This window comes from Rhinolophus ferrumequinum, chromosome 3 (genome assembly GCF_004115265.2).
Source record: "Rhinolophus ferrumequinum isolate MPI-CBG mRhiFer1 chromosome 3, mRhiFer1_v1.p, whole genome shotgun sequence".
NCBI classification, from domain to species: domain Eukaryota; kingdom Metazoa; phylum Chordata; class Mammalia; order Chiroptera; family Rhinolophidae; genus Rhinolophus; species Rhinolophus ferrumequinum.
In genome coordinates, this window is record NC_046286.1 from 83346656 (window position 1) to 83418744 (window position 72089).

A 72089-nucleotide genomic window follows, 5' to 3' on the forward strand; every position below is an offset into this window, starting at 1 on the left:
GTATATAAAAAAATACATGTTGGAATTGGCCAAGGAACTGCTTTTGGAAGATAACAGATATCTGATATTCCATTGAAAATTGTGTTTCTATGATGTTAAAATCTCTTCATTTCTCCAAACCTTCAGACAAGTCTGTCTCCATTCTCTGCTCCCCCTGCCTGCATCCCCTACACAAGAAGAAAGCTCTCTCAGAAAGATAAGTGAGGGCATACATTCTATCTACTCTACCTCAGCACCCAGAATAGGGTCTGGGTATACAGTAGGCATTTGATAAAAATGTGCTGAAGGAATAGATAAATACTGTATGAAAGATTTGGTTTAGTTCCTCAATGACCACAATAGTTTTAATCCCTTATACATCTGTGAAGGTACAGAGAGATTAGATTTATTTACACGCCACCTTCTCAATACCTCTAGTGGCTCTGTCTTGAAAATTATGCTTTTAAGCTAAGATGATATATGAGACGTGTCAGTGTCCACACAATTAAATTGTTGAGACTGTTGGGAGTAAAACAAGGAGCAATGAAAGTGAAATAGGCATTCAATTTCCAGCTAATATGGGATGATTAGAAAAAAGTTAAAAGAAGTAAAGGATGTGTGGAAATAATAGGTGTAGGAGAGTCTCTGCTAGAATATTAAGATGATGCAACACTAATGTTCGGACCGCTGAAGAACATGATTGAGGAGAATTACCTATCAGCGTAGGCTACTGTTAGAAGCAGATGTCCTCTAGAAATATTTTTAAAAGACATATACTTTTTAAAATTTAAATAATTTATATATGTATATAATCTTAATATACACTTTCAATATTTTAAAATATGTTAAAAGTTATACTTAGTGCTATTTCAGTAATTTATTTCTCATGAACTTTTTTTTGATCTTGCCAACTGTATTTTGCTATCTACAGTCCATTCTTGTAATATAAACCTTGAGGTAGGCGAGCGATCACTAAAGTTATTGTTTCCTCTCTGGAGAGGTTTTAAAAGAAAAAAGAAAAATATAATCAGAATAATTTTTTTAAAATGTTACATGTCCAAATGGAGTTCTGAAGAAAGAACTGAAAGAATCTGTGTTACATTTATGTTCCTCATGAAGACTGCTAATCCTGGTGAGAGCAGTGACAAAGTCAGACTGGTTTACTCTCATATGCATGACCAAGGACCAAATGAAGTGATTAGAAAGAAAAAGAGTGTACAGCTGTAGCCCATCGATAAATGAAAATGTTGCCACTCACTCAGAAAATATTGAGGACATACTATGTGCCAAGCCTTACTCAGAAATGAACCAAATAGACAAAATCCTGTCCTCGTGGGGCTTCAACTTTGGTGGGCTCCCTTCTTGTACCCAATTATTACTACCAGAACTACCAGGAAGGAATGGGAGAGAAAGTGAGAGGAAAATCCAGCTGATCTGAACCAGCCACTGCTGACCAATGGAGGAAGGGTTGAGGGCCGGGAAGAAAGGAGAAGGAAGTGCAATGTTCTAAGAAAATCTGCAGAGTGATCTTAAGTTGGCTGGCTACCTGGGAAGAGTAATCTTCCTTACTAAGCAAAAGAGCCCATTTGTGAGGCCAGGGGATAAGGTAATTTCCTGCTGTTGCCTCTCCCCTCTCATTCCCAACAAAACATAAAACAAAAATAAAAGGAGAGCAAGAGCGGTGCCTCTCTCCCAAGAGCCTTCACAGGGGCTGAGTTTCATGGTAATTGTAGTGGAAGGTACCTGAAAAGAAATATCAGAAGACTTGGGTTCTAGTGTGAATTGTATTGCTGACTAGCCATTTACTGGTGCCTGAAACAAGAAGTTTAGTGCACATAATGACCATGGCCTCTCTAAGTCTAAACTATCTTGGGTTGTGTAGCTCACTAGGAGCAGAAATAAAGGTGATCCCTGGTTTGTGGACAGATACTCCATTGAAACTCAATATTTACCTAATGGTTACTAACAGAATAAACAGATAAGGCATGAAAACTCATATATAATAGAATGCTTGATATTCCTATATGTAAGAATAAATACATAAAAATATAAGTTGAAATGCCCTCCTTAAAGCTTTATCATAAACACTGAACTTTATGGTATAAAAAGTCAAAATAATGTTTTAATCTAAAACCAATCCACCAATTGCCAATTTTTCTTCCGTGTAACAATCACATCTTCTTTGTTTACTGAAACTCTGTGTTAGATTGTATCTGAAATATTAACTTATCTATGAAATTCCTAATAGCCTCCGTCAGAATGAATTTTTTCTTTTGTCTTCTCTCAACACTTGCTTTATCCGTTTTGAATCACTTGGCATACTCTGACTAATAATAAGGGTGTAGAGGGGTGTGTGTGTGTGTGTGTGTGTGTGTGTGTGTGTGTGTACTTGTGCAATTACCACAGATTGTGAGTTCTTTGAGGGTAGGACTTCTATTTTACTCATCTTTCTGTCCAATGAACACAACACTTTGCTTGACGGAAATGGCTGGTAACTGTTTGTTGGATTGCATTTCTCTATCCTCTGACCCAGTATGCCAACTGCTCTGGTTTATGCAACGTTTCAGTTTCCTCAGTTCCTAGGAAACTCAGCAAATAGAGATGAAAACCCACAGATTGAACAAAGGTGAGATAAAACACACAGATTGTTTGAGTCTTGGAAAGAACATATTACAGATGGAATTGATATTGGCAAAACACCAAATAACAGAAAAATGTGTTAGGATTGATTAATTCTGCCCAGTAAATAAACAAAATTAATTTACCTTTCCAGTTAGTCATAGGCCTACAATTCCTGGTGCAGGCAGGGATGGAGACTTGCAGAATCCTCAGGTCATAGGGTAAAACCATTTGACCAGACAGGCCCAGAGAGAGTTTTCTTGAAGCTATTTGATACTATCTGAAACTGCCCAGCTTATAGAACAGACAAGATGGGCCGCATTTGGGAGATTTCCAGTTTCCCTGTCTTGAGAGAAAGGAAACATCCTCCTTTTGTTTCTGTTTTTATTTAGGCTTTTTTCTTGGGAGGGGGAAGGCAGGAGAAATGGTGGAAATTGATCTTATCATCAGGCACCATGGGTGGTCTTCTTCACTTAGTAAAGAAAGGAGGCCTCCAACCAGAGGCTTCAGGCAGCCAAGCCAGAATGTGCTATTGGTGCTACATCCACCATTTTGCTTTCTAGCACAAGGATTTATTTCTTAGTAAATGGCTCTTTGATATAAAGTCTAAGTCAGCTCAGGTTATTGCTCACCACTTTGGTTGGCTTTTTAACAAGATGCTGGGGAACGGATGCTTGGTGCAAAGTGAAGGGGAGAGAAGAACAAGATGAGTAAACAAATAATTTATCTTCAAAGTTGGTTATAGTCTGGAAAAGTATTGATATGTTCACACTAGAAAGGGAAGTGGTTTGTGTGGGCTGCATGTGGAATTTAGGCAATTTCTAACTTCTACATTTACATACCGCTGATCCTAAATTCTTTTCCCTTCAGTTATTTCCTCCATAAGTCACTAATGGGCTCCCCAGAAGCAAGTGTAACAAGCACACAAATGACAAAGTTATTGCCTTTAAGGAGTTTGTAAGCATCTTTTGGGGGAAAACAAAAAGCTGTCTCTGTGAAACAGAAATTGTATAAAATAGTGTTAAGTGTTATAAGTAGTAACATTAATTGTAATAGAATTTTACATGTAAAGAAAAACGTGGTATTGGCTTGAGTAATGGGACATATCACGGGGCACATAGGACTTGAAGAAAGTAAGGGCTTACAGAAGGGAGAGGCTCCCAAGAGAGAGCTGACCTATTAGCATCAGAATTATATTGTGTGAAGTTTTTTCTTCTCTAATATGATCATTGGTTCTTAAGAAGCCTTGTGTATTCATAAATGTTTGATAAAATATTAGTTGCAGTGGGGTGCTTGGTTAAAAAGGGGTTAGGAACTACAAAGTTTCAGAAGCCCATTTCTTTTTCCTGCAGGAAATTCAATTATAAGCGTTTTATAAATGTGTATTTTGCTATAACAAACTAAAATAAAGGAGTTAATCAAAATTTAGGAAACAATAATCTAATGTTACAGAGAATGATAGAAATCGTACTTTAAGACCAAAACAAAATCAATTAATTCCTAGATCACTATTATTTATAATCCTTTTTTTTTTTTTGTAAAATCCCAAATTGACATAACCTACTTTTTAAAAAAATGCACAAGATTAAAACAAACTGTAGCGTAGTCCTAATGCCTCAACTAGTTTCCAGCCACTCCCAAAAGAAGCTGCGTGTTCCTGGGCAGCTCTTTTCTCAAGTACACAGTGCAAATACCTGATCAAGCTCACATTCTAACCACTAGGCATGGAATGAAATTGATGTAATTAATCAATGGAATTATATCGAATTCTCATTATGAAAATTTGAGCTGTTGGGAAATGCCACGTTTGAATGGCAACTCTAACCTTACAGGTTTCCTAAGTGCTTTCAAATATATCAGCTCGTTGGATTCCCAGTCCCATGCCTGACTGTGGTAAGCAGACTTCCAAGATGACCACCAATGATCCCCACTTCCTCGTGTTCACATTTTATGTAATTCCCTCCTTGACTATGGGCTGGATCTATTGCCTCTAACCAACAAAACATGGCAAAAGTAATGGTATGTCACTGAGGGAGAACAAAGTTTTACAACCCCAAAATATGTTTTTTGGGATAATGATTTTTAGCTGGTTTAAAAACACAGATTCGAAAAGAAACTTTGATCCTCTTCCTTACCTGCCTAAAGGAATTCAGACAGAAAAACCTACTTAAAGGGAGGGAGCTATCACCTTAGCATAATATGAACTAAGTGTGACAGATGGGAGAATCTAGCAACTTCTGTTTGGTAGGCTTCCCACTTGTGCCATTGTTTCTGAGTGACCTGCAAGATTTTATCAAATATTAGTTCTTCTCATCTATCTGTGAATTGCCTAATTTCCCTCTGAAGTCCCAGACCTCCCCCTGCCACCGCCCCACCTCTCTCTGAATAGTCCAGAATGGAATATAAGTCTCAGTTCCCCTATTTGTCCTCAGGTCCCCTATTCTTAGGAAATCCCTGTATGTACACACATAATAAATTTGGTTATTTTCTCCTGTTAATCTGTCTCATGTCAATTTGATCATTAGACCAGCCAAAAGAGCTTAGAAAGGTAGAAGAAAAAAATTTTTTTTTCCTCCGCTACTGGTGGCAAATTATGGGCAAGCAAATAATGGTAGAGAAGGGCTAGTTAGGTTTGTTTCATCGATTCATTTGATGCCTGATAAAAGTCTAGATTTGTCTCCAGTGATTAACTTCTGTTCTTCTCTTAAGAGAGGGAAGAGGGGACACCTTTATAATTTATGTCCTGCTTTTAGGCAAATAGGGAGAGGTCAGAGAGTTTTATGGTATCTGCTTCTTTTCAATTGCCTTCAGCTCAAAATAATCTTTATGCTAAAGTCAAATATTTTGGGGTGACATATTCTGTTACCCTTCAACAACAACAGATCTAAGCTAATATATTCTGTAATATGATAGGGGTTAGTAAGAGTTCCAGTTTACGACCACATGAGTGTGACTCAGAGAAATTAGCTAACATTCAGTAGTACAGAGTGGCCAAGCAAGGATGATTGTGATTCTCAGCCAGGAGATGTCAGTTTTTCCTCGCAGGATGCTCTTCCACATGAGTGAGACACATATGGACTGTCTCACAATGTCAGTCTTTCCTGTCACTTCTCTGTCCTCTTGATTTATTAGTGCTCAGCCTGAGCCAATTTTCACTGAGAATATCTTTCTCTGTCTCACATTATAATCTGTAATTGTGAGGAGTATTAGAAGATTCTGGGATGCTGTATTTAGATCGAGCTCCCCTCACTTGGGTTGGTGGTAGCGAAGCATCATACATTCGTGCTGTCAAGAGAGAGTGGGAGGTGGGGGTGGCATCAGGCACCCCAGGCTCAAATCCTAGCTGTGCCATTTAATGATTATTTGAAATATTAACAAATGCTTCTGTATGTCAATTTCCACATCTGAAAAACAGAGAAAATAAAAAGCTCGAAGTGCTATAAAGATTAAGTCAGGTAACACATGAAGCCGTAATACACAAATGCTTAAATGTTAGTCTCCCCCTGCTCCTATTTGTCCTTAATGTAGACAAAGGTGCCCAAATATCTAGTTCTCTGAAATACATGCATATTACCCAAGTTTGACATTTTAAAAGTCATATGTTTTTTAAAAAAATTTAACTAACATCCGTTCTGAGTTCATCTTTTTCCCCCAAATAATAATTTCTCAAAGCCGTTGAAACTAGATAAATAACTAATGGACCAAAATCTCTAATACTCCAGGGTGGTGCAATGGTAAATTTTATGGAAAATTAAGATCTTGCTTTAAATAAGAGTATAGAACATACTGATTAAGCATGTGGACTCTGAAGTCAGGTTCCTGGAATGAATTCTCTGAGCCAAATTCTAGGTTTGTGACCTTGAGTTTTATCATTTGAAAAATAAATTGAATAAATGTACTTAGTCATAGTGGGGGTATGGTGAGGATGAAATAAATTCAACCTTGTTATGTGTTGTTAAAAAGCAAAATTCAACTGAGTAAATTTTAAAGATCTTATTGGCTTTATTCAATAATTCATGAATCAGGCAGTATCTAATCCCAATGGAGAGAAAATAGCTCTGAGAAGCTGTCCAAACTGGAAGACTTCTCTATCGGTAGAAGGAAGCAGAAACGAGGGTTATATTGAGCAAATAAAAAAGCAAGTTATTCATTGCAAGGTTACTTTCCTTTTGGGCATGGCAGGGGTCTATCAGGCAATTTACCTAACTGGGGCTCATCCTGATTGATCAGTCTAAGGTCCATTTGGGGGACAGCTGAAACTATAATTAAGTTAAATCTCAGTTTGGTGCTGTGGGCCTTAGCATAAGCGATTCCATTTTGGGCTGGTTGTCTTGTTTTTAACAGTGTTCAGGACAGGATCTTGAGCATAGGAAGCATTTTATAAATATTAGATCTTATCAGTTTTGCTAAGGATTTTGGAGGAGGGAATAGACGAGTAACTGCTGACATCATCTGAGGTGGGAGCCCACAAAAACATACATGTGAAGAGTGTAGTTTTCTTTTTAAACGTTTTTTCAACTATCATTGACATGCAATATTGTATTAACTTCCGACGTACAACATAGTGATTAGACATTTATATGTATTACCAAGCGATCACCCAGATAAATCCAGTACTGAGAAGTTTCGTGGTGTATTGAGTGTACATTTTGCCATTTCGCATGGAGGTAAATTAATTAATCTAGACAGACTTCAATGGGTCTTGCTCAAAGCTACAGAAGTACAGATGTGACTGAACTCATTACCCTTTAAGTCCTTGATGAGATCATACCTTATTTTGAATAGATTAAGAATTGAATGTATGCAAAGCCCTGCCAGTGAGCTTCTAATTCCTAGGTAACTAACCAATCTCACCAAAACCAAGTGTTTAAGATCCAATTTGCAAAAGATAGCCCTTTTTTAGTTTTCCTTGCTTTCTGAGAGACATGGGAGAGAAGTTCTGATAAAGGTATTTCTTTTATCATGGAAAGGAAATATCGAGTTATTCCTCTCAAACCCCCTAACTACGAGTTCTGAAGCTCTCTCAGGAAGGAATCCTGTAGCTTTTCCTGAGATGCAGGGCCTCTGCGGAAGGGAGAGTAAAATAGGTAAATCTGTAGTTGTCTCCTTTGTCAATAACCAGCCCCTGGCCTTGGGAACTTTTCTGGCGGCAGTTTGCAAATGTATGTGCTTGGCGGAAGCCTGCTGTTCCTTTTGTCCTTAAACCACAGGAGGCCTGCTAGGGAAGCTGGAGTGTGTCATCCCTTACTACTCTAATTTCCATGCAGGGATATGGTGGGTAATTTTTTAGACAATATCCCATGTGAACATTCAGAGTTTAACCTATTCTTCTACAAGTAATAACTAGTTCTACATGCTTTCCTATAAATGTACTGATCCAACAGCCAAGTGCAAACACAGATGTTTGACCAGGTTTGAAATATGAATTTCTGCAGGGCATGAATAAGAGTTTGTAATCCTCTTTTGTGTCACCTTCCACTTCCCTTATTCTACCATCCAACTTTTATTCATCCTTACTGGTTTTCTACAAAACTGATGGAGAGGGATCAAATCAAAATTATTATTTTTACTCTTATCCTAAAGGACTAGAAATTATAGACTTTTCCAGGCAAATTATTTCATATGTGTGTTCCCCAGGGCCCAGGAGCTTAGGAAGTTCACCTACAGAAAAAGAGAAATCTGTCTCCCCTCAGTGGATTTGGTTTAATGCTATAGGATACCATCTTTTACAACATAGATGATCCCTAGCAGAGTCATTTTTTGGGGGTTCACTGAATTATTCCTGCCATTTTGGAGGGCTGATTGGTCTCTGGGGTGAGTAGCATTGGTAGCTTTTCCAGGCTTCTATGGTTTGGAGGATCAAAGTCAGACCTTAATTGTTGGGTGGGACTCAGAGTTTCTGCAAATTGACCCTGGCCCCTGATTCAGTAGAGCTACTTGGCTATGCCAGTGTATTACAGACTCCTAGCTAGAGTCAGCTGGCTCTGGCTGTAAAAGCACATTGGAAGATAGTTCTCTGTGGATCTTTCATATTCCTTGTGACTTGCCAGCCAAGGCACTGACAGCTCTTGTTTGTGTGTGTGTGTGTGTGTGTGTGTGTTTATTGGGGAACAGTGTGTCTCTCCAGGGTCCATCAGCTCGAAGTCTTTTTCCTTCAATCTAGTTGTGGAGGGCCCAGCTCAGCTCCAAGTCCAGTCGCCATTTTCAATCTTTAATTGCAGGGGGCATAGCCCACCATCCCATGTGGGAATTGAACCAGCAACCCTGCTACTGAGAGCCCGCACTCCAACCAACTGAGCCATTCGGCCGCCCCTCTGGCAGCTCAGCAGCAGCTCGTTGTCTTCAATCTAGTTGTGGAGGGCGCAGTTCCCTGACTCATGTGGGAATAAAACCAGCAACCCTGTTGTTCAGAGCTCGCGCTCTAACCAACTGAGCCAACCAGCAGCTCTTGTTCTTGATCTGGACTGTCTTTTCAAAGATGTTTTTATAGCAAACAGCCTTGGAAGATGGCAATAGCAACTGTTTACAGAACAGAGAACAGATTTGTTTGCTGTCCATATTTGTTTGCTGGGTTTTCTAAGCTCCGGATTCTTCAGCTGTGATGCCAACCCATTCCATGTGCAGTATACAGCAGGCCCACCTTTATCATCTCAGGGATGCTTAGGGGAATAGGGGAATTGATGTGAACACGACAATTCATGTTGCCTGTTGTGCTGGGAAGAATAGAGTCCTTTGTCTCTAACCCAGAGTCTCATGTCTTTTGCCATCATCCATGAAACTGTGGCAGACAAAATTGTTAGCCTGCGTGTAGAGTACAAATCTCAGACTTTTCATAGTTCTTGACGGGCAGGATATTGGGGCAGGGCCCCAACCTGCAGCAGGATCATCATAAAGGTGCCTTGACTAACACACTTGGAGTTGGGCATTGTCCGGGCAGAAGGGACTTCATGATTTCCCCACTGCAGGATATATATTGATAAGAAACCTGACAAGTTTCTATCACTCACATCACTCAAGAACTCATTGTCCATGGAAATGCTTACACAGGGGGACTATAATTTTATTTAGAGTATATGAAAGTTGAAAAACAGGAACATAAACTAAAGCTCTATGTTTGAATTCCTTTGGGCCTCTATTTTTCATTCACTTTCATTGAAAGTTTAGATAATCAGATAAAAAATAAGGTGATCATTAAGATATATGTAAACTTGCCATTTTGTTTTTCAGATTATCAGGTGAAAGCACAGATTGAATTGAGCTTGGGCTGGAGATGTGTTAAAAAGCAATATTTCCCTTTAACATTAGTAGTCATTTTAAGTATACCAAGGAGTATATGCCACACTAGAATTTATGAAACTTAGCTTGAGTTGCCACAATTTTCCTTGGGAGAAATTCCAGTCTTATGAGAGAGACTGGAATGAAATAAACATTAGTTAATTAGAGGGGCAACATAATATTTTGGATAAGAGAGGGGATAATGGAGATAAGTTGTTTGCTTTTGAATTCTGGCTCTACCACTTACTAGCTGTGTGCTCTTAAGCAAATTACTTAATCTTTCTATGCCTCGGGTTTTTTTTTAAATTACTTAATTTTAATTTAAAATTACTTAATCTTTCTATGCCTTATCTGTAAAATGTGGATAATAGTGCCTACCACAGTGGGTTATTGTGAGAATTAACTGAGAACACACACAAACACACACACACACACACACACACACACACACACACACAATTGTGCCTAGAACAGTGCCTGGCACATGTACACTGCATAAGTGTTTGGTAGTATTATACATTTATATTATTGGTGCATAAACTAAGACCAGTGATTCCTATCCTAGTACCGAGAATAAGACCTGAAATAACTATTACTTGATTTACCCCCCCTCACTAAAAAATTCTTAACTTGCTTACACATAAATATCAGTGTGGAATCTCTGGCATATATAGTAGTCATTACTCTAATTATTCCATGCTGGATAAGGTTAGGCCAGGTAGATAAAAATAATAGTTTTCATTTGCAGAGTTGAGGGTTTTTAACCCTAATAATTTATCGTTCCTTACATATTGAGTACCTATGTGAAAAATTACATACTGGACATTTTTAGTTCAAAAAGATTATTTCCTATTAATTCTGAGTCTAGCAAAAATCTGTAAAACTTTTTTTAGTTAGTCATGAAGGCATAAAGAATGTTGGGTTGATAGTTAAGTAATTATTTCAGGATTCATGGTTATAGGGGTTGTTTTGGTCCAGCTCCTCTATATTTTAAGACTATGTATTGCTTTACCTTTAGCTGGCAGATTAAGAGTCAGCATGTTCTTATTTATTTTTAGGGTTTGAGGAACACTGATTAGAAACCCTGTGTTTTTTTTCCATTTTGCAACCTAACTTCCTCTTTGGGTCTTGTGTGTCATAGTGTATTTTCTAACACCGATTTCCTCCTCTTCTGCATTATGTAGAGTCTGACTTTGCAGCACCCTCTTCCATAAATGCTGTTAACTGATTAGTAATCTATGATTTCAGTTATTTTGCGTCAAATTTAGAATTACCTGCATCTACAGAGCCTCGATGACAGGCCTGACATGAAAGTGTTAATGGCTCTTTTAAAAAAGATACGTATTTATTATGTGCCAGACATTTTGTAAGAAAAATCTCAATTAATAAAGTTAAATTGTACCCAATTATTAGGAACTATAGCTGTTAAAGCAGCTCAATTGTTAAACCCAAGAATTAGGAGTGTTACATATATTTGTTATGCTGGGCTCCGTCTAAAGTTCTGTGCACATTGCTAACTCTAATATTTCCCCCCAAGGCAAAGCGTAGCAATTCAGGCCAAACTGTAAAGTTTATTTCTATTGGCACATGGAGCTAGGATTAAGTCATTAAATATTTGAAATTTATATTCGTAGGGAAAAAAAGCCACAGGAAATCACATTTCTCAACCGTTTTTTGCACACTTTCATGATGTCAAAAATAATTTTAACTATTTTTTTTCCTTATAAGAAAGGGAGTATATCTGTGGTTTAAAAAGAGTATACTCTCTTTATGTCAATGTCAATATATAAAAGGACATGTTATATAGGCATCTTTCCCATAACTCCCATAGCACCTTTTATAACCCAGGTTGTGGGTTTATCCTCTTACGTCCTGTGGGACTGGTGTGGTCTGTTTTACTATTTCCAAACTTTGAGATGTTTTGAAAATCATCTAGCATTTCCTTGTTTTACAGATGGTAAAAGGAAGTCCCAGAGAGATGAAATTATCCCAATCAAAGTCATTGAAAATTAGGAAAAAATCGTGTAAAATCATACTGCTAGAAAAAGATCTTCCTTCATAATTAATTTGAAAATTCCATGTCTAATCTGGAACTAAATATATTCTGTTAAAGAAAATTCCTTGAATACCATGGATAATGCATTCTAATATCTAACAACGTTTCTAGTCAGAAGTGTCATTCTTGAGTGTAATAACCTCTTTTCATGCAAATTAAGCTTATTTCCACTTGTTAGATGCTTAATAGAGATGGATGATAGTCACTTTAATAATTACAGTCATGCCCATATATTAAAATATTTTTCAATATTAAGTTATTCTTCATTATTTTCTTTGCATACGTTAAAGAATCCAACGTCTTTCATATTTGGACATTTGCTTGTCTTCCCCTGTTTCTAAGCCGGAAATCTGGGTATCATGATTCACTCCTGTATTTTTTTTCACTTTCGCCTCCATTACTAAGGTCTTTTTAATTTTACTTCCTAAATAGCTATTGACTCTTCCAATCTCAATATCACTATTATAATTTATGCCGTAATCATTCCTTATCTGGATTATCACATTTTAACGAACAGATTAGTCAACAATTATTGTGACAATAAGCAATCCCAAAATTTTAGTTATCTAACAAAACATTCATCTCTTGCTCACATTTCATGAGGACTATAGCTTGTCCTTGATATTGGCTGGGCTTGGCTGAGTTTGATTGGGTTCTACATGTCTTCCCGTTCTGGGACCCACATGTAGGAGCTGCCTCTATCTGGGGTTTACTAGTCTCATGGACAATAGCAGCTCAAGGGGGATAGAGCTGTATCATGCCCACTTAAACCTTCCGTTTGGAAGTGGCATATATCACATCCTCTAAGATTCTGTTTTCCAAAGTGAGTCTCTTGGCCAAGCTCAAAGTCGTTGGGGTAGGAAAATATACATACTATGTCCATAAGGTGAATTGTAGAGAGGGTACAAACAACTATGAACACTCAGTAACCTGACTTGAGTTATGTTCCTCTCTAATTCATCCTCCATACTATCTACCGCACGTAGCGTCAGGATCACGTAGCCTCAGTAGCCTCAGGATTATTAAGAGCTGGGGTAAGAGGAGCATTAGTAACCTCTTTCCAGAGAAATGAGGTTTGAGAGATAAATGGAATTTTCTAGAAGAGGTGAGGAAATAAATGGTATCTTTGACCCTGAGCATTCCAGAGAACAATAATGAGATCATTCTTCTGAATGACTGGTTTCTTATTTTTCTAAATCATAGAACTATGCAGATAGATCTTCATGAGAATCTCTCAATCACAGTCAATGACTTGTTTTCTTGTCACCTCTACCCTGTCTCTGTACAACTGTGAACTTCTTAATGGCAGCAATCATCTCTTTTTCATCAGCACCTAGCACAGTGCCCTGAACATAGTAGGCACTCAAAATGCTTGAGGGGCACATGCCTAGGTTAGAAAAAGTCTGATTTAGATAACTGGGTCCTCTCAATCATTCTGCTCGTCTGAGACTGATGGATAGTGAATGGCAAACAGACAGTCGTTATCTAAATCCCTTGGTATACATGGTCTGAGACATTATTTCTGCTAGCTCTTCTTTAAGTGTCCTTACTTATTTCCTCTCCTCATTTATCTTTTCTTACTTCTTTTGAAACATTGCTTCTCCAGTCCGTCAAGGTATAGACAATCTTAGCCTGCTTTCCAGACCTGGCAGCATCTGTGAACCTAATGGAACTCCTTATTGAGTCCTTCATATGAATACTTAATACTACCTCAGAGGTTGGCCTTTAACTTGCACACTAGCTTTAGACTTTCACCCAGCTTTAGAACTTAATCCACACTTTCTGCATTTCTTACAAGACAAAGATTACTAAGATTTTCATTCCAGGCCCCTCACACCCTCTTTCCCCTTATGCTTGCAGTTCCCTCTCCCTATACCTCCCTTCACAGACCACAGGGCTCAGCCAGTTATGGCTTTTTGCCATTCTCCAAACACATTCTCATCTTCTACACCTTTTGTTGATCCCTCTGCTAGGAAGCTCTCCCCCTTTACCTCTTTGAGGAAAATCCTTCTCATATTTCAAGGCTCTACTCTGTGAAGAGGTTACTAATTCTGTCTCTACCTCTCCATAATTGTCAAATGAATGAATGAATGGTTTCCCTTGACAGTTCAGATTTATTTCCTATTCATTTTCAACTTCGCTCTTCCATAAGAGTTGTAATTGTATTTTTAAAAATTGTTTTGATTTGATTTGGTATGGTAATTTGGATTAATCAATTCTGTTTGTCCTTTTCAGTCTAACTTGGGAGCAGTAATTCATTAGTCACTTTTTCCAATATCACGGTGAAAATTTAATAATATATTCCTTTGTACATATTCTTCATCTTCTCCTATATGTGGCCTGTTGATTCAACCAATTTATAAGACCAGTGGTGGTTGAGGCTCTAGTGTTTATTTTTTGTGCACATTTAGGTTTCTGTGCACAAAAAATGGACAGAAACCTGAAATGGACATGATTCTCTCTGACAAATCTTAATATGATAGATATGCCTGTTATAGTATGGATTAAAAAAAAAATACAGGATGAATTTTTTTAAAGTACAGATGGATTATTACTATGGAAAATAAGAGAAAAAAGTGGAATTATATCTTTCAAGAACATGAGATGAGGAAGAAATTGCTATCTGACTTTGAGTTTATCACAGAAGCCTAATGACTCAGTGGAAGAGAGTGTATTGAGAAGTCTGGGTTCTAGGAGAGAGGTCTTATGCCTGGACTCGAACCAAGTGTTTTGGATTGAATCTCAGCTCTATCACTTGGCCAGAAGAGGTCCCGGAAGCTCCCTGTGCCTCAGCTTCCTCATCTGTAAGATGGGGGTTAATAACAGTGCGCACATCACAGGGTTGTTATGAGGACTAAATGAGTTAATATATGCAAAGCACTTAAAATGGTGCTGGGCACATGATTAAGTGCTGTCAAGTGTTATGATTTCTGCTTTGGAATTTCTTCAACATTTTTTTAAGTTGGAGAACAAAAATCCTTGCTTTCATACTTTTGGGTTTCAGTTGGGAAAATTAGAAAATAGTAGGAGGATTTGAAGATCTAAATAGATGCAGCTAAACACCACGGATTTCATCCTATGCGCCTCTTCCCCCGCCCTTCAACTATTTGAGGATGCTGCCCTCTGGTGGGTTACTCAGAATTGCTGTGTAGCTCAGTCAGTCTGAATCTGGCCAGGATTTTCTTTGTCTCTACCTTCCTGTAACCTAAATGTTAATTTACAAGGACTTATGTAAAAGTATTTCCCTCTGGGCATTGCTTGAAATATAGTTGGTAAATCACAAAAACATATGCACTCAAAAATCGGAATGATAATTAAATATCATCATTTTTATTTTGAGGCTTAGAAACTATTAGAAGAAAATGTATGCAATTACAAAATGTGTTGCCTAAATCTTTTCGTCGACATAGTTGAAAATCAGATAAATAATAGGCAAACACCTGACGATCAAGTAGATATCTCTTTGATATTGATTTAGGCATTCCTTTTAGGAAAAAAATTATGAATGCTAGTGTAGGTATTACATTTCATATTAAACTTTTAATTCTTATATTAAAATTTATTATTTTGGCAAAATGTTTCCCAGAATTGAGGAGAAAAAAAAATTGTAGTCATTAAATTGAGAACTTGTGCATGAGTATGAAGTTTATTAATATTATGGGTTTTATGATTTTCATCATCAAATCATCTTTAGTCCATGCTCCAACTGCCTAAACCCTTTTTCTTCAGGAATCTCATATACAGACATTTACTTTCAAGTGAAACTATGAAAAACGATTCTTTGTTAATTCTTTTGAAAACTTGCATAACTCTGAAATGTAGTTTGATGCAGTTAGCTTACCTCTGCTGGGCAAACTGTTATGTAATTCCCAGCACCAAAAAAGAAACATCAGAAGATCAGTGACTATTTACACATTTGTTATCGTTTCTTCTTGAGAATAAAGAATGAGTTTGAACTCTAAAAGCTGAGCCTGCAGGAAGCCCCATCAGTCTCTCCACACTTCTGCTGTCACTCCTATTGTAGGGGAAACATTATTCAAACCACAGGCTCCCAACTCCCAGGTAACTGAAGCCAGCAGGAAGCTCTGTTTGATATCAAGTATGTTCTTTATCAACCTTTTTTTGTTGTGATGGGAAGAAATGAACTAACTTTACTTTTATCTTGCCCCGTTTTAACATAACCCAGTAGGTGAATGCTTTATTGGTGTGCCTTGGCCAAACACTTTGATTTATACTGACTTCGTGGTCATAAATTTTCCATAGAAAAAATAGTGGTTTTTCATCTATTCATACCAACCAGAAAATATTACATGTTCATATGTTTTTCTTAAAAGTGTATTTAAAGTGTTGCTTACTGGAGTTGCCACACGGAAAGCACAACTTGATTTTTCTTATTAGATTCTGGGCAATAGAAGCCTCTGCCATCAGACAGAGAATCAAACACAACAATGCAATCTTGAACTTTGGGGCCAACACTATAAACTCTACCGAACACTCAGTCTCAATGTTGTTTTTTGTATTAGGAAGACTCATGTAAAATGAGAAAATGAAGTGTTTTTATTTTTTTCCTCTACAAGTAGTTGGTTTTCAATAAGCAGGCTAATGATGCTTGTATTGTGGAGTTCATTAAGAAATTAACTTCTAATGCTCAGATTGTTTTTGACACATCATTAAATCATACATTAAATCTACTCTTTGCTCTTTATAGAATATTGCTTGCGTAATCTTGTTGGATTCAGTATCTGTGTTTTACAGGGAAGGAACAAATTTGAACTACATATCGAAGCTTTAAGCAGCACACAGATTTAAAATGATCTTAAACTCATATCTTTATCTTTCCTGCATCATTTTCTGTGATGCATGTTCTATTTTGGATATTGAGATTGTTACCAATCCCTGGAATTGAAATAATCTAAGGCAAAGAATCGAGACTTCTAACAGAACGAAAAATAACATGAGAAAAATGTTACGATTTTATTTTAGACTTCATATTACCTTTTGCAACTTAAAACTTATAAATGATTTAAATACCAATTATTTCAGGCCTGTTGTCAGTCCGGTATTAGAGACATCACATATATTTAAACACTTAATTTTCTCACCCCAGAACCATTGTAATCTCGCAATTCAGAATTGGTGTACTGAGCAAACCTCCACTTGACGTTACTGCAGAATATTTAAAGACTGTTACTGAAAAGAAATTATTACAAGGAAAGAACACTATTTTTCTTATTGGATTTTTAAATTTTAAACCAGGGGGTCTCAACCTCAGTGCTATTGGCATTGGGGGCAGGATAATTCTTTGTTGTAGAGGACTACGTATCGCAGAATGTTTAGTAACATCCCTGGCTCCTACCCTCAGATGCCAGTAATGCCTCTTCCTCCAAAAATGTCTCTAGACATTGCCCAGTATCCCCTGAGGGACCAGGGTTTTAAACCAATAAACTGTGCACCCACTGGTTTTCTTCCTACATCTTTAGTCAGGACTTTGCCATTTTGCCTGACTTCCAAGACCAAAGGTAAGATATATGGTCACAAGCTATATGTCGCCATAGGTTTCTATTCTTCTCCATTCCTCACCTCTACCTGTAACATACTTTTCCATGAATTCACACATGTTGTAGCTAAATCTTCATCTTATTATGGTGGCGCTCTGGGGAGGAACAAGGACTGAAGGGGGCAATTTAAAGAGCGTGGCTGGGTAGCCCAACAGACCTATGTTTGATTTCTGGTTACTCTCCCTACGCTTAAGTTATTTTATCCTTAAAAATATGATCACACCTACTTCACAGACTGTAGAATTGCAAAAGGTACTGAATTAAAAGAAAACTAATTTGTAGGTTACTTTCTTTGTGACAGGCATCATCGGGTAGGTGCTGTATTTAGATTATCTCACTATACATTGAGGTCCCCATTTTATATATAAAGAACATGGGGTTCTGAAAAACTAAATAACTTTTACAAGGGCACACAGGTCACAGGTGTTAAGTAGAGAAGCTGTCTGAGCTTTCAATGTACCTAAAACACTTCGTATAGTTCCTGAAACAAGACAAGTTCTCAAATATTACATAGCCTCTTCTCATAGGAGGGCCAACGTATAGTTTGTTGAAGTTTTACTCCATCAAAAGACAAATCTAACAAAGTATTAACCCTGGCCATAATAACCCAAAGTACGCTGATAAATTTAGAATTATTATCAGAGTCCCATTCCTTCTTGGCAAGGTTCATATGAACCTTAATTCCATTAGTTGGGGGGTTTATGCTTATGGGAGATGGTTAAGCATATTTGCTAAAACATGTGAGTATTTCTGTGACTCCTGGCTACTCTTTCTCCCCTTGGTTATTTTTACATTTGTGTTCCAGTTTTAATCACTACTAGCATGTAACAAATAGATGCAAAAGCAAATCTGTGAGAGAATCTTCGAGCTGTTGGAAGTGGACTTTTGACATATCTGTTTTTGAAGGAAACAGGTATAAGTAGCTATAAGAGTTGAAAGCAAATTATTTTTTTCGGATTAAAAAATATATATATTTTCAGGTAGAAAGGAAGCCTGAGTAGAAGAATAAGATAAAACAAACAAACATACAAAATTTAAAGATGGCTACATTTTACTCAGGGAGACTTTTCATTTTGATCATTTCTGTTGGAACATGATATGGAAATTTCTTGATGTTGGAAGCCAAGCCCAGAGCAGAGAGAAAAGCTCTGTGGCCTTTCTTATAGCAAGATTCCATGTTGGAACAATTTCTTGCTGTGTACATCGTCACTTTCCCATTGGCATTCTTCCTCGGCTGAAGAGCTCAGCTTCATATGTCTCTGGCCAGAAGAAGAGGTAGAATGATTTCTTCAGCAGCAAATGACAGAACCCATGGAAGGATGGTGGAGTGGTCCAAAGGACAAGATGGAGGCCAAGTTTTCCACCTGAGGTTTTCCTTCTGCCTATTCCATTTTGTCTCTGCATGCTTTCAGCTTTAAGAATGACAATTTCATTCCTAGACTTATGTCATCCCAGAGCTGGAAGGCTTCTACATCCAGATAAAGGGAAAAAACAAAAACAAAAACAAAAAACTCTTGGAATCCTTTGTCCTGGAGAAAAATCTTATGCGGAAAAGAACAGGAAAAAAAGTGGATCCACGTGGTAAAAGTTGGGTGTGCAGGGCTGTAACTTGCTGATGTACCTGCCCCAACATACATCCACTCGGGGGCGTACCCTGTTGAGCATGACAGGGGCTCCTGAGAACACTGCATCCAAACCTCAGATGGAAGAAAGCCATCCCTGATGAGGAAGCTGCTGCTGGCACGTCTGAGTAGGATGCTTGGGGTCACGCGGGTCTTCTGACCTGCACCCACTCTGCACTGAATCAGGTAGAAGGTCACTGGCCACCAAACCACTTCTGCTGGGATTTCAGACCTCCGCATGATGAGGGAATGAGGGGTCAGGGTTATGAGGTGTGCAAGACTACATTCTGGTGGTTTCCATAGTTACAGGGGTTTCTGTAAATGCTTCCCAGAGATTTGGTTACAGTCATAGCAGGTCCCTCTAGGTAACTTTTAGAAGTTTTTCATTTTCCAAATGCTACCTGTTATTTACCCAATTCTTATGATATTGTTTCAGTGTGGCAATATTTGTAATCATATACCCATTACAGAGAAAGAAAGGCCAAGATACACAAGCATAAAAATCACCAGCACACATGGAGGGTGTGTCAGATTGTGAATCCCTGAGTGGTTTTTCAATATTAGGTTCAAACGACATTTATGAACGTTTTTAATTTATAAAAAACAATTATGCTGTCAGTTTACATCAGTAAATCTGGGGACCAAAATTTAATAAGATGAAGAACATACCAAACAAAGGGGAAAATGTGTGAAAAATTAAAACAACAAACCGAGGTTCGTAGGGTGTTGTAAAGACCGTTTATGTATACTCTGATGGAGCCAAATGAAATATGGGCTCAACTTGCCAGAAAAGAATTTCAGATATTTATAGAAAACCACTTCATAAATATAAAATTACACTTTTATATTTATATGTGCTGTTTTTTTCTATAAAGTTTAATATTTATTGTCTGTGTTTTTCACTATCATTTGTTTTATTTGCATTTGAATTTCAGTGGCTATGAATGTGGAATAGTTGTCTGATTTCACAAGTTCTGAATGAGTGGTCTTAACTTCAAATTAAACGTATCACTATATATGGGATTTCTGGCAAGAAGTAAAAGACAGATATTGATTTGTTTTCCAATAAAATATTAACTCATCTGATTTGTTAGCATAAGCTTAGAGAACAATTGCAACATGAAGCCGTTCAATGCTTATAATACTATTTATATCGTATCTGAAATCCCTCCTGCTCATACATGAAGTCAGAAGTATATTTCCAATAACAACAGTAACCCTATACTTATAAGGACATTGATAAAATTGAAGTGCAGCGTGTGTGTGTGTGGGTGTGTTTTCTTAACTCTACTATCATCCCTAATCTATGATGGAATTTGGAAAGGCTGACAGAGCAAAACGCCATGACTATCCTGGGGTGATGGTCAGCGTGCACTCTGAGAAGCTGATTAACAGCTTGACCGGACAGCCCTTTGGCACCCACAGTGAGCGGCTCTGGCCACAGCTCTCAGGCATGAGAAGTGGGTTCTTCCAAAAGCAAACAACCTTCGACCCATGGTCTTCATTTGGGCCCATCAGGTCAACAGTTGTTTCACAGAACATCGGCAATTGTCTTTCTCCTAGTGTCAGGAGCCTCTTGAAACATTATACGAGGATAATTAAGTGGTGAATAAGGGTCAATGTGGACAAATAAATCAAACTGATAGTTTGAACACAGACTGATTGAGCAAAAACAAGGAATTCTGCCATGCCTGTTACTGCAGTGCTGGATGTTAACTGACTTTGTTAACATTACATCCAAAGGCAGCAAGTGGGAAAGCTTTGTTTGGAATCAAAAGCTGAGCAAAGAGACATGGGATTTAATTGTTCAGCTTTATTTTTGAAATAAAGACATGCAGCGCATCCATTTAGTTGACTTTAATGGAGCACAAAACCAAACCCATTCTTTAGCATGCTAATTGCGTTAGAAGATGCTTTCCTGTTGTATAACAGAGATGCAAGAAATACCGGTGGAATCAACAGACTTTTAAAGCAAAAGTTTGGAGTTTAAAAATATGGTAAGTCCCTGCATATCTTGAGATAGAGTAAATATCTTAATAAATGTAAAACAATCTCATAAATATTTTAAATCATGTGCTACAAATCTATTAGTGTTAAATGTACAACAACAAATTTTTGAAATCAAACATATTAATGTATGGAAGAGAGTTTGTTAGCGGAAGGGCAGCCTAGAAATCAAGAAAATAACAAAAGCGAGGAAGAAAAAAACAGAACCCTTAAAAAGGCTGCTGTGTGTCCACAGGGTTGCTCTAAGGGGAAAAAATTACTAGAAAGAAAACACAAAGAAGAAATCTATCTTTTAGTAAGAATAAAAAGGAGCTGCTTTCTACTACAAACATCAATCTAGACTATTTTATTGGGGATTCAACCTTTCTTAGTGGTCAAAATTTCACTTCACTTCTCTCTCTAATGTTGCAGAAGTAAATATGTAGTTTAAACTATTACTTTGTTATGTTAATTCTCTCAGTTGTTCTCTAACACTCTTGTTCTAACTTACCATGTGGAGCTTGTATCAGAAAGCGTAAGACACTTGATTTAATAACATATCAGACATATAGTCACACGTGAATAGCATTGACTTTATAAAAGGTGACAATTGATAGTCTCATCTATAAAATGAAAGAAACTAAATTTGAAATATGAGCTTAGTAAAATACATACAATATTTTATTTATTATAATTATATCATACACTTAGCAAGTAATTAACGAGTTTTTAAAAAGAAAACCATTATTTTACAACAGATAACGGAAAAATCTATACTAAGAAATGAGACATTAGCTGCTTCTACTCTTCTGCACATATTCTATTTTATATTTAAGTCGCTTGAAGAAGTCGGCAATGTGGTGAATAGTGACTGCAAACAGTAATTTGTGAATTTAAAGACATTTAAATGACATTTGTTTGGAAGCGTTGGTTACCCATCCATTCCTATATCTGGGCATCTTTCTTAATTTTTTATTTTTTTAATTTAACTACAGTAATAAATGCCAATACGATTACATTAATGAAAATAACACACCATTTGCCATTAATGTTGGTTTTGAATGGTGTTAATATAAAATAACTATCAAAGATAAGTTATATGGGGGAATGCGCCTATTTACTGCTGTGCTCCTGGGTTTCCCCCCCCATAAATAATTTCACATAAAGAATCTAAGAGAAGCTCATCTACGAGCCGCCTACCCTGAGAAAGTGGTCTGAGAAAGGTGTAATGGATTATCGAGGGATATGAAGGCGAACTTACACCATATCCAATCAGGCTTTTTCTTAAAGGTCAGGACATTCTGTCTGGGTCCATTTGTGTTTTTGATTCTGCCGGTTCACTGTTCAGGAACACAATGTAACTGTCAGTCTCCACGACAGTTCCTGGCTCCACTGGCTCCACTGCTCTCGGGGTAACATACAATATTTCACATCCACAAAACAATTCGGCGTCTGCGTGGGCAAACCATATGATGACCACGGGGAGCAATATGGTCACAGCCTACTGAGCACTCTTAAGGAGACTCTGTAAAGAACTACATCTAGAAAAGAATAAGGCCTTGCTCTTCTGGACTTTTGCATACTTGCCACATAGCATTTTAATGTTTCATTTTCATCAGCAGAAGTCAAATGCAAATGTTCGCCCCTCTGCTCCATCTCAGTGGATAAAGACAGCTTTACTGCTATGCAAAACATTTGCAGTCATGGAGTTAGGAGGGTGATAGATATTAGAAATAATTTAGCACATTAATGATGGCCTTGTTGGATTTCCCCCATGTGTGTTTTGTTATATTATTTATTTCTCTCCCCAAACAAAACCAGACACCAGCTCAAATTTATAAGGGAAAGGATATGGGTCCTGACAGTGTAGGGAGAGCAGAGAATCAACACCCTGTCTAACATAATTTTTAACCAGTGGGATCTGAGCAGAGCTCTGGAGAATTAATGCATATTGTACATTTTCCAAGGATTTGGCCTGGAATACTACTTTTTTAACCAGTTGATTGATTTAAGTTACAGTCCAGTCTGTCGCTTCACTCAGAGGAAAATTACATAAATGATTTGCATAAAAGACATGCATAAAATGATTTGCAAAGAAAAGACACAAGAAAAAGCTTATTTTCTTAGGCACACAGATCAGTCTGTTTCCCTCCTATATAATTATTCTTATGGCTACATTTCTAATTTTTATTCTTGTTACCCAAATTTCATCATAGATTCATTTTTCAGTGAATTTGTTTTTTAAGATTTTAAAAACTTCCTTGAATTTTTCTAACAGCAAAAGTATTTTTTAATGTATTTCCAAATGATGGTTGTTCCCTTTACATCCTTCCCGATATTTCACCTATGCCTCTGAAGATTTCTTCAGGTTCATAACACAAAATTCACCCGAGACACAATTCATTATTAAATGATTCCTCTAATAGTGCTAAGTCTGAATTATGCTGGAAACTCTTATTTCCTGTTCTATGTTAACACACATGGTTATTGTCTACGTATATATGCCTCATTATATGAGAACATGATTATGTGGTTTTTCTTTATGGGTGATTGCAATGTATGATAATAAAGGCTCCTGAAACTTAAAAACCACGAATGATTTACCTTTGGCTCAAGAGTGCATTTTTTATGTTTTTGCTTAAGCAGCGTTCTATTGTCTGATGTTATGGGAATTTATCATGCAAATATTATTTTTAATGAATCAGTGACCCTGAAATATTAAAAGCTGTCTTAGGAGAAGCTAGAAAACTGCCCAATATCTCTAATTTGTCTCTTATCCTGCAATTTTACTTCATGTTATTCTACGATGGATACAGCTGTTGTTACCTTTAATATTGATGGAAAGTACCAGTCTCAATGAATCTAGGTTTTTATCTAAATTGATAACTCAGTTATTAGTAGAGATTATGGTAAAGAGTATTTAAACAGCAAAGTGAAAATTAGAAAAGTTCAATGAAAAATTTACAGTTAATTGTGCAGAGGTAGTAAGCCTGTAGAAGGATGAGTCTTGTGGAGAGTAACTACCCCACTTCTCTACAACAGCATTTCTTGCTATCACAGTTGAAGTGGAACACTAGGTTTGAGTGAATTAGTTACATCTTGTATAACCAAGGGCTCAAATGCTCAAATGTGTGTATGGGCCAGACTGGAGCAGTATGGAGATAAGAAAGGAGGTTGTATTGGAGACTATGGTGAGCTTAGCGTCTATTCCAGCTGAACGCCAGCCTGTTGCCAGGTGGAAATGACAGTCTTGTGTTTTTATCAGGATTCTTGTTTGTTTGTTTTTTTTCAAGAAAAGTCATATGTTGTGGCATACTCATGAACGATATCTGAGAGCCTCTTTCAACCTGCAGGATGCTAGTGTGGGATTTGGGGTGTGGGGACAGAGCCAGGAGTGCAGTTTCCAGGCTCTTGGCCTCACGTGGAAAGGTGCTGGCTCAGGTAGTAATGGCCGTCAACTGTGATTGGATGGCCATCAGCTGTGGCTAGTTGGCCGTCAGCTGTAACCAGTGAGCTGTTGGCCACTAATATAACTGTCGTGGCTATGCTAGCAGCAAATGGGGGGCTAGCAAGAAGATGGTGGCTGAGCTAGCAAGAGCGGATTGCAGTTAGCACGGCAGATTGCAGCTAGCAAGTGAGGTTGGTTGGCAGAGAAAGAGAGTGGACGGCAGGTTGCAGACAGTGTGGCTCCTGCTTCCTGTGTCTCGAACCCAGCCATCAGAGAGAATATAGTGGCATGACTCTCCTATCTATTGGCTCCATGGGTGTTCCTTTTGGGCCTCACCATGTCCTGTGTTCTTATGCGGGGAGCCGGACTAGAGACCCTGCATGACACCCTGCATGATATGGGGTATATGAGATATGTCTTTTTGTAGTTCTTAATGATATCATTTATTTATATTAGTAAGTCTTGGTTCAAGCTGCAAGTTGGTGAATTATTTTAACATTGGACTTGACCACTTCCTCTAAGTTTAGATGAATTTAACCTCTTCTTTAGGAGGCAATAAGGAAACAAGGCTGTTTAATAGCTTCTCCGAGGTCTTTACCATGGGGCTTCCTAAGTTATTTGAAGAATACACATTGAATTATGATTTCCTATAACATCAACATGGTGCCGATTGCTGGTTATCTCCTCAATCCCCCTTCGTCTTTTTCCGCTGGGTACTTGACTGCATAACTGAAGACTGCATTTCTCAGTCTCCCTTACAATTAGATGCGACCAAGCTTTCTCTGATAGAATGTGACAGGATGTGACATGTGCCATGTCTGGGCCTGGAGCTTCAGGCTTCGGATTGTTTTGTCCACAACCTCTTTCCCTTTCCTACTGTGGCTGAATCTAGACGTGGTGGTGACTTAGCTTCAATCATGATAGCCATGTACTAGGGGACATGAAACAACATGGAAGGTCCTAAGTCTCTGAAACCAGTTCGGAGAGGGACCTTGGATGACCCACTGCAGAAATGTTATGAGAGAGAAGTAGCTTCTACCATTTTATGATCTGAGTATTTTGGAATCTCTTTGATATAGCATCTTAGCATCACTCCAAGGTACACGTTCCCTTTTACAGAAAATTACAAAAATATAATTGAAACCCAAAATAGAAATAATTTTGGCTAATCTGTATCACTGTTCTCCATCTACATATAAATTTAAAAGCTGATTGTTGTTCATCAGGGAGGAGAAAGTATGTGGGAGACTCTGTTGCAAAATGCAGCGCGTCTAAACTAATATTTGTCAAATATGACTCAGAGTTGTTTTCTTATAACTTTTATGATGCAATAATATCCGTCTAACCTTTTATTTCCAATAAACATGAGCAATTTACCTAAAATATTTCTCCATAGGCTATATTGAACAGAAACTTAACATAAATTTTCTCAGCTGTTTTTAGTGGCTTTTTTCTTTTTCCTCTGGCAAAAGTTGAAGAGATGCTTCACAGTGTTTTTCTGGCCAGAACAGAGCCTGACCTTGTTTGCCATTGAGGAATGTAGGAATTGAGGAGTGGAACCAGTCATTTTAAACAATTTTATCCCTTCTCGTGTGTCTTCTGCCTTTGACTGCCACCAGTTCACTACCTTTTCTAAGATTAATTTCAGGTGGCAAAGAGCAAGCATGGAGGAGTCAAATGGGTATTCACCAGCTAAAATGGCAGGGCCTTTACAGGTAATTCACAGTAGAACAAATGGAGACCTAAGGTTGTAATCATAACTGAACATCTCCAAGAATAAAGACCCTTGAGGTGGTAGGTATCTCGTCCATTTCTTCCCCACAGACTCCCTGCCCACACTGCACCCCATGCATGAGCAGTGACTGTGTCTGTTATATTGAAAAGGCAAAACAAGTGCTATGGGGGCGGTAATGGACGGGAAAGCAATGACAGCATTTAACCATTATATTGGTTGGCTGTATGTGTTTAGGTACGTGTGTCCGTCTGAGCAGAAAAAGCACTGCCCAGATTCTAGGCCACAGGTCCCGGCAGCCTGGCATAGGATGCTTCCCTCTTTTCTAATCCCACCTTCAAATCTGTTTTCTGGGGTAAACAAAATTTTCACGCCCATGTTCATCATTGATAGTGTGAGCAGTAGGCTTATTTCCACTGACCTTCAGCAAAGGCGTGAATGAGGGAAGCTTTTCCCAGGGCAGAATGGTTAACCACAGGAGAGGATGAGCTGTGGTGTTTCGTTTTCAATATTGGAACCTGGAAGTAAGGAAATTGATTCCTGCCAGAATTTCTTGAAATGCCTTTTCAAACTGCTCTCTTTGAGTTCATTGTTCATCTCTGCTACCCTCCTCGTTCTATCAGAGCCAGATCTTTTTGCTAGATCCTCAATCCTTTTCATTGATACAGAGTTTCCACCTCTACACTTAAAACTATGAAAAAGTACTATAAACTACTATTTTTATAAAAGTCATAAGAAATAGATGTTTTCTCTACTTAAAGTGAAACGGAAATGAGTCTATTCAGTGCAATGAATATGTATCAATTAAACAAGTTCTATCAACTTTGGAGTTGAACTTTGTGACAGAAGTTTACTTTCAGGTTCACAAAGGCTTAGTTCTAATGAATCCTCACCAAAGTTGTGCACACAGCTGCCTTCCCTCGCCCTGTGCAGGGACAGAAGAGAGGGAGGGGAGGGCCTTGAGAGATGGGTACCTCTAAATTCAAACCTCTGTCTTGCAACGTACCAGACGGGTGACCTTGAGTTCGATGAACCCCTGCTACTCCCAGCTTCCTTATCTGTGAAAGAGTGACAGGAATCCCAGCTCATGAGCTTGCCGTGAAGCGTAACCAAGATCCCTGCCCTGTAAGAAACAGGCAATTCATGTGAGAGCAAAGCATATTGTCTCCCACCTCCTGCCTGATTAAGTCATGATCCTTGCTCAGTAGAATCCTTTTGAGATCAGTTAGCTTTGGCCTCCTCATTTCATTGTTGGAAGCACTGAGATGTTTCCATTGCTTCCGCTTTACATGGCGGATAACGAAAAGCTAAGGCTCAAATTCAGAGCCCAGCTTTCCCTGACTTCTAACCCATACTACTCAGCCAGCTTGTGGTTGCCCTTTGGGAACTGCAGGTTATCTAAAAATACTGGTAGTCTACCTTCATATAATCTTTCTGATAGGAATATTTCACTGATGTGAACCCTTTCTTCTACCCAGCCTGCTTTACTCCTTTTATTTTTTCTTGCCCTTTGTTCATATACCCTGTTTGTCTAGCATGACTTTCCTTCTCTCTCTGCTTAAATAATCTTCCTGATCTGTCTGTCAAATTTCAGCTCATATCTTGCTTCCTTTGTGAAGTTCTCCCCAATACTGCACCTGGAGTGAGTTCAAGCTCTTGTATGTTCCCAGAATGCTTATGGCTCTTTATTACTCAGTTGACATTTAACATTTGGTGTCTTCTATTAAACTAGTGGAGTGTGACAGAAAAGCCCTGGCCTAGGTGTCAGCAGACCTGAGTCCTGGACCTGACACAGGATATCACTTGCTCATTGTAACCTTGGTTTCCTTGTCTGTAAAACCGAGGTAATAATACTCAAGTGAATTGCTTTGACAACCAAAAGAAATGTTAAAACATTTTACAAGCAATAAAATGTTACACAAGAGAAGGTATTATTACTATTACAAGCACATATGTTTTAGTGTTTTTTTCCCCCCAAAATACCCAGCACAGTGCCCTGAATATATCAATAAAATGAATGAATGAACCAACTAGGAGTCTGAAAACCTGAGTTCTGGAGACAGGTCTGCCAGTTGCATCACCTTATGTATGGCATCTGAATTCTATTCACTCTTTTGTAAAATGAGAGGGTTTGTCTAGAGTCTAGACCAATGAGTCTCAACCCTGGTTGCATATTGGAAACACCTGGGGAGATTTTTAAACATGCACATGTCTGGGTCTCACCTCAAATTAATCATGATCCTCTGGAGGTGAGGCTCTTGCATAGGTATTAAAACCTTTTGTTTTTAATTTTGAAAAATTACAAACTTACAGAAAGGTTAGAGATACAAAAGAACTTTTCTTCCCCTTAAATCATTTAGAGTAAGTTGCTGACCTAATGATCCATCGCCTCTGAATACTTTAGTGTGAATTTCCTTCAAACAAGGACATTCTCCAACACAAATGCTACATAACCAAGAAAATCAGATGGTTAACATGGATATATTGAAGATCTCATTCAAGTTTTACCCATTGCCCCCAAAATGTCTCTTGTCAGTTGTACCTGTGTAGAATCACATCTTGCATGTGGTTATCATGTCTCTTTAGTCTCCTTTAGACCAGAACAGTTCCTAGTATTTCCTCCACAAAAGTGATCTTGACACTTTTGAAGATTACGGATCATTTATTTTGTAGAATATCCTTCAATTTGGGTTTGTCAGATGCTTCCTCATTAAATTCAGGTTATACACGTTTGATAAGGATATCATAAAAGTAATACTGGTTCTTCCTGTTGTGAAGAATAATTTGAATACATATCCCATCACTGATGAGGTTCACTTTGGTGGCTTGATTAAGGTGATGTTAGCCAGTCTTCTAAACTATAATCTTTTTCTCCTTTGTAATAAATAAATATTTTGTGGGGAGATACTTTGAAACAATGTAGTTATCTTGTACCTTCTCAAAATTCATGTTTTCACGACTTTCTATTTTATCCGATGAGTTGTAATACATTGCTATTGTTGTTTGTTTTGATGCTCAAATTGTCCCCAATTTGGCCAGTGGAAGATCCATCAAGTTGGCTCCTGAATCCTTTTCACATCCTCCCATGATTCTTTGTGTGCTTCCTGCTTTCTGGCGAAAGATGCTCCAGACTCATCTGGTACTTTCCTTGCCCAAGCCCTGGAGTCAGTGAACTCTCTAAGGAGCCCTGGCTTTTTTTAGTGAAGAATGGTAGTGAAGCCAAGCTCAGGATTCTAGGGATGCTCATTGCTATTAAGCCACCACGTGGTTCCTAGGCCCTCTCAGTGGATAGAGTTAGAGAATGTGTGAATGTAGGAATATGTGGGTAGACACACTTTTACTGTATATTTATTTCTATCTCTATAAATATATTTTGAAACTGAGCTTACACTAATTCTAATCCTAAACCTACAAGGTTTACCCTAAGTTTTTCCCTTTCTGTATTTGTAACTCCTTCTCATGTTCAGTTTAAGAATTTGAAACAAACACCAACAAAGAAAATCCTCTTGAGATTATCTGCACTTTTATTGCCTGCCAAACTACAAGATAAAATCACAAAATTATCAAACAAGATATGTCTCTTTTTTGTAGCTCTATCATCTTAAATTTCTGTAACACACACACACACACACACACACACACACACTTACACACAGTCATGTCCACACATTTTTATTTTTTAAGTTAAGAAAAGCTCATTCTACTAGACATTTAACTATTGCTTTTATACAAGTTTCTGGATCTATGCCATCCTTTATAGCTCTTTGATTGTGATTAAAGTACTGCCCTCATAGAGTAATTTTTAAAAAAAAATAACATAGGAAAAACCTTTCTGCATGTCTAAACTAGAAGAAGGATACATAAATAGATTTGTCTCTTGTCAGGAGCAGTGGAGTGGAAGTCCTTCTACAAGATGGGAAAAGTTGTGCAGTCAGCAATCCGTGACGAGCACATGTTGAGCCGGACAACACTGTGTTGGAGCTCTGCCTGCCTGATGGACACCCAGAGATGGGATTACTTGTGCTGGGAAAAATTGTATCAGTCACAATGGAAAGGAGGTGGCTACTGTGGCTGGAGATTGTTATATGGGAATGTTTGTATCATGTTCACTGCACTTTGATTCACATGCATTTTGTTTTCAATATTGCCCTGATTGGAGGATTGTAATTCCATTTAGAGCATTACCTTCTTGATTCACAAATATTCACAATCCATACGGTTATAAGGAGGGTCTGGGATGACCTAAATATTGACATTTGCTGTTGAAGTAAGCACATATCTTTGGGATGTTGAACTGCCAATGAAAATTTTAATCACGGCTGAAAAGTAGAAGGAAAATTAAAATTCCCTCTCATTGAATTCTTGGAAACTGCTACGATCATATGTATTTTACTGGACTGCCAATTTGGGTTCATTCTTCGTTACCTAAATACTCTTTACCGTTTAACAATTTCATACCTGTTATCACTACAATTCCAAGTGTCCAGTGTGGTTCATTTTCTTCTTACCACTTGACCCTCCTTATAAGTGGTTGAGTCTCTAGGGTACACACCGAATGGGTGTGTTCATGGTGGGTACTATCTTAAGTAAATAATTATTACTTTAGTTAACATGCCTTGGCTGGGCATTCAGTCATGCATTAACTACTAACCCACTATACCATTAAATTAATCATCCAGCAATTACTCAACCAGAGTATTTTTAACCTGTTAGCTTGTCATTAGGTGGAAATCAGAATTCCTTAGAATTTCTTTAACAGTTCTAACCGTGTTTTTCTTTTTAAAAAATGAGGTCAAATAGCATAAATACAATTTCAGTCCTAGATTTTAAAGTAGATGATTATTGGATGATAAGTCACTCAAATATCTATAAGTTACACTCTTAAGTTAGCATAACCCAGTTGGTAACTTGTTGTATTGGCTCAGTTGCTTAAAATATCTGTGTTTCTCTTGGACATGAAAAAAGGTAAAGATAGATGTTGAGAAACTGTTGCAGAAAATGAGTCATCAATGGTACGAGGCTAGAAATGAATAACTTCTCAAGAGATGGGGGTCATTGAAGACCAAATAAATTTTCAAGTGAGTAATTGGAAATCGTGAGAAAAATCATTTTACAAAATGAAAGAATGAAAGTAGGGTTTTCTCTAAAGGGAAAATATTTACTAAAAATTAAACTAGAATATTACTCTCGAAGGATATTTCTCTATAACAAACCATTTCTTGTTTATATCTTGTTAAACTGTTTAGGTAAAGCAGTTTACTTTTCTATCAAGTGAGTTGAATGATTTAAACTCTGCAAAAATTATACTTTTGTGATGATCTGAATTGTGACACTACAACACAGACAGTCTAAGAGCTTCATATATTTAGAAATTTCTAACTATGCATTTGAACTAAACCCATTCTATCCACAATAAGACAACATTCCATTTAAGACTTGAAAAAACAAAAAAGGATTGTTGTACCAAATTTGAAACTATCCTAGGGGTTGTCCTTTTTCTCAGAGTCTTTTCTGACCTGTTTAGAAAAGGGGGTGTGGAGAAAGTAACTCTGTTTATAATAAAACCTCCGTTTTTTGGTATCGAACCCATTAAATAGAGAATGTTGCATCATGCATGAGAGACTCTTCCCCTGGGTGCGTCTATAACCAACTACAGAGTACCAACCACAGACTCTAACAGATGCCCAACAGAGGAGTTCCAGGCCTTAACCTCACTCTAGTCTCTTGTGTTAATGAGGACTCTCGATGCAGTTTAAGGCACACAAGTGAGCAGCTCTAAATCAGAGCTCGTCTTGTGGAAGGAAACTTTACAATGGGTACCAAGGCCAGTCGGTTAGAATTCCAGATGTGGGGCCTGCACCCTGCCTCTGACCAGCATCCATTTCTGTGCTCCACAGCTGGTCCCTGTAAATGTGCCATATTGCTGCCCATCTGCTCGGAGAGTGCACAGTGGCACATCTCTCTCTGACAGTGGACCGTTTTATTGAATGCTATAAATATTGAAATTCATAGGCATGAAGCAGCAGATTTTTAATGTTACTTAGAGAGACATTTGAGCCACAACCTTTGGCAGAAGCATACACTGTTAGTATCTCAGTACACTGTGCACCATTTGGTTCAGACTCATGAACAACTTTTCCAGGGATTTCATGGCTCTCCAATCCCAGGTAAAATGGAGTACAGACCCTGAGGGATGATATTCAGTGTGAATGTCACCCTGCATACAGTGTGCATTTGGGATCTGGACTTTCCAGCCCTGTGCTGTGTTAAACCATATGTTAATGTTTTTATACTCAGAAAAGATTAGATTGGGGACCAATAAAGTTTCAAAACTACAAATAATAGGCTAACCATTGCAAAACGTGAAGCATTCCTTCAGCTGATTTTTTTCCAAAGTCTCTGCAATTTTCATTTTTGAAATGGCGGGGCTATATTTTCTTATAGGAAACCAGCTTATCCATATTTTATCAGCTAATATGTGTGCAAATTTTGGACCAGAGAGTAAACATCCCCATTAATTTGAAATTACTGGCATGTAAGCTGGATAAGAAACAGAAGATTGTTTCGTGGTATTCCCTGCCCCTCCGATCAAATAATCCCAAGCCAACTTTAAGGCAAAAAGGAATTAGATCGAAACACAGAAATGAAAAATGTGCAGGTTACTTTGCATGGTTTTGGCTTCTGGGGTAATGTTCTTTGTCCTTAATGAACTGTGAGCCAAGGCAAAGCTGTTTAAGACCAAAAATGGACACAGTTTTCACATAAAGCCTCCTCTACTTTTCCTTCAGTTCTTCTGTGAAAATGCAAAAGAAGCAAAAAATGCCCTCTAGCAATTGTGAGGCATTTAAAAACAGAAGCGAGTCATTCAGTTAGAACAGTAAGTAGTTGGAAAAGGACACGATAATGCTCCCGGTTTGGCATTTGTTTACATCAGAGCTATTTAACAAAGCTAATGTGACAACTATTAAAAAATAAAATACTTTCCCTGCCTAATTGATGTAAAGAATTGAACATGAACCGCATTTCAATTATTCTTCTGGCACGTACATTTCTCAGGACTGATGCTTTTTGACTTTGCTTCATTATCATTTTCCAATGGCTCTACAGTCTTTGCATTTTTTTTTTAAATAGCAACTTGCATCTTTATTACTGAAGTTGTAACATTGTAACAATAAGCTGTGTCATTGCTCAAACATTTCCCTGAGTTCCCAATCAGCAGAGTTATGTAAGGTGGCAGGTTAATAAATGCGACACACTGAAATCATTTGTACCAGATTATCTCTCCTTCCAAACTCTGACAGATGCTAAGTCCAGCTGGTAAAAAAAGTTTATAGGCGAGTTGGATCTGGGGTCTTCACACACTCCACAATGTTGGCTACCAATGCTTGTTTTAATGAGTCACGGAGTGCCTGTTTATCTTCTGCTCCCTGCTGTTTCTGCATTTTCTCTTCCAGAACAATCCTAGAAACACATGCTGCTACAGACGCTGGAGCAATGTGTGTAGACATTTGAGCCAAATTATTATAAAGAACTCTTTCTTCTCTGATATTAAAAAAAGGAGCGAGAATTGCACATTGCCTAGCAAATCGTTATCTCAGATGTTCACTGTGACATGCTCAATATGGCCTACCAGAAAAAGTTGGAGACATTTGAAACCTTAACAACTACACAAAATGACACTGTAATTGGCGGGTTTTGTTGTTCATGTTCTGGCTCAGCTAAAACTGCTCTAAACACTTTGTTTAATGATGTTACATTATGACAACACATGGCTTCTATACAGCAAGTCATCATGTTTAACATGCAACTACACAGGAAAAGTAGCAAGTGGCCAGAAAACGGTACCAGGAGTCACTCTTCGAAGTTCTTGCCACAAATCAAAAACGATTAAGCATGAAGTTTCCAAATAATGCTGCTTTTTACAAAGGCTCATTTAAGTCAGATTCCTAATCCCACTGGTTTAGGGTGATTTTCCAGCAACGCTGTTGGAGAGAGAGAGAGACAGAGAGAGAGAGAGAGAGAGAGAGAGAGAGATGGGTGGAGAGGGGCTGTTGCCATTACAATATTTAATATTTAACTGAGACTTGGAACAATAGCTTAAAAAAGAGAGAAACAGGTAATCAACATCGTGCTTTAAACAAATTGTTCACTGAAATTCAGACATTTTCCTTTGAATTAAAAAAAAATATTTAATGTGACAAGAAAGTACACATTTTCCTCCAAATAGATTTGTTAGTATCGTATTCTCCATTTTAATAACGTTATTGATTACTTCTGAACGTCTAGCTTTTTCTATGTTAGCCATATATAGTGAAAATGAATGCAGCCTCTACCTGCAGATATTTTTATGTATAATAGCAGGGGGAGAATACAGACATAAACAAATGTAATAGATATATACAGAAAAAAATAGTTTTGATGGAAGAATTCAGTTAAAGATTATGATGGCAGTTTGCTAAATGTTTGACGTGACATTTGTGGAAGAATTTTGTACTGGGATAATTAAATTTAGGAGAGGAAGTGTTGAACAAAGACATACGAAATGGTACTTGGATGTTTGGGATATTCAAGGAGAAACCAAGTGAGAACAGATGCTGAGTCCGTGCACGAAGCAAGACATTCTGACAAGCAGATTTGAGGGCTCTAGGACAGGGGTGGAGGTAGTTGTTAAAAATAATCATTTTGTCTAGAAGAAACCAGGAAACTGATGTGTGGCATGAGGCAAGGGTATATAGTAAACGATTTTGAAGGGGACAGAAGCAGAAGACTAAGAAATGTGAAGTCAGGCAGAATTTTTATCATGCTTGAACATCATTTCATCCCAGAGGACCTGATGGGAATTATTTTGCGTATCACTTAATATACTTTATAGAAGATCCCTTGTGATAAATTATCATTTATTTGAGTTTCAGAAAATATTTCACTTTTTAAACAAATTTATATTTTTATTTTAAATAATTAAGGATGTAACGGAGTACTCTATTGCCATTTTAGATGTTAAATAACTTAGCACCCAATTATTAAGATTCACTTGCACGCAGAGGAGTCTGAAATATTCTCTTTCTTCTGTCTCTCTCAGGACATTTCTGTCATGTTTCTTCTTTCAGTCACCTCAGTTAATTTTGGAAGTAGAAAAAGTACAAAGTGGAAAAGTTACACAGATTTCCTCATACTTCAGGATATTGTGCAATGAAAATGGAGCTTCCTTATTTTTTTAAAAAAAAAATTTATCTAATTTTCATTACAATCACCAGATGGGTTGAGAGAAAAATAAACTATATTTTAGCAAACTCAGTCTGTTTCATTCATTTAAACACCTCCTTTAAGTGACTTAGTCTCTTGAGGTAGATATTCACTGTTTCAAAATCTGCTGGTGCTCCTCTCCAACATGGCCCCTGTGCATTTAAGGAAGAAGGGCTTACACGACCTCATGTTGGAATGGAAGGAGGTGTCTGCTTATTCTTTGCTTGTCCTCCCCCAGCCCCCGACCCCTCCTCTATGCCTTTATCTTTTCTCCTGTGTGTCCTGGAAGACTGAGCATTGTAAATCCTCTCCCAGGCTTTCTTGCTGCTTGGCTTCTGTTGGTTTGGTGAATAGGAGGCACCAGCAGGAGATGGGTGTTTGGAAGGTGACAAGTGGGGGCATTTCTTCCCTGCTCCCTCTCTGCTTTGGCACCACTTCTTTGGCTCTGTGCCTCATGATTCCAGGCTGGCACAATTCTGGTTGATCTTTTTAGTCCTATGGGGAGGAAGAACATCCTAGCGTTACTAGTCTCTGGTTGCCTCACTACTCATTGTTGCTCCCTCAACTCTGCACATGTCTCTGGAAGTAACGGCTTCACCAAGAGCCTCCACTTGCAGCAGGTGGAGGTTTACCTACCAGGGCCTTGGCTGATTCAACAGTGTCCTTGCATTGACCTTCTTGTTTCCTTCAGGAGAACCCTCGTTCCTTGGTGCTGCTTCCCCCCTGCATTTGTTACTGAAACCTGGCAAACACAGAGATTGTTCTCTCCCAACTTACTCAGGACCCACTGGTCCTCCCTGGCTAACAGGGCTATTCTGGCTCTTCATTGCACTTCAGACCCCCACTGAGCTTCTCCCACTTCTTTCATCCTTAGCTTCTGGCTTAGGCTGTGAATGATAGATAGCAGCTGTCCCTAACCCCCTGACATGCCCAGAATTCACTGACCTCTGCCTATAAAGTCCTCTCTTCAACCTGTGCAACAGGCTTCTTTTTCTAGAATTCCCACTTCAAGAGGGGAGCTTAGAATACACATATCTCATCATCTACATTTCCTTTCCCCCCATTATTCTACTGGGCAAAGGGATGGATTCCTCTTTCCCTCTATTTTTATTGGAATTCTCTCTGATGTTATATTCCATTTTTCTTTTTCACAGTGGCAATTGTCTTTCCATTTTCCTTGGGTTACAATGACAGAATTCCTACTAGAGATTATGAGAAAGAAGGTAAAACATACATTATTTTAATATCTTCAAAGTATTAGGCTGTCTGAAAGATTCGACAGTAGAGGTAAGAATTTAGTTAATGGACAAGAAGCAAAGATTCTAGCATTGTGACTGTGGCAAAGAAATAGAGGTATTTCTGCTCAAATGCAATGTATGTGTTCCCGAAAAGCTTCGTGTTCTGCAAAATTGCAAGACATATACTAAAAATAACAGGGCTCTTGGGAAAAACAGGATTGGACAGATTTTTCAAAACTCAGAACTTGTAATTAGACCGTTAGCAACAATAATAGCAATCCCAGTAAGAATTCTGTTACAGCTAAATATCTGTCAGTCGCACCATGTCACAGTTAGCTGGGCCTCTGGAGCCTTAAGCTCGGGGCTACTGCTTACTCTTTTGAAATATATCATCAAAATTAATAGTCTGATCCAAGATAGAGTTCTTCATCAGTCAAAAAAAAAACTTTTTTTTTAATCCCAGGTGGAACTTCTTCACAGTTTCACCTGTACTGTAAGCTTCCCAGGTAGTTTGTTCATGTACACGTGTTTTTTAAAAAGTTTTGTAATCATGCGTTTTTACTCACCGAAGTCCATAGTTTACACCAGAGTTCCCTGTGTGGTATATTCTATGGGTTTTGACAAATGTATAAAAGACATGTATCCACGATTAGAGTATTATAGAGAAAAATAGTTTCAATTCTCTAAAAATCCTCTATGCTTCCTTTATTCCTTCCTCCCTTTCTCCCCATGAAGTCCTGACAACCACTTACCTTTTTATTGTCATCATAGTTTTGTCTTTTCCAGAATGTCATATAGTTGGAATCATACAGTATGCAGCCTTTTCAGATTGGCTTCCTTCACTTAGCAATATGGATTTAAGTTTCTTCCATGTCTTTTAATGACTTGATAGTTCATTTCTTTGGTTTTTTTTGTTTTGATTTTTTGTTTTTTAAGCAGTGCGCAGCCCACAGTGGCCCACGCGGGGATCAAACCGGCAACCTTGGTGTTATCTACACCACATTCTAAGCAAGTGAGCTAACCAGCCGCCCCAACTCATTTCTTTTTAGCACTTACTAAAACATTCCAGTGTGTGGATGACCACAGTTTGTTTATCTCTTCACCTACTGAAGGACATTTTGGTTGCTTCGAAGTTTTAGCAGTTATGAATAAAGCAAATAAAGCTGCTCTAAACTTTCGTGTGTAGAGAGTTTAACATAGTGGAAAACATAGGGACTGAACCAGCCATTCTTTGTCTAAAGAAAGTGGCTTCTTTCATGCTTTCTTATGGCGGAATAGTATTCCACTCTCACAGACACATACAATAGTTTAGTGGTTACTGGAGGATAAGAGGGGAGGAGGGTGGTAGATGAGGCTAAAAGGGATCAAACACATGGTGTTTGGTGTTGGTGATGGAGGGAGAACTGACTCTGGGTGGTGAACACAAAACATAATATATAGCTGATGTAATACAGAATTGTACATTTGAAACCTATGTAACTTTACTAACTATTGTCACCCCAATAAACTTTAATTTTTAAAAAAGTGGCTTCTGTCAGAATTAGAGCTTTTTTCTTATGACTTTAAAATATTGATAGAACATGAATTGTGACGAAGTTTGTTTAAAACATTAAAGCTCAGGAAAAAATGCATATGAACCAACGTGTTTTCTGCATTGTACTGACATAATGCTATAAATTAGACTTCAGGTATTCTTGTACATATGGGAAAATTGTGTTGGAATCTTCATCCTCCCTACACCCTCCCAATCTTTCCACAAGCAAGATTTCTCGCACCCAAAATATTATGTCAACTATACTTAAGAGCATTAGCAATCTTTCCATCACTCAGGAGAGTAATTCTTCTTACCTTTTATCTTCCCTGACTCCACTGACTGAAGACAGACGAACAATCCCTGATTGCTTGAGTGGTTTGATAGTTTCTATGCACGCAAAGCCTTCTGTGTGGAATTTTCTTAAGTCAAAATTTCCTTTGTTTTACTCCTTGACCCAGACATTATTTTTGCAGCTACTTAAAAACGAAACTTCAGTGCTTCATTTTTCATTCGACCATCTCTACAGAATTGATTTACTCGCCAACTTCAGTGTTAATAAGACATTTTGCCCCTAAACTTGGACACAGTCCTGTTCTCCAGAATCACAGAGGTCCCCATGGTCATCTGAACAATGGGTGAGAGCAGGGATCTCACACATGCAGCACCTGAAATAGTGTCACAGGCACTCAGAACATGTTTTCAATGATTACAAATTATTGTTATTAATTGTTACCTATGGAGCATTTTCTCTGTCACCAACTCTATGACATGTAGTTCATGAACTTTTTTTCTGATCCTCACAACCACCCTGAATGATAGAAATTATTCCAAATTTTTTGAGCAGAAAACTGACTCAGACAAGAAAGTCACATGATAGCTAGACAACAACAGAACTGGAGTCTGTCCCAGGCCTGCCTGGTTCTCGCCACTGTCTTCTTTCCTCTGCCCATTCATCTGGGCAGCCCTTCTGCTACAATAATGCTTGGGCACTGGATCAGGTAGGGTGGGGGCCTGGCTGGGACCTCCTTAGTCATGTGCCATTGATTATACAATGTAAGCCCAAGACGGAGGATGGAAAGCTAGAGCCAGGACGTGATGTGTACCAGTGTCGTGCCAGAACGGCCTCCTTCCAGAGCCTGATTTTGTCTCAAACTCCTGGGAAGTGTCAGTAGTTAGTTAAAAGCCACTTGAATTCTTCATTTTCCTGTAGTTCAGGATGGTTCCATAGCAGCTTCTTCATTGGGTTACATCTTTCCACAGATGGCTGTGTAAATATGGCCAAGTCATTTCCTACACATAAAAGATGCTTGTGTTGTACACAAATGATGCATGGTATAATACTGAATATTATATATATATAGTACTGCTCAATGAAGATAGAATTTGGAGGGTTTATTTTCTACTTTTTCATATTTTCACAATCTAACAGACAAAAAACATCTGTATTGATGTTTGAGAAGCAGTAAGATATGGAATAATACAGACTTTGGAGTCAGGCAACTTGGGTTAAAATCTGTGCTCTGTGACAGTAGAACAGTTTAGTAGAGTCTATGAGCTGTCACTTTCTCAGCCTTACAAAGGAGAGGATAATCTAGTCCTGATAGGATTTCTGGGAAGATCACGAGTAATAATGTATATAAAGCACTTAGGATAATGCTGGTGCATAGCAATCATAGTTATCAACATTTACAGTGATTCTTATGTACCAGACACTTAACTCATTTAATGCTCACAGGAGTCCCTGTAGGGCAGGTATATTATCAGCCTCCTCTCTCAGGTTTAAAACTGAGGAACGGAGAGGTTACATAACCTGTCTTAGGCCCCACAGTGAGAAGTGGTGGAGAAGAAATACGAACCCAGGCAGTTTGGCTCCCAAAGCTTCTCTCTTAATCACGAAGCGACAATGCACTCATCAATACTGTTCTCAGTAACACTCCGCTCAGTTATAGACAAGTGTTGGTAGTCAGCTCCCTCTTTCCTTATTATTAAGAGGCTCTGTTTTCATGAATCACTTATTTTTAGTCTAGTTGCTATTGAAAAGTCAAAGGAAAACTAGGACAGCCTTTAAATAAATATTGACTTAAGTGTGACATCTGTGTTATCATTCCTCTTTCTGTTTTTTACTATTTTCTTCAGTTCCTTTTGTCATAGGTCTCCTGTCTAAACATGTGGCATCTGACCTCCATAGGAAGACACATCTTAACACAGTTTTCATTGTAATTAGGCCCAGAATCACATGCTTAGTGAAAACCTTATGTTAATTGGCAAGTAATAATGAATCATTTGTTATTGATGAAAAAAAATTCTTGTAATACTATCAGAGTTTTAAAAGACCTGTATCCAGCTTACTGATGGATTCAGTGTGCTAGGATTTAATATGAGAAATACAAAAGAGAAGCATTTTCAATAATCTTGCAATTATTTATAGAGAATTTAAATTTTGTCTTTTTCCTTCAGCATGGAAAACTATGTGCCATCTTGACAAATGTCAAAACACCAAATTCGTATCCATCCATTTTGACGATTGATGTCATATATCGTTTAAAATATATTTGACCAGGGAGATAGTTTATCATCTTTACTATGTATTTAGGTAAGACAAATTTTGTTCTGGGTATTCCACACATTATTTCAAAGGAACCATCATTCATCTAGAAGTTGACATTTTTCTCAACTACTTCCCTTATGAAAAAGTCTGTGAGGATTACATTAACACAAGAATAATTATTTACAGCAATTCCCAATGGCTGTGTTCTCGTTTCATTTAGCTGTTTTAAGAGTATGCTAATGACAGGAAGAAAACATACATATAAAATATTGTAAGCATCAGGACTTGGTAGGAGAGAGTAAGTTTAGCTTCTGACCATGAAATCTTATTCTGTGGTTGTCTTCTTAATGGCATCTCTTGAGGCCAGTGGCTTTGAATTCTCCCAATTGTATAGGGTCACTCTGGCAGCATTGACCAAGTAGAAAATATTCAGCCAGAGAAAACAATAGCAGAAGTCACCCTTTAAGTGTCCTGCCTTCTATATCATGCAATTGACTCCAAGGCTCCCTACTAAGATGTCACTGTTTGACCAGTTTGCTTTAAAACAGCTTAATTAGCTGAAAGGAAAGCTATGTCTGAGCGTGCTTGTGAGAAAAAAAAACCCAAAAAGATCCTTCTTTCAGAAAGCGCATGTTCTACCTAGTCGGAAATCTTTGGTTCTGAAAATAAAACAACATTCTTTGCATATGCAATCAAGTTCCTGACAACAGATTTTCCTGGATTAGGAAATAAGTGGTCTGGAGTTGCTTCCATGTGGGCATTTGAGTTCAGGTCCTATATATCTGGGTCTGCATGGGACCCAGACACAGTTACCTATGGCATTGCTAGAGGAATTCTTGCCAGTAGCATGTGTTTGTTTCTTTTATACAGCAAGATCGAAAGTTGACGTTACTGCGTAAAGACTGTAGATTTGCTGGTCCAAATCTCCTGAACTTGACTGTAATGTCAATAACACCAAAGTAACTCAAGTGCTAACATTGAAAACTACCTCATACCATTTGAATCGTTTGCTTTTGGTTAAATTTTTTTTTTTTTTTAATGTTCAAAAGAAACAACTCATGTTTCATTTCTGGGAGGACATGGCATGAAAACTTTTCTCATAATACTAGAAAATATTCCTGACTCAGTGCGGGCCTCCTACGAAAGCACGCATACCATCTGCTATCTCTGGACTTGGAGTCCTGCAGTGAACTTGGGAAGGTGTATTTAGAGCCCATCTTAAATTCCTTAATGCAAGAGGAAATTCACTGGCTAAGAGTGAATTACACTTCTTGTCCTTTTTTGGCATGTACTTCTGTGGCTCAACCCATCTGAGAGACACAGGAAACCTGTCTTTTCATTTTTCAAGGCAAATTGACAGGGAATTGCTTTCATTTTGATGGGGCTGGTGGAAACAGTTACAGAAAACTTGAATTCGTGTAAAGCAGTCCCACAGGAAAGCCAGAGAATTGTTCGAGAAAAGGAATAACCACTTGCCCCTTTACCACCCCTTTCCAGAAAGCTTTGTGGATTTGTTCTGGTTCTCTTCTCTTCTCTTCTCTTCTCTTCTCTTCTCTTCTCTTCTCTTCTCTTCTCTTCTCTTCTCTTCTTTCTCTTCCCTTTTCTTCTCTTCTCTCTTTTCTAAGTGGCAGAAGAAAATCCCCATGGCCCAAACAATATCTAAATGTAAAAATCACATACTTCCAACAATGAACCACTGCAGTGTGGCCTGGCTACTTATCCAATTTCTCCCATAGTCGGTCGCCTCAGTAATAATTATCTGATGAACACACAAATTCCCAGGCAGCTCCAGTTTATTTTCACAACTTCTAAGTTATAATGAACATCACACTCCAAGCAAAGTACATTTGTTTTTTTATTGTGCTGAGCTCCGGAGTTTGATATGACTGTAAATAGCCGTGTGTGTGTGTGTGTGTGTGTGTGTGTGTGTGTGTGTGTGTGTGTGGTGTTTTGCCAGTCTAACTCAGGAAAGTCTAAATTGTGGTTTGCAAAGATGATGCCACCCTTCCTAACGTAACATTGGATTTTAATCCGGAACAGAATCTCCACTTTTTTTCTAATGAAGAGAAGAATTGCTAAATTAGGGGAAAAAAGTCTATAATTAGCAATATAAATCCTTCCCCGATTTCAGGAGGTCACCAGATGAACTGATGCAGACTTCAGACACATCTGCTCTTTTGGCAACCACTGCCTCTTCCGAGCCTTCTCATTGGCTCACGCTAATCATATGCGAAGCCTCCTGCAAGCGATTTGTGTCTCCCTGGGCTGAAGCCTGGCAAAGCCAGGAACGACGCTGCATTGCTCAGCTCTAAGTAATGACGCCGGCGCCGGGCACGGAGCTGCGTGCCACCTTCAAAAGGCCAACAGTCTGGGCAGTGCAGCGGGAGCGCCGCGTGGCCGGGGGTGGGCAGTAGGAATAACCTTCCGAGGCTCCGAGAAGACTGTTTCCCAGGCTCAGGAAGGCTGCTGGCAGGCAGCTCTCTGTAATGAGCTGTTATTTTCAGAGAAGGGTTGGTGCCCACAAGGTGGCGTCATTGGCGCCAAGTTCAGAAGGCGGTCCTTAGCTAATCTTTGAAGTTGAGGTTCTGTGTGGGTAGAGACCTGGGAAAGCAGAAAGGCCATTCTCATGAAATCAAATCTTAATGAAGTTGTTTCTTGTAACATGCGTAAACAACAGGGAGGATAATGGTCAAATAGTGTTGCTTGAACTCACTGGCTATTGTGCTAGCAGGCAAGAGGTCAAAGGTCAAGGGCCTTGGACAGAACTGGCCATGAATTAATAATGGACACTAGACACTGTACTGTCCAGTGCACTGTTTCATAAGTGACTGTGATTGTAAACTATTGGCTTTTTCATTGGCTGATGATGTGATACAAGTCCTAGGCTCCAGGCTGAGCTTAGACTGTACATCAGCAAGTTCTCAACTGGGGATGGAATAATAAACGTCCTCTTATTGAAAAAGCTGTGAAATATTGTCTGTATGTAGAGTAACCCAGAGGAATAAGGCACTTGAGTCTTGTTTTGCACCAATGCAGAGTTGAGAGGCAAAATATAATTCAATGGCATATTGTCCACATTCATTTGATATTCTGGTAAATTCCCTTTGCATTAAATAGTGAGTTTCACCCTGTTTGTGAAACTTTCTTCTGATTAGAAGAGATCAGCAGCCTCCCGAGTGATGCAGATGCAGGACGTGCATGTATTCATGTAGTAAACGATTCCCCATAAAGGACCCTAAAGTTAACAGTGACCTTTGCTCCGTGTTACCTTCATTTTGATAACTGATAATTTTATGCCATCTTGCATCTAAAGATGTATGTGTCTATTTTATGGGGCTACTGGGTCTGAACGGAAGCTGGTCACTTAACATGCTTCCTGGTCCAGCTCTGAGGGCAGAACGGGCAGGGGTCACACTTGATCGCACACTGCATTTGGGAATGAGACTGGGGAAGGCGTGCTAAGAAGAGGGCAGAGGGGAATGGGGAAAGTTTGGAGCCCTCCCAGCAGTTACAGGCCTCAGAGCAGGGGTGATCGCTGGCTGAGCGTCCCCTGAGTGAAGCCTGCAGAGCCTTTGTGCCTTGACACCATTCAAGAAGGGAAAACAAGAAAGAGAATAAAAAAGATCTGCTGTTTTTGAAAGCTCCCTCATATTTTACTGTTTTATTTAACTCCTCGCCCACTTATTCTTATTTTCATCTCTCCCAAAACATCTAGTGTTTGAGAAGACAGTATAGCTACAACATGCTTCTAGTGCCCATTTATTCCAGTATCTCTTAAGGTCAAGAACATGATAAGATATCTCCGTTAACTAAGAAGTGTATTTATGTAACATGCTGTCTCGAAGTCTTTCACGTGCCAATAAAATGTTCTTCATGCTGCTTTAGAACTGTATGATTACTTCCTAGTAGACTATCTTTTCAGATCCCAAAGTTAAACATTTCTAAAATTAACATTATTTGTTTACATTAAAGGTGACTGATCATATACCCTGATCTCTGAGTTATGACATCTCAAAAAATGATCTTTCAATCTTTAGTAAGTTATAATTGCTATGCCTTCATGGAGAATAGGTCTTCTCTTTCACCACCTTTACCTGAGTTTCTTGTAGATAATTAAGAGAAAAATTAAAGAAACTATTAAGGAAATTGTGGTGACAGAAGGAGGGGAAGGAGAAATATCAGTTATGCACAGAATTTCTTTTATTGGTATTATTTAGATGTGATTTTTATTAAGATTTTACTAATATGATTTTGTATGCAGAGAGTTAGAGAGTTATTTACGATCTTAGGCTGTCTACTCTAAAAGAAATTTAGAAAATTCTTTTGTTTCCAATTTTGTTGAGGTATAATTGACATACAGCACTACATAAGTTTAAAGTGTATAGCATAATCATACTGTAAAATGATTAAGAAACTCAATCTTGACCCAAGAACACAAATGTGTGAAGGTTTAAAATTAAGTAACGGTGGTGATGGCTGTATTTTTTAAGGCTATTTTAAAAGATAGTTTTAACCAGCTGTTAATGGTGTTAAACTGAGGTGATCGTGAAATGCATTCATTGCCACCTTTTCACTGATAAAAACTTAGCTATAAGAAATATATAGCAATGTACAGTGGTGGATACATTAGATATTTTTGAAACATCTCTATGCAGATTAATATAATATGACCTTGAATATTATTAACTTGCCAAAGACGAGTAGGAAAATATTTTACACTTTTTGGTGCGTCTGACCTGGTAATAATTTGTTATAAAATATGTGCGATAGAGTGAATTGAAAAATTAAAAGGCTAAATGCAAAGCTATAAGCATCATGAGGATGTAGGGCAACCCCTTTATGTGTGTTTAAATGTATTTTTATTACTATCTTATTACCAATAAAATACTTATTTGATTACATATTTATTTTATCTAAATAAAGCAGAACAGATTCTTGTTTTATTTCCTTTGCTGCTTATTTAGACTCCAAGTTGAATTGTCCAGATTTTTAGAGATTTCTCAAACCTGTGACAAAGCCCGAACATTTAGGGCTAGAACAGAAACGTCTTTCCTTTGAGCAATAGACACCCAAAACGGGGTTGGGGTTAGCTGAGGGAGCAAATCAGGGTTTGGAGTAGCAGGATGCAGCAGTGTGCGGATTACCTTATATGCAGCATCCAGTTCATCTCTGAGGAGTCCTCGGAACCTGGAAGGCTGGGCAGTCTCCTTCCCAGGGGCACCTAGGGTCGATGGCCCAAGATTGAATGCAGGCAGCTCAGGGTCTAGGGTGAGAGCCCTAATTAGTTTTCCTGAGGCACCCCACGCTCCTCTGCCAATGCTCCAGATAGCGGGTTGGCAATCCCTGCAACTTACAGAAGGGAATCTCACTATCCTGAGACTCTTCTAGTGTTTAAATAGAGGAGGAGATTCATACCTAAGTTCCCATGCATTCTCTGTGGGATGGGATTGCACAGGTGATGGTAACTGGTTTGCCCACCTGAGAACACAATGGGGAATCTAGCAAGTGTCAGGGGACTCCTCTCCATTCTTTTTAAAAAGGGCATGTGCCCTTTCTCTCCTGAATTGCCAGGTATGATGGAAATACATAGTTCGATGATGCCTACACATACAACACTTGATAAACTCAAAGTCAAAAGAAAATAGATAACAGAGCCTGTTAGGGGAAAGAAGAAAACCACCAATAGGACTTCCAAGGTATCACTTTCTTTCCCCTAAGATAAGTCACTCTTCGGTGTACATAAGGCTTAATGCATAGTGCCTGGCACAAATGAAAAGAGGAAGCGATTCTTCTTTTGTGGAATGGAGATGACACTAACTGTGCTGAAATGACCTTGACAATACCTTCTGTATTTCATATGAAGGAAGAGGAGTGCAAGATGAATCATCCGTGATGTCCCTTGTCTGTGGCAGAAACAGAAGGTAATTTATTATCTTTTGATCTCCATCTATAGAAAAGTAAAAAAAAAAAAAAAAAAATTTGAGGAAGAATAACCTGGAGAATGCAAATTCAGCAGGTCCATAATTTCCCAAGCAGATTTCTAACAGATCTTTTTATGAAAATGTTCCTTTCATACCAGTGCGGTCTCTCACAATAAGGCCCGATTTCTAGTCAAAACGAATGTCCGCTGTGATGCTGACAGCCGCCCAGTGGGATGGGGTCATACAACAGTACTGCAGGCGTCCAAGGGACATCGGTTCTCGACCCCTGTGTCAACCTCCAGAGTTCCCAGGGTCGGGTCAGCCTCCTAAGGATGCCTCTGGCCTCATTCGGGGGCACTTCTGGGGTATCCAACAGAACAGGGGCATTCTTTGCCAAAAGCTTTCCCAGCCCCATTTTGTGGCTTGCTTTGTAGAGTGACACTGTGGAGCATGAAAACAAAAATGCCTGGGGAGTGGAGGTTGGGGCAGAGATTGTTAGATCATGGAGAAGCCTGGAAAAGACAGGCCTCCCCTCTCGTATGGCTTTTATGGGACTTATGGATTCATACTGGAGGAGTTTGAGATAAAGAAATGAAACGAAGCCTTCTTTGTGCGTCCCAGAAAATACGTGAGCCATACACACTGCACATTCATATCAGGAATTTTTATTTTTCAACCCTTTGGCAAACACTGGATTGTAATCTTTAAGGAATATACAAACTATTACATTAACACTCCACTCTTCGAGGGTCAGATGTAAGGAAACCGTGTGTTCCAGGACAGTCCAAAATAAGTGAAAAATGCCACTGTCCCCAAAGTCTCAGTCCCAAATCCCTTACCCTAGAGCTACACACTTTAGTTCATTAGGAACACACTCCAAGCCTTATGGTCTCTTAGATTGGGTGCATTTTCCTGGTCATAAATAACACTGAAGAAGGGAAAGAGAAAGGTGAGAACTGCTAAAGGGACAGGTGATGTGACAACTGACATTCTGCTAAGAAGAATTACATATAATTCAGGACAGAATTATATTCCTGCATTAAAAAAAAAAATACACTTATTGCTAGAGAAAACTCCAAATCACTTAGGCAAGTTTAAGTGACATTACTATGGGCAATACCTTCTATTTTATGAGGCAGAAACAGAAAATATAAATTTAAAGCAAATTTCCCATGAAAAATATAGGCGAAAACAGCTCTTTGTGTCAGTGGTGAAGTTCACGTTATTGTATAATTTACTTGTGCAGAACATGTTAATCTTTAAAGATGGATAATAAAACACTGCACTTGGGTACATATCGTTGGAAATTTTTGATAGCTTATTATGCTTAAAATTTCTTTACAGAATAAGTTAATATGCATTGTTACTAAAGAAAATAGTAATCAGAGTAATAAGTTGTGTAAGATAACTCTGCCCTTAGGAGGTTTATTTATACAAGGTAGAAATGGGTCTGTCCTTTTCTATGACAGTAAATGCTTTTCTTCTGAGGGTGGCAGTGGGCTTTGCTTTCTTATTCATTGGAAGGCCTGTGAAAAATCATGTACCAATACTCCCTCTAAAAGAAATGCTTTCAGGATGAAAAGCACTCCCCTACTAAAGCTAATTTCAGTGTCTAGTTCTGAAAACTTAGAAAAGACCATTCAAAGTAGCTATTTTAAAAATCAAATGAAGACAAAATCACTACATCGAAAAGGTATCTGCACCCCCATGTTCATTGCAGCGTTATTTACAATAGCCAAGATATGGAAACAACCTCAGTGTCCATTGATGGATGAATGGCTAAAGAAGATGTGGTACACACACAAACACACACACACACCCCTATATATACATGTATACACAATGGAGTGTGATTCAGCCATAAAGGAATCTTGCCATTTGTGACAACATGGATGAAACTTGAGGGCATTATGCTAAGTGAAATAAGTTAGACAGAGAAAGACAAATACTGTATGATCTCACTTATATGTGGAATCTAAAAAAGAAAAATAGCCAAACTAATAGGCACAGAGAATAGATTGGTGGTTGCCTGAGGTAGGGGTGGGCGAAATAAGAGAAAGTGGTCAAATGGTACAAACTTCCAGTTATAAGATAAATAAGTCCTGGGGATGCAATGTACAGCATGGTGACTATACGTAACAGTGCTGTATTGTACATTTGAAAGTTGCTAGGAGAGTAGATCTTAAAAGGTCTCATCACAAGAAAAAATAGTTGTAACTATGTGAGGTGACGGATGTTAACTACACTTATTCTGGAATCATTTTGCCATAAATTTGTATATCAAATCATTATGTTGTACACCTAAAACTAATGTCAATTATATCTCAATTTAAAAAATAGAAAGGTTGCAAAGACTCCAAACAAAATTAAATGGTTAGAGAAATAAATTTTGATATAAATCACTCTTCTATTACTCCATCCTGTCATCAGCACTGATTAACATATGTAAAAGGAAGATGCAACTTCCTCATCAATCTCTTCACCAACTATGTTTTGCATATGTACGGTTACGGGGTGCAGGGTTCTTTTTATCAAACCACATTGTTTCTGCCGTGGAGCATGACCTGGAATTTCCCATGCAGGTCTCTTGAACTGCATAAATACTATTGAACTGATAGCATGTTGCTTACCTACTTATGTTGGCTCATCTAACATACTTTTACTCTTTCAATTCTGATGATTTTCATGGGACTTCGGGAATCCATTTACTAGACTCAGTGCGCTGTGCAGATTTATTCATGCAAAATAAAAGCACATTTGTCCCGTTACTGTGTTGTTACATCTGTCAACACCATCCACTGCTTCCAGGTCTGCGCTTGAAATGTGAAGTCTGGTCGTCGTGCATGCTCCTAGGTAATTTATGGAAACATGGATGCATCTGATGGGTGTAGGAGTGACATTTTATTTGAGACGTCAAAAACTCGAACCCCAAAACGCTAAAAGTAATTAGAAAATGTATCATCTTGAAAATAGTAGAAACATGAAACTAGCAGGCGAGCATATGAATAAACTAAAATACATATCTACGTAATATTTAATGCAGAGACTATTCATAGCAGATTCTTAGGTTTGCTTCAAACCCATGTGAGTTACTTATTAGTTTGCATCTTTATCAAGTCTTCCCTTTTTCTCCCCAGCCTCATATCAAGCCTCAGAGGCCTGTCCTAAAACTTCCCCAAATGCCTTGGTCAGATATTATCTACACAGCTAGAGTCTTATTTCTAAATGATCTATGAATGCCTCTTCTTAACAGAAGCTTTCTCTGATTTCCAAATAACCAACCCCCGATTAGAGGAAACCAAGTAGGTATGCACATGCATTTTAGAAGAGCTCATCTGCTCTGAATATCTGCTTTGGAGAGGTAAGATGTACCCATTTCACAGAGGTAGTTGAAGCTCAGGGTGACAAAAAGGAAAGTGGTCACATACCATATTTTAGAACTTCTCTCTATGTTTGTCAATACTGACATGTCATAGATCTCTTTGTTGTCTTACAGGCATTTTCAAATCTGCCCTTGGGGGTGATTTTTGTAAAATGGGAGTAATAACTAAATCTATCTGCCAGGACTTTAGTGAGCCTTGAAAGAAAGGATATATGGAAAGCTCACTACCGATTGTTATTCTAATGTGATCATGAGCCATGCGTGTAGGGCAGAGAGAAACAGTGCCATTTAGCTATTTAAAAAAATACAGAACTTTTGAATTAGAAGAACCTTAAAGATGAACCCCCCTACTTCACTGTTTTATAAATGAACAAACTAAGGTTGAGAGGGTCAAAGTGACTTGCCAAGGTTACCCAGCTAGTTACGGACGAAAATGAGACTAGCACTGAAATCCCCTCATTCCTGATTCAAGTATTCTTTCCGCTGTGTTATAATGTGCTTGGTTTGTTTTTTAATCCAGTGTATTTAGCTATGTAGACATACTCTAAAACACCGTTAGAGAACAAGTTGCATTTTTTAGAACAAGCATTGGCTTTCTGGGACCATGAGCATTTGATTTTGCAAGTGCTTCTGTAGGACAGATAAAGGCAGACACTCTTCTTTTTAATTATTTGACTGAGTGAGCCAGTGTGTCTCAAAAAACCCATTGTGCACATTCTCTGTGTCAGAGACTGCAGCTTCCAGGCAGACACAGCCACTCTTTCCCTACCCTCCAGCGAAAGCCCTTAACCATGAATAATATGCATTTCATAGTGAAAACTACGATCTTGCTAGCATCAACTAGCAAGTGTATCTCTTCAACATCACACAGTGGATCAAGTATCTGGATTCTAGGAGCAGTGGGATTCTGTTGCATGTAAACATCATAAGATTAAGGCAAGAGTAGATACACTTGGGAAAGGGAAAATAGGCCAAACAGAAGAGTGTGAGAAAATTAGTTCAGCTGATTTGATGTGAACATCTGCAGAAATTGTTAATAGGTACTGTGTCTAATTAAATCCACCAGATATATGCATGCCAGTTATCTGTGGCTTGGTGTTCTTCCCCACGCTGTACCTGTTGCTGGCAGGTGGAGACTTGCATTCTATCACATGCAATGTCCAAAGGGTTCAGGGGAGAGGAATTCAAGGCTCCAGTCTGATTCACTTAGAGACAAGCACATCACCAGTGGGAGACAATCACACTTGGGACGCAAATGCAGATTGAACGGCAGATGCACTGAGACCTCACTGCTCTCCAAACTGCCAGTCTGGGGCGCCTCACAATTCTGACCGAATGAGTAGACCTCTGCATAGTGTAGATTTGAGAAACAAATTCTTACTGTGAACCAGATTTCCAAGAGAGCATTCAACCTGTTCTATCGGAGGGCAAAATATTTAAGTTTACATCAGCCTCTATTTATATACAAATAGCTATTGTGCAAATGACAAATGATCTTTGTACATCCAGGCTGATTTGTTTTGGGCAAATGTTTCCTTGGTTTTTCCACATTTGCTCAGGTATTAGTTTGTGTCTAGCTATGTCCCAAGCTGTTCCTTTAATAAATGGTCTCCACTAAATCAGACAGACTATCTCCCCAGTGAAGTGGGTGTTGGGGTCCACCCAACCCATTGGGTTACCCATGGGTACAATTTGCATTGAGAAAGCAGCAGGGCACAGCGATTAATAATACAGGCTCTGGAGTCAGTTCTGGCTCCCCACCTGCTGGCTAGATGATCCCCAAACAAGTTACTTCAGCCCTTAGGCTCAGTTTCTTCATTTGTAAGGTGAAGATAACAATAGCACCCACTCCATATGGTACTTGTGAGGTTTAAATTAAGCAATGCACATCCAAAGCTTAGATACCCTGGCACAGTGGAAATGTCCATCAGTGTCAGATATTTTCATTAGTTATTACTGAATAAGCTAATTCCATCGGACATCAATTGCAGCTTAATACTCAGGTTTGTCTTACAGAGGAGAGAAATGAAAATTAAAAACTAGGCCTGAGGTTGAATAGACCTATTTTAAGACCTATAATATTATTTGAACCCACGTTATGTATCTCAGTTCTATACACTAACCGTCACTTTGCCACAACCATACCCTTCCTCCCCCACCCCCAACACATGGATACATGTTCATGTGCTGATGTGATTTGGTGAAATAAAAATGAGGCTGATAGACAAGAAAGTTGTGTTCTTGGCTAGATTTTCGTCCTAATTCTGTAAAAATGTGTATAGTCACTATTGTGTAGTTAAGTTTTAAGCTAATGACATAACAAGGGAATATTTTAAATCTAGTATCTCTCACTCATGGTCTAATGAGGAAATTATAGGAAATGGATTCTTGGGGGGAAGGGAAGGTGTGATGAACGGGCAATAAGTGAGAATGGGATATTCAGTTCCTTTGTATCTAACTACTTACCTGTCCCATCCGCTTCCTCGTGTCTACACACGCCACCCCAGAGTGACATAACCAAGATGAATGAGATCATGATGAGAAGCATTCTGTGGTCTTAGCAGGAGGTTTGGAATATATGTCAAAGGATGCTGTGTGCATGGAGATAACCTCGCAGACCACTTCTGCAGTAACAACATTCTGAGGATGGGGAAATATCCTGTAACAGGAGACACATGAGATTACGGTAATTGACACTGGACTCTCCACAGGACCTCTTAACGGATACTTCCCTCGTTTTATCTCTTCACTCGCTTTTATTTCAGCTATATTGAGATCTGAATGGTGATTAAAACAATTGCTTAAAACACAATGTGTTATTCCCATCATGACGTATTTGAATTTTTATTTCCAATATGTATTTTCAATTTTTATCCTTTCATTTAATATAATTTATTCATGTAGACTTCCAAATGACATTCTGTGATATTTTGAATGAATACTCATTCTATTTTCATGAGGCATTCAGAACATTTATAAAGTATAACATTATTCATAAAAAAATAGTATGAAATAAAGATTAACATTCACACTCACATCTCCTCCATATCATGTCTGAGAAGTTTTTTCTCAAATTAACCCCTAGGGAGCAAAAGTCTGTCTAAGCAGATGGACTTTGCACCTTGCCCTAAAGGTCAGCTGGCTGGAGTGTTGTGAGTTTGGCAGCAAATCCCTTAGTCAAGGACCTTGCCATAAGAAAAGCTTCGTCTTTATTTCAATTCAAGTGACATGACAGGGACTCGGCTTCCATCATAGGCACGACATTTAGCTAGGCTTCCAAAGAATTCTGTTAGCAATGATGATGACGGTGACAATGATGGCTGCGAGGGTGAGAAGCACATTATATTTTCCAAGGCAATTTCACAATTGAAACTTACAACAGCATAAAATGAGAAATGAATATGCAAAGGATCTTCTTCCAGGTAAAAAAAGAGACATACAATTCAATCTGAGTTCTTTAATGTCTCACGTCAAAAGAACTTTAAAATGTGTTTGAAAATGTCTTGGAAGGATCCAATTTAAACGTTTTTCTATGTACAATCTAGACTAGTAATAATACCAGCAACTCTGATTTGGGAATCACAGAACTCACAAATCATTCAAATATAACATACTTTGCACCCCTTTACTGACTGCTGGAATGACCAGCCAGAAATATCATCCTCATAAAGATTGGTAGGCAGTGATACATGCTGCAGCTGCATTATTCTGGGGGAATCTGAGTTTCCCCCACAGGAAAACTCTAGAATGTGGTTATCGCCTGTCCCCCTCTTCACTGAGTCCTTGAAAAGTACCCATTTTATGTTCTTAAGTGAAAATGCTTGCTTAACTGTGTGTTTGACAGAACACGAAATGTGTTTCTAAACCCAGTGTCTATTGAATCTTCCCTTGACCATAGTAGTACAATTCAAAAAAACTTTGTTCAGAATTTGGCTAATCCTCTCTCTTTCTCTCTCTCTCTCTCTCTCTCTCTCTCTCTCTCTCTCTCCAACCATTGTTGGAATGTCAAATGGGCATCTCAGATTGATGGCATCGTCTAGGACTTCCCACATAGACAAGATAAACAAAAGGCTTCCATGGACAGGTATGTAACTGTGGAGACAGCAGCACTGCAGAAAAGGCCTCCTGATCAGAAAGAATGTCTGTCCCACAGTCAACTCTCTGGCTCTGCAGTCACCTTTGACATGACTTGCTGAATAGGAGTTTGTTTTCCAATTTCCATGGTTCAGCCATAGGCCATGCAAAGTAAATACTAGTAAATGAGCAACAGTAGGTTCAAAGGAACATACGACCAGAATCCCTCCTCCTTTGGAAGACAGTTTGGGTAGAATTCACATGTGAATCAATCTGTTTGGGGTCTTTGAAGTGACTTTGATTAAGAGTTGTGGCCCAATAGTAGTGAAATGGGCAGGGCCATCCAAAGACTTGGCAGTTCCAATGTGGACATTTGGCTTCTTATGCACCACATCCAGAGAGAGCCCCAGGTAATGGGATGCTTTATGTCTTTTCATTCAAGACACTGTAAAACTAGCATGTGTCTCATTCATATTTTCCAATTTAACTTAATATTTTCTTTGCTTTCAAATAACCTATTTCTTCACTTTCACTCCCTATTGCTACACACTGTAGAATTAGCTTCTAATTCTCAAACATAGATTAATTTTGGAAGCCAAACAAAAAGGAAATATTTGAGACCAGAAGCATAGTTGGCATAGTGGAGAGAACATGGGCTTTGAAGTCAGAGAGAAATTAATAACTAAATGACATGGGTCACTTGTCCCACCTTCACAGCCTTCGTTTCATCCTCTGAAAAATGGGAACATAATACCTCTTGCTGAGTTGCTACAAAGATTAGGAATAAAAAATGGGAACCGTAAACTATGCAGTTATTTGACCAAAAGTGTTCATTATTAGTATTAAATTTCTTAGGCCTATTTTCTGATTTTTATCAGGTCGACTATCAGTTTTCTTTTTAGTTGGTGCTGTGTTGTCTCAGCGCAGCACTATATTTCATGCACATGTTTCCAGTTTTCATGGGATTTGAATCATAAATACATACACAATTGATTTTTAAATTAATTTATTTTAGGGTTGTCATTTATTCTATTAATGACTACGATGAATGCATTCTAGAACAATAATTTTAAATGGACATGAAAAGTGGAACTACATAATTATTGACTCAAACTAGAATGAGAGAAAACACACTCTATTCTAACAAGACTATTCAAATTGTTACTCAATTTGACTCAGAAGGAGTAAGAAATCTCTAATCTGGGAAAATTGTAGTCTCTTTTTCCGTGCTATAGATATCTGAATTTTATTATTCTCTCAAGTCCTCCTGACTACTCCCCAGGTACCATTTCTGGCTGAGACTCTGGTCCTTTTCATCTATGACCAAAAGAAACAAATGCTGCTGTTCTTAGCAAAGTTTATTTTCTAAATAAAACCTGAAAGCTCTGTCCACATTGTAAGAAAACAGATTGACTGATTGTTTAGTAATCTCTAGGAGATACTGAGGGCCCCAGAGGAATATTACCAAATAGCTGTATGGATACTGAGCAAGTCTTATTTATTCATCTAGAAAGCCACTTAGAATCAGGATGCTGAAACTTTGGTCCTTCCAAGGCTGAGACCAGCAGAATTGGTGGCCCAAGCTGTGTAAATGAAACCTGGATCAAAGAGTTCTCCAGGTCTACACTGAAATTGTGAAGGATAAGATAACTGAGAAAACTTGAGACTTTTGATAGAATAATATGCCAAGTGAAGTCACGATGGCCCTTGTACGGCACAAGTGCTTCCCGAATCACTTCCCCAGGTTTCGGCTCATCAGTGTGCCCTTATCGATCCCAGCCAATGCATGCTATTAAGGATGTGAATGCAGACGGTGTCAAAGGCTGATTACCTTGGGCTCTAACGCCATTCTCCTTCTCAAAATAAGTCTTTCCTCTAAGGAATTAAAAATACCTTCTGTAATTCACAAAACACTCCCGCTAGCAGACATTTGATTCATTAAAGATGGGAATAATTCTCTTATTTTCCTCTATCTTACCTCCATACTTCCACATGTTAAAAAGAGCCTACTTTCTTCTTCTACCCCAACACCTCTTTTTGAAAAAGCAAAATATTCCCAGCTGCCATTAGAAGTTCAGAAAGAAAGAATGAGATAATAAGGAGAAAACATTCTTTACACACTTTACTAAAGAGATAAGAAATTTCAGGAAATTCTACTCTTGATTTGGCAGAGACCAGAGTTAGGGAAAGAGTCACAAAAGCAGAACATTTAGAGATAAAATTTAGTGAAGCAAGGATCAGAAGAACAGAGCCCTAAAAAAGAAATCATTACTCAAGAAGGCAAGAAAGGAGAATAAGAAAAGAGATTTCTTGGAGTGTGTGGCCTGCTGTCATCACCTAAAACCAAGAGAATGGGGGAAATTTCCACATAATGGAGAAAAGAGGAGGGAGACTGTCTTTGCCAGGTAGGACTGTATCACAGTAACGACCTGTTCCAGCCAACGTCTTTAAAAAAGATAGGTCTGTGCTTTGTTTACTTGTGTTCATCTGCTTTATTAACTTAAAGAATATTTCTATTCGAGTTTTATTTGGCAATTAATTATCATTTATAACTGGAAAACATTCATACTTAGTGGAAACCTAATTAATGCTTGCTGCTATAGCAAACACCATAAAGTCATCCCTGATTCTAATGATCCTTGATAATTCTGGTTCTTATAGATACTGTTCAAATTTGAAATGTCTGACTGTGACCTACATCCTGTAACATGCAGCACTGATTACACGGGATTTGATCTTTGGTTCAGATGTGGCTCCACCTTAATTTGTATAATGCCTTCTTAGAGTTTACAAAATGATTTCATGTGTGTTATTTTAATGAGAAAGAGAACATGCTGATTTTATAGATAAGTAAACTGAGGCACAGAAGAAGTGGTAATAAAAGCAGGACTCAAGCCAGGCCTTCTGGCTCTAGGCCTAATACTCCTTCGACCAACTAGGGTACAAATTAAATGCACTGGATATGATACATGTCTTCCATAAGTCTGCAAAAAGAAGTCATGGTGACTGTTACTGGTATTGAGTGGGCAGAATTGCATAGCACTGTCCAAATGTGTTACTACAATTTACCCTAAAAACTACTTCAAGAGTTGGGAGGGCCACCATCCTTCAATGCTTGAATGATGTGACACCACTGATTGACACAAACCCAGCTCAGATCTCAGGAAGAGTGTGGGGAAGACAAGCCAAGTCACAATCCAAATTAGTGCAGCCGCTCCTGCAGCTCGAGGCACACAATGTGGTCTTTGACTAACCTTTCAAAGCTCCGTGTAGCTTGAGCTCTGATGGCGCTTGTTACAGAAGAGCAGGGCGGTGCTGAGCTGACAGCCTGGAACACTGACCAACACACTGCGACTGACGTGTAAATAACCCTCTGACTAGGGGTCCCGAACTTGGAAAAGGAAATGTCATGTCCAGACTTTGCCCATCATGTGTTTATGCAGACATGGTCCCTCCAGGTGCCTCTCTCCACCTTTGCAGGCAAGTGACATAGTGCTGGTGGACATAATATTTTTGGAGTTTATTCCCAAGACTGGCTGTAGTTTTTAAAAACATTTCTTTTATCTGATATTCCTTGGGTGAAGGGATCAAAAGGTACAAACTTCCAGTTATAAAATTTTTAAAAATCATGGGGATATAATGCATATCATGGTGACTATGGTTAGTAATACTATACTGTATCTTTTAAGAGTTGGTAAGAGAGTATATCTTAAAGCTTCTCATCACAAGAAAAAAATCGCAACTCTGAATGGTGGGGATGTTAATTAGGCTTGTTGTAGTGAGCATTTTGCATTATATACAAATATTGAATCGTGTCGCACACCTGAAACGAATATACTGTTATATGTCAATTATATCTCAATAAAAAAGTATGTCTAAAATGAAACATTTCGTCTTCCCTATTTTTATTCCTATTAACATGGCCAATCAAGAGTTGTCTATATCAGTGACTCTAAATGTAAATGTTAATTTCCTGGGTACTTTTGATTCAGTAAGTCTGGAGTGAGGCTTGAGAGTCTGCATTTCTAAGATATCGCCCAGTGATACTGATGCTGTTGGTCCATGTGCCACACTTAGGGTATCGGGACCTGTATATTACTTTATAGAAATTAGCAGAGGAGAGAGAGAGGGGGTGAGTATGACAGAGGCAATACAGTTCAGATTCTTCTAATAATTTATAAATATCTGGAGATCCAATCACATTTTAGGAATGCCCAACAGTTTAAAATCAATAGAGAATCAAAACTAACGAAACTGTGTGTCTTACATGTTTGCTTTCCTTAGTTTGCAAGATACAGGTAATACTCAGTTCTCCTTGTGAACAAAGTACTAGGCCATTCTCTTAAAGCTGATTGCTTACTTAACAGAATTCAGAATGGAATTGTGAAAGCGTAGGAGCTATATTGAGACCTGTGTCATCAAATAACTGAGTACAGCTCTGGGATTGCCATCACACCCTTGATGGTCTCCCCTGAGACCACTCAGGCCAAATCAGCCTAGCCTCACCCCCAAGAGCAGAAGAGTTATTCCCTAACAACAGCAAATATTATTTAGAATATTGAGCACATGTTAGATGAGAATTTTCATGGGAAGAAGAATCCCATTGCACTGCAAAAAGTGATGTTTTGGGTTAAATGAAATCATCATAGCATATCATTTCTTAATATTATATTCAGTTTTCAAAGACATATATAGAATGCTTTGGAATTCAGATTATTCAACAAATGTTTATATGCCAGGCCATCTCACTAGGGGCTAGACATATAGGATGAACAAAACAGGCAAAATCGTTGCCTTCACAGAGATGTCAGTCTGCATTTTTTTTCCTATTAAATATATTTTCTTATAACCCCTTCCCCCAAAACTTCTTTATTTTTTTTTTACGTACAAAATTGAGACTTGAACCCAATTTCAAAACTATTTAATTTTTTTTAAATATAGGCAATTGGAACATTTATACATGTTGCTCTAGTTGGAAAGATCATGAACTGTGCACCTCTTTTTTGTACATGTTTATCTAAATATACATTTAGATAATTATAAGCTCTGACTTCTACTCACACAATACCTTGCAGCTACTTTTAATTTTGGTGCATGATACTGTATTGTAATTACTTATTTGCAAGTCTATCCCCTGCACTAGGCTGAAAACTACGTGATGGAACCACCACTATCCACCTAGTTGCCAAGCCAGAAACAGGGCTCGTCTGTGCTCACTAAGTCACGTTGGTTGAATATTGTTAACACCTTTCAAATCATCCTTTTTCAGGTGCTCAACAGCTCATCCAGGCAATTACAACAGCCTCCCGACGTGCCTCTGCCTTGGGCCTCCACCCACCTCCCGTCTAATACTTCCAAGTTGACATCTACTGTCCCCAGAGGGAGCTCTCTAAAATGTGTATGATTCATGGCAGTCCTGGCTTTAGTGGATTCTCACGACGGCGAGGATAAATCCAAACGAGTATACAAGTTCCACAAACAAGTACATGTGCCAAATGTTGCCTTCTATCTACCTCCTTTGATTCACAATGCATCTTAGTATGTTAAAGGTTCTAAGTAGACCTGCAGTTAAACAGCCTTATTTAGTTTTGTTTATCCGAGAATGTGTCAAACCCATTTAACTGTGGACTTTTCCCCCTAGTAACTCCTTGTTAGTGTCTTCCAAGTCAACATTCGCTAGCACATTAGAATCTATTCTTTATAAAGACTGTGTTTCTCTCATTCATTCATTCATTCATTCATTCAATAAATATTAATAGGGTTTCAAATGCTACTGGCTACTACATTAGTCCTTTACACATAAAAACACATCAAACATCATCAAATATGGTCAATGAATGCAATAAGTTTTAAACTATATAAGATACAGAGATGGGGTAAAGGAAGAGATAATCAGTATTACTTATGTCGTTATCCACTACAGGGTTAGCATAAGGTTTTACATGAAGATGAGTGGAAAAGGAAGATAAAGGAAGGGAAGAAAATGAAATGAAGGGAAAACTAGAGGAATCAGAAGGAAAATAAAGAAAATAAAGATAAATAATACACTACGTTGAGAGACTAGGAAGGAATTCAAAAGGTAAAGGACAGTGAAATGAAATCTAAGTAATATGTGGAGAAAAACAGGAGAAAGGCCAGTGACATTAGCCACGACTGTTCATATTCTAATATTCTAATACCTGTTTGCTCAGGGTTTCCCCTCTCTGTCCTCCATGGTCTTTCCTAAAGGATCCACTCTGTGGCTACCTTCAACAATCATTTTTCATTTGTTTTTCCTTTTAAAGTAAGAAGAGTTTATTTTCTGGAAGGATGTTAAGTTGTTCTACACGGGGATTGGAAAGCAGGCTGACTGGAGATACAGCGGGGTCAGTGGCTGGACAGCAATCTGTCATGAAGCAAAGCCTGTCATAGACAGCCCCAGAGACGCAGACAAAGACACACGACCATTATTTTCCAGAGGGAGCCTTTAAAGCACCTTGGGGCCGCAGTTCTGCACGGGGCCTTGAGCTTCCATGTTGGACCACCTGCCAGGAACTGTGCATTGGGCTGACCTCTCCCAACCCAATGTGAATAACTTCCGAGAGGTAGCCCCACATAAGGGCAGGGCTGCAAACGGGCAAAGAAAGAGAGGAGATTTATAGCTCTAGAATATCTCTCCCTTTTGAAAATGAAATGGCACATTAGGGGGAAAATGGGGCTAGGCTGAAAGGGCCTGTCCCCAGGCATGACCAGTTCAACGTTCATTACCCAGCGCAAGAGCTTGGGTCAGTCAAGGCAAGTCTGCAGAGAAAAGAAAGGATTGGTGTGTTTAGTAATAGACAAGCAGAGGCTCCCTCAAGACTTCTCCAATCCATTTTTAAAAAGCTTTATTCTCATTGATTTTTTTCCCCCCTGGAAGGCAGTGTTTGCCGGGAGCCTTGGAGCAGCCCTCCACACCACAGGGTGGGACTCAGGCCAACATCTAGAAACATACTAGGTTGTATGCCAAAGATCTGGAAAAGAACTCAGTATGCCATTAAAAAGCTCCTCTCAATAAAAAGAAAGCTAGGTTTTGTGTCTTTTGTGGTCATTTAATTTTTCTAACCTCTAAAAAATTGTTTAGACTCTTACAAACCCTGATGATTCTCTCAGACCCAAATGGCTTTTTTAACCACTTAAAAAGGATAAGTTCTTCCTGAAAAACAAGATGATGGTAACCTCCCTGACGTCATTCTCTTGAGGACATAGAGTTACTTAAACCCCCAAGTCATCTCAGCTTTTTGATGACAAGCAAGAAAGTGAGGGAGTTGCACCATCAGAAAATATCACAGTCTTAGAAGACAATGTTTTGTCCGGAGTTTTGAGGGACAAAGAGGAGCTCTGAGCAGAAAGATTGAGGTTCATTTCAGAGCTCCACCACGAACATGTCTGCGGCTGTACCAGGGAAATCCATACACAATGAAAACACAGACAAGGGAGATTTGCACAGCTTTTAACTTAGGTCAAAAAAACATGTAATTTGTTAAGTAAGAGGGCACTAACACGTGCCACGTCACGCTGGATTTTCTTGAAAAATAAAAAAAAAATAACAAAGTTAAACTTTCAGTCAACCTGAAAATATTAGCTTTTTATGGGGGCAGGGCGGAACGAATGGAACAGCAGCGCTTGTTTTTTTTTGTTGTTTTTTTTTGATTGCCCATTTTCTGAGTCTTCTCAGAGAAGGAATGATAGGTGAGTGAAGAAGACAGAAAATATGAATAGAGGAAAATATTTTTAAAATAATTAAAGATACAGCACACGTAGAAAAGTTACGCCTATATGACTGGTGGCAAAAACATATGCCAGGGCAAAATGATATATGTCATTTCCCTGAGATTTAAATTTGAAATCTTTCAATTGAAGGGAAAAAAAAATCAAATGAGTCAGTAACATATAGAATGTTATAAATAATGCAGACTAAAACAATACTTTATCATTTCTAACTCTGAAGTGACAAATACTTTTTCAGAAGTATAAATTGCATGGGCTTAGATAAGACGATACTTCAATTATAGAAATGTTCCTCTTTAAACCATAAAACAGCATTTTGGAGGAAAGAACGAGAAAGGCTGGCCCACAAGCATAAGATCAAAGGTCAGTATCAGGGGGCCAGAATTGTTTTTATTAACCAAACCCTGACAGAAAGTAAGGCGTATAAAATACTGTGAGAGATTTAATAATGAGTTTCACATCTTGATTTAGACATCCATTATTTATTAAGTGCTTTCATTGAAACTTTTTTCTTTCTTTTATTAAATAACAATGATACCATCAAACTTTAAAATGTTCCTTATCTGCTTTTTAATTATCATGATTTTTTCCCTTATCATTGATTATGAGTATTTTATCCTAATCAGAAAGCTCTATTTTCTCTGAGTACCTCAGCTCAGACCTTCAGCCAACAACCCTAGGCTTTCTGAAATCAATTTTTAAATTTAGATGGTGGAGGATAATCATGCTTAATAGAACTGGCATGATTATCCTCAATGTCTTCTTTTCCAAGGTCAGTGGACGTGAGCTTAAATCTGAAACCAACTCTAATTCTCTAATTAAGCTATTTCAATATATTTATCATAATTAATTTATAAATAATTAATTAAATAAATCTCCACTAAAACTTGAATTTCGTCCATTACAATTTCAAGAAGTCTATCTGGTTTTGGACAAGAAAAAGTAGTATCAAAAAATGCCATGCCATCGATATCCTGGGTTTTATGTTGGCACATCAGTGGTGGGGAAATGGTGGACATATTAATAATTGTACACTTTTGCCCAAACGACAGTCCAGGGACAGCTTACTGTACTTCCATCCCGGTCCTTCTCTCTCATGGCAAAGGCCTGAATGTGGAGGGAATGCTGACCCCCAGCAGCCACACAAAGAGCTTTGGACAAAAAAGAAGGTTGACTCTTTCTATACAGACCTGCCATTGTGCTCTGTGTGGGGCTTGATCCTTGCGGCCTGAGAGCTCAGTAGATGCCAGGGAGATAGATGTGATGTGTTAGCCTCATCCAGGGCAGCAGCTGAGCCACTTTCACACAGGCAGGCAGGTACAGCCGAGCCTGGTAACAGATGAGAGCCCCTGGGGAGCCCTTGACTATGGAGAATGAAAAATCAAAAGAAACCATATTGGACACAGATACAAAGGGAGTCCCCTGCTCCTTTTCTCTCCTCCCATGTTCCCTTTCTCCCCTTCCTTAGGAAACATCAATGAATGTGGAAAGCTGTCTTCCCCCTGGAAGCATTTGAGTGCACTGGGACTCCAGATGCTATTCTATGCAAATGATTTCCACACTTTCCTGCCTGGGGAGATGTTCTTAAACCCATCTGCATATCCATTTGCTGTCTTTGATGAGAGGGAAAGCAAACTAGGAGATGAAAATACTTTCCAGACTATTATTTCCTCCAGTTCACTTTGGTTGAATGGAAATGTAATCCCAAAGAACGGCAGGCAGGTTGCAGTGGCTGCTAACTTTGAGGTATCAATGCCACTGTCTTAGTTGGGGGGAGGGCAGGGAGGGAAAGATGTTAGAGAGCAAGGCCCAGAAGGGAGTCAATAAAGGACCAATGAAAAGCTCTCAAAATACTAGGTGTTTTCCTCAAATTTGGAAGTAGGGGCGAAGGTATTGGAAAAGACTTGGCACCAGAATTATGGAAGTACTTTCAATATAACATAATTTAATTTTATATTTCACTGTTAAAGATGACCCACCTCTACTTTCCCTATTTGCTTTCAAAGTACTACAGTATGACTTTGAAAATTTTTTTTAAAGTACAAAGAATGACAACCCATTACCAGGGTGCTAAGGTAATATATTGAAATTGTGAAGTTAAAACACAGTTAAAAGTCGTATGTCAAAAAGGATTCCAGGAGTTTCAGAGTTTGGCACCTCAGTACTCCTTATCCTTTCAACCCATATTAACATTAGATCAAACTTAGACCTAAAGCTCACATATTATTCAAGCAAATTTGATACACACTAGAATGTCTAAGGGATATTTTAAAATATTATATGGCTGTTGTACATATTGCTTCTTTATTAACTATGAACCTAACTAATATACTGAGGAAATGGAATACATTTATATTACATTTTAAAATTTAGTTTCACATAACTATACTTGGTTTTGACACTTCTGGTGGCATTATTATTGGTCTGCTGTTCTAAGCTGATGTTACTTTAAAAGAGTAAATAATTCACCATCAAGAAATACTCCTTTCAAGGGGGTCAGACGAGACTGATCTGAGACATTGTTATGTCATTCATGCCCTTGGTAACCATAGGCAAGTGACACGTCCTCTGGGTTTCAGTCTCTTCGATTTTATAACTGATAGTATTTACCCAGAAAGATTGTCATGAGGGTCAGCTGTAAGGCCCTATAGAATGCTGGTCATTCTCAATACTATGTGTCTTACATACATCGTCACTCCACACCTCCAGTTTTCCTTTTATACAATGAGGGTGAGACCCATCAGCCTTACTGGAATATTATATAGATTACTAGATAATACTATCCTGCTTTTTTTGTAAACAAAACAAAACAAAACCCAAAAAAACCTTAGACACACTACATTTTTCAAATTATTCAATAAAGATCATTTGTGATTGCATCAACATCATAAACTAAGCACAAGCTCCAGCCTCCCTTTTCTTCCTGAAAGCTTCAAAATACCAGAATTTTTAAAAACTAACAAATCTGGGAAACAAAAAGGAGTATATCTCAGGCAGATCAAAAATTCTGAGATTCCATAAAAATTGGAAAAATAGAAAATAAAATTGGATTCAAGGAGAAAAACAATGGCCAGAAAATGTAATATGCATGATTAATTCACAATATAAGAGCAGCTTGAGGGGCCTCCAAGCTTGTACCTGGCAGGTGTCGGGACCTGAATGGGGCCCTTGGAAGGCTGGTTGGGTATCACAATGTAAGCAGGTGGGCAAACTGACCCCTTTTTCTCTCCCTGCTTGTTTCAAGAAGGAAGCAGGGGAGACAACTTCCACAAGTGGAATCAATGATTGTGGATGCTTGTGCTAGAAGAATGAAGCGACGGCAGGGCCTGAAGTGGTTGGTAAATCTCATGGGTGAGAAGCCCTCACCTCGAGATGACTAACTGCTGGGCCAGTCCAAACAGTAGCACATCCACCAAATAATAGCACCCCTTCACCAAAATCACTGGAAGCTGGCTGAGGTAAATGATACAGCGATTGTCGATACATCATTCATAGTAGAAGGACTCCCATATACCAAAATTAATATCCAACTAAGACTCACCAAATGATTGAATAAAATCTACACTGGATAAAGAAAGTACAGGTTTTCAAATAATTAGTAAGTAACAAGGCCAACCAAACAAAATATTAGAATCAGTATGATTGTAATCCCCAAAGTTGATCTAAGAATATTTAGTACACTTAAAAATTAAGCTAGATATTTTGTAAATTAAATACTTGGTGGTTGAAATTAACAGCTGATAGAGGGGCTAAAAAGCAGAATGGAAATAACTGAATCAGCAAGTCAAAATTGAGATGAAGTGTTCTTTCCAAATACTCGGCAAAAGGATAAAGAAATGGATCATGTGAAAGAAATATTGAAAGATGAGTAGAATGTATCCAGCAGTTCAACATACTCCTCATTCTAAAGGAGAGAACAGAAAAACTATCCAAGAAATAATAGAACAATTTCTGTAGTTTAAGAAAAAGTTGAGTTTTATTAAGAGGACCCATTGAGTGGAGGCTGGTGTTTTTAAAGACACAGGTATATCATTTGTATCTGTAACATATGGAATATATATTATATATATTATATATATGTTCCATGTTACAGATACAAATGATATACCTGTGTCTCCAAATATAAATATATATATATATATATATATATAAAAGTAAAAGTAAACATAGAGAAAAAGCTCATTGTAGAAGTCTAGATTAGGCAGGAAGAAATGTAAATCATCAGGATTTTCTGGTTTTACATTCTTTGCTAGGCAATGATGACATCCATGTGTACAGAAGTGACCACTAGCATTATCTTATCCTGGAAAGGGTCGCATACTTTCTAAACCCAAGCACTTTGAACTCCTAGTACCTTATTTCCAATAGAGAAGAACTATTATTTTTGGCTAATGGGGCTCAGTTTTGATTTAACTTTCTAATTTAGTACATAATATGACAATGTGAATCAAGAACCTTACAGTTCATTTCATTTGGCCTATTTATTCTACTCTAATGAATCTACTTTAAGGCAATAATCATAAATTTCAGAAAACATGCATGTACACCACTCAAAAATTAACTCAAAATGATAAAGGACCTGAAATTATAAATCTCCTAGAAGAAAATAGGGAAACATGTCCAACATTGGTTCTGGCAAATATTTTAAAAAATAGAATGCCAAAAGAACAGGTAACAAAAGAAAAAATAAACAATTAGGACTATATTAAACTAAAAAGTTTCTGTACAGCAAATGAAACAACAAAACAAAAAGAAACCTATGGAATGGAAAAAAATATTTGCAAGCAATATATCTGAAAAGGAGTTTATATTTAAAATACATAAGGAACTCATATAATTCAATAGCAAAATAATAATAATAATAATAATAATAATAATAATAATAATAATAATAATCTGATTTTAAAATAGGTGAGATACCTATATAAAGTTTTCCAAAGATGTACAAATAGCCAACAGACACATGAAAAGGTGATCAACTTTACTAATCATTAGGGAAATGCAAATCAAAAGCACAAATGAAACATCACCTCACAATTGTTAAGATGACTATTATCTAAAAGACATGAGATAACAACTATTGATGTGGAGAAAAGGGAACTCTTGTGCTCTGTTGGTGGGAATGTAAATTTTCCATTATGGAAAATAGTATGGAGGTTTCTCAAAAAATTAAAAATAGAACTATGATAGTTCTAGGTATTTATCCAAAACACTAATTAGAAAAGATGTATGCATCCCTATGTTCATTACAGTATTATTTACAATAGCCAAGATAATGGAAGCAACCTAAGTGTCCATCAACAAAAGAATGGATAAAGAAAATGGGAGATATATATATATATATATATATATATATATATATATATATATATATATATACATATATATATATATACACACATACATATATATAAAATGTAAGATTATTGAGCTGTAAAAAGAAGGAAATCCTGTCATTTGTGACAACATGGATGAAACTGGATGGCATTATGATGTTAAGTGAAATAAGCCAGACAGAGAAACACAAATGTTTTTGTATAAAAAACATTTATATGTACAATCTTAGAAGTCGAATGCATAGAAATAGGCTAGAATGGTGGTTACCGGGGCTAGGAGAGTAAGGAAAATGGAGAGATGTTGGTCAAAGGATGCCAACCAACATCCTTTGTTGGAAAGTTGGTCAAAACTTTCAGTTATAAGATAAATAAGTTCTGGGGATCTAATGTACAGTATCATGACAATAGTTAGTAATACTGTATTGTATACTTGTAATTTGCTAACAGAGTATTTCGTAAGCATTCTCACCACATGCACAAAAATGGACATAAAAAAATGAAAACATGTCTAAGAGATAGTCATCAAGGTATTATTCATATAGTGAAAAATGAGAACATTTTCATGATTAATTAAATTATGACATATTTGCATAGTGAAATATGCAGCATGGTCCCAATGAAGTAAAAAAAATTAAAAAATAATTGTAAAAGCACTAAAAAACAACCAGACTGGAATACACTTAAATCACTGTCGTTTAAAAAAATCTCTAGGTTTTTCTTTTTAATATTTTATTGCATTAAAAAACTTTTTAAAATTAGCGTTTGTAATATTTATATTTAAAAAATCATCCAAGCACTAGAAACAAAAGAACTATATTATTTTTGGAAGAAAAATAACCCCCTACTCTAGTCATCACAGATTATCTCACCAGAGACTCAATTTCCCTTTTACTGGTTTACTTACGCAACTGATTGACAATTACACACCACATGATTTTCTGAGCGTTGCCTCCATGTCTTTGAGGAACTGATCCCTAGGCTCCAAGTGCCTGAAACCCCAATGGGTCAGGTAGAATTTGCCTTCTGCCTGGGTTAACTTTGTGGTACCATTTCAAGAATGTTTGGGATGACAAGCAAATGTCTGTCTCAGAGAAAAAAAGTTTTAATATTTTTACTGCTCTCAGTCAGCTAATTTTATGTGTAACTACAAAATTTCTGAATTTATTATTTATTAATTTTAATTTTTATTTTTTGTTTGTATTAGATAGGCCTTGGCCCAGGACCTATTTGGCTATAAAATTAGCATCATTTGCAAAACCTGAAATAATGGCTTCCTGCTCCATCACAGTGTTTGCCCATTTTTCTCAAGTCTTATAATCGAATAACCCACTTTTGTTTTAAGAGTACTGCAAGAGAGAACTGGGGACAATAGAATGCAGTGCAGTTAATCTGAGGGAGAAATTGTCTACCAAGATGGTTCATGTCTGTCTCACGCAGACTTTAGATGCACTGTATACGTGGCTGTTGACTTTATCCTGGACAATGAAAGGAGCCAAAGTCCTTGATGAATATGTGAAAATGTCCAGGACATCAGTGGTCCAACCAGATGAGGAGATATGCAGAAGAGAAAGAATTTTTGTATAAAAATAAACCAAGAGTGATGTGGAAATAAGAGAGTTCACAGTCAAGTGCTGGCTCCTGAGGTGGAGCTTCAGAGTGCCATCTACCAGCATAGTAGAGGCAGAAGTGCAGTCAGTCCAAGTGAGCAGGCATGGTGTTATGGGGTCACTGGTGTGCCCTCCGAATTCATATGCAAATGTCCTAACCCCCAGTACTTCAGAATGTGACTACATTTGGAGATAGGCCTTTAAAGAGGCAATTAAGTTAAAATGGATTTCTGAGGGTGGGCCTATTGCAGTGTGGTGAGAATATTAGGACACCACTAACACAGATACAGCGACAACCACATGAAGACACAGTGAGAAGGTCACCTGAAAGCCAAGAAGAGAGGCCTAGGAAGAAACCAAACCTGCTAATACCTCGATCCTGGACTTCTAGCTTCCAGAATTGTAAGAAACTAAATATCCGTTATTCAAACCACCCTGTCAATGGTACTATGTCCTGGCAGCCCTCACAAACTAATACACATGGGTGGAGTTAACCATGGATGAGGAGTTTGACCAGGGCAGAAGGAACCAAGGACTATAATAATTATCTCATAGGGAAGAAGGCCTATACCAAAAAAACCATTCCAGCAGACAGTTGGTCCCAGGCCAGGCTTCTATATGCTCGTGTAAAAAGAACATTCTACAGATATGGGAGGAAGAGGCCAAGATGCAATGAGCTGTAGGAACTGGTGGGGACCACAGAAAGTTGGTTCCTTGGGTGGCATTTCTGAGTATTGAAGGAAATATTTTAATTCCCATGAGACGCCGAATTACATAATTAGTAAAACCTCTTGAAGCTTAGAGTAACAGATTAGATTCAAGTGGAAAAGACTAAACTAGTAAGGATAAAAACCTCAGTGAGTCAGGAGACCCAAGAATCTTGCTGGAGCTGTGTTGGTTCCTACAGTTCTGTCTCCCAAGAATCTTGCTGACACCGCATCATCACCCAATGATAGATTTCGTCTGAGCTCTAAACCATGACCTGAAATGTCCAGATACTCTGTAGTCATGAGCACCCACCCCTACCTGAACTGAAAGATGCCTACTCAAGTCCAGCAGCCTATCCCATGCTGACCCATATTCTAGGAAGGGTGGGTAACACTTCAGGAAACTTCTATAAGGACCTACGCCAGATGACTTACATTGGGTCATCACACTATTTTGTTGTCCCCCTCTCAGCACTCTTAGGAATACATACTATATTGAGCATAAGCTCCTTGGATTTCTCCCCTTACAATCACTCTGATGTAAGAGTACAGAACAGAGCTTAATTAATACAGGAAATATAATTACAAATGATGACCAAGTCATATAAGTCCCCCTGTCCCTCAGGGTATCTGTATTATTATAAAATCACAACCATAGGAGAGGAAAGAAAGGGCCATGAGAGATTTTCTGAAGCCAGGACCCTCTAGGTCTCTCTGCCATTCTCTGTTGATTGTGACTTGTTCCAAGCATGTGTTTTAAGCATTTTTCTTTTGACAATTGCCAACTCATTGCCATTCACCTTTGGTTTATGGTTGGAAAACCTCTCTTTTTTTTTTCTCCCATTGCCACCTTTTCCTGTTCTTAATTTGGTTAAATTGTTTTAAACTTTCTCCATCAGTATATAACAGCTAAGAGTTTATTATGTACTGATTTACATGCTTGCAATCTTTCGAATATTTCTATTCCATTAACTCAATAAATGATCAAAAAGAGGATCAGAGTTGTCTCTATTTAAAACAACAAAAAAAATGTGTCCCTTTCAGTAAGATCAAAGTTAAACCACAATTCAACTTTTAAAATGTTTAGAGTAAAAGAGAGCAATTCTCCCTGGTACTTCACTTCTTCTGCTTCATTGCTGCTGATATTCCTTTATTTTACAGAGCTCTGCAAAGGAATTAGGAGGAAATGTGAACCAGATCTCCTGATTGTGGTCTCACTGCCTTGTTCATCTCCTCAACTTGCTGAGACAGAAGGGAAATTAGAATCAGGAGAGAAGTAGGGTGGAGATGTGACAGGAGAGGTGAAGAGAGAGACAGAAATAGAGAGATAGAGACGGGGAGGGGGAGAGAGAGAGAGAGAGAGAGAGAGAGAGAGAGAGAGAGAGAGAAGATAAATGAAGAGGAAATAAACATATAAGGGAATAACACATGAGAACCAAAAGAGGAAGAAAACAGGCATTAAAACTTTTATTTCATTTTATATTTACTTGCTAGAATAGAAGCATAGAGATTAGGTGCTTTTAATGGTGTGTGTGTGTGTGTGCTATTTTCAGTAGGATAGATAAGTCCTTGGAGCGCTTAGCAGCAGGCTAAACAAATTGTCTTAACTACCTTGAATGCTCTGAGCAAACTTGCCATTTTTATTCATGGGTCTCTGAGCTATGGCTCCCAATGGATCCATGAAGATTAAATAAATTATGTCTCCACTCATTAGTGAGCCCCACTCTCTTTTTCATGGCAAAGGTGGAGCCTGCAGTTATGCTGTAGACAGAATCTCAGCTCTATGTGGGACAAGATTTTTGTCCTCACACCTATTTTGATGCAAAGGGCCTATGCAGAGGATTGAAGGTACTGCCGTGGCCCATCTCAGCCCATCCAGCTGACGGGGCATGGCCAGGGCACAGAAAAGGGGATGAAGGACCATCGTGCCGCTGAGGCCCTAGAGTTGAAAGGGTGACGTCAAGCAGTAAAGCCAGGCTCTACTTCTACTGCAAAGGGAAGGAGACGTGGAGGGGAGCTCGTTTGTGTCCTCCTGGAACATTCTTTCCTACAAGAGGAGGCAAACAAAAGCCTGGCGAATGTTACCAGGAATGATGTCCATCCCCCTGCAAGGACCCAAAGTGCCTCTCCTTTCAGTGATCTGCAGCTTCATTATATCACTGCAGACCAAGGCTCTCTGTGCATCTGCCTCATCCCTTCAGTCTGGTGATGACCCCAAGCTTGGAGCAACAATCAGGGTCAGCAAGAAAATGGGAAATCTATTCTGAAAACTGCCATTTCCCTCGGTTCTTTCCCGCCACCGCCGTCCTCTTCCCCAAGGTTTGTTCTCCTGTTACATGTCAAGTTGATGATTCTAACTCCCAGATGTGTCATGCTCAGTTAGTGAATAACAGACTGTCAAATAGAGCAATAAATCTTCTTGCTCGGTGACTGCTGTGCAGACCTGCCATGCCATAGCACTCACCCACTAATTCT